Source organism: Alosa pseudoharengus, unplaced genomic scaffold, assembly GCF_046254945.1.
Source record: "Alosa pseudoharengus isolate Yale_2024_CS ecotype anadromous, Long Island Sound unplaced genomic scaffold, YU_APseudo_1.1 YU_APseudo_1.1_scf_7, whole genome shotgun sequence".
Classification (NCBI taxonomy): Eukaryota; Metazoa; Chordata; class Actinopteri; order Clupeiformes; family Clupeidae; genus Alosa; species Alosa pseudoharengus.
The window spans coordinates 28,648,368-28,720,456 of record NW_027468859.1 but is presented as its reverse complement, the minus strand read 5'-3'; the positions used below and the strand labels follow the sequence as shown (position 1 = coordinate 28,720,456).

Here is a 72,089-nt window from a genome sequence, read left to right as displayed (position 1 = left end):
TCTAAACAAGCAGAAGCGCGTCAATTCTGTGACTTACTGGAAGCCGATGCAGGGACTTAAGTATTGGAGTAATGTAGTCAATTTTTTTTGTTTTTGTGAGAACCCTAGCCATATTTTGTATCATCTGAAGCTGTTTGATAGTCTTTTTAAGAAGGCCTGTGAAAAGCCCATTGCAGTAGTCAACCCTACTGGAGATGAATGAATACATTTTTCTAGATCAAGTTTTGACATTAGCCCTCTAAGTTTGGCAATGTTTTTGAGGTGGTAAAAATCTGATTTAGTTATTGCTTTCATGTGGCTGTTTAAATTTAGATCACTGTCAATTATGACACCAAGATTTTTAACAGTATCCTTTGCTTTAAGCTCTTTAATATCAAGGAGAGTGACAACCTTAAGTAATAATAATAATAATAATAATAAGTTTTATTTATATAGTGCCTTTCTCAGACTCAAGGTCACTTTACAAAGTCAGCACAAACAAAGCAAGACAACACAAAAACAAACAGTCAAAAAAAAAGGGCATTTGCGATGAGTCAAGCGGTGGCGGAGGGTGAAAAGAACGTGACTCGGTGTCCGCCGAGATGAGTGGGGGATGGTTGCACCCATTGCATTGAGAATGGTGTCCAAGCCAGTCACTAGTATCCGGAAATTTTGAATAGCGTAATAGTCATTTATATTTTGCAGATCCGATGATTTCAAATTCCTCGTATAACTCTGTGTCTTCTTCTGAGGGACAGTCACGGAGGGATTGAGGGAGGGAATTCCAGAGCTTACGGGCCATGAGAGAGTCTGGTAGAGGGGGACAGAGAGGAGATTTTGATTAGAGGATCTGAGGGAGCGGGAAGGAGTGTAAGAGATCAGAAGGTCACAGAGGTAAGGAGGAGCAAGGTCATGAAGGGCTTTGAAAGTGAGTAGTAGAATTTTTAATTTGATTCGGGACAGAACCGGTAACCAGTGAAGCTGAGAGAGAATAGGGGTGATGTGTGCAGATCTCTTGGTATGAGTGATTAGTCTGGCTGCAGAGTTCTGAATATATTGTAGTCTTTGAAGGGATTTAGTGGGGAGGCCAATGAATAGGGAGTTGCAGTAGTCTAGGCGGGATGTAATGAAGGAGTGAACCAGGGTCTGTGTATCAGTGGTAGACAGGAAGGGGCGAAGGCGGACAATGTTCCGGAGGTGAAAGAATGCAGTTTTAGTGAGGGATTTAATGTGGGGGTCCAAACTGAGTGAGGAGCAGGCTCGGACTGGTAATCTGTACAACCGGGCAAATGCCCGGTGGGCCAGTCCACATGTGGGCCGGTGACCTGCGGGAATTTTTTTTTTATTATAATTTAGCCTGTTTGCGGCCCGTCATGTAGGCCTAGGCCTAGCCTATAAATGCAGCTGCATCCATTTGGCTTGGGGGGTGACAGGTCAATCATTTTGCCCTCTTCATGACAGGTTCAGTGTGTTACGATCGCGACCCCCTGCCCCACCCCTCAAGTGGATTTGTCCAAGCAGCCGCTATGTTTGTGGGGAAATAGCCATAAACGAGTGCATGGTAACCTGGGCTGTATAAGTGCCCTCCGCTGGCTGGTGTTCACATCATCGCAGTTTAACCGTAAACAGCAATCAGAGGTCTAGTTTTATTCCATAAATATATTGTTTTTATAGACGTTAGTTGCACGCGCTACCAAGAGCTTCCATTTACTGCAACATGTAGGCTACTGTAGTGCGATTCTGTCAACATAAAGAAACTACTGGTAGCCTACAATTTCCGCACAACTTGGTGGAAAAGTGTAGCACAGGTTAAAGAAACCCCATTCATTTTTGGAGCTGATCCTACTCAAAAGGAACTTCAAAGTATTTCCCAGATGATTTGTTCATGGCAATTCACACATTATCGATGGGGAAGTATGCTTACATCTCATACTAGCCTACACGTCATATTATCTTAAAGTTATAAAGTTAAATGTTAGAGAAGTGAATGTTGCTGGCTTCATAGTAGCCTAGTCACGAAGACCGTGCCAGGCTGAACGAGACGGTAACCGAGGGTGAGTCTAATGTTATCAAACGGTCGAGGTTCTCTGCAAGTTAGTTATTAACCAAGCCTTATTCTAGTGTCGTAGATGATTGTGTTCATGGCAATTCACACATTATTGATGGGGAAGTAGCCTACATCACATAGGCTACAAATACACGTTATCTGGGTAGTTATAAAGTTAAATGTTAGAGAAGTTAAAGGAACCGTATGTAAGAAATGTATTATTTCAATTAATAATAAAATGGCCCTGATATGTCACTAGATATTAAGAAATCATGTTAATTTGAAATACTTATATCACTGACAACCAGTGGCGGACCGTGCGTTCAGTGGTTAGGCCTTCAATGATAATTATTTTTGGACAAAAAATAATAATAGGGGGGCCTTCCGGGGGGGGATACCCCCCGAATATTTTTTTTGCATAGCAGCGTTAAAATGTGCAATTTCCCAACATTTCACGGTGGGGGGGAAAGTTTTCTCTCACGCAAATCTGTGTAGGCCTACCACTCTAGAATCTTCGTTAGACAAACAATTAATGTTTCCGAGCTGAATTCCGCATTGCTTAGATCTTTATTAGCTGAAATCCGCATTGCTTAGATCTTTATTAGGCGAATAGCACCCGACCATCATCCTTATATCAGCAGCAAAGTGAATAGGCTGCTAGGCTAGGCTACTTATTTATCACCCATATTCATTAATCTGCTGCCTGCTACTGTCTGGTGAAGACGTGCAATTTAGTCCATGTCATATTGAAAGTGAACACCAAGTGCGCTCAAGTATGGATTTGTGCAGACTATTTTGAAATATTTAGGCTATCGGTTGTCTTGACTTGTCATGACTTGCATGCACATATGGCACTGCCACAGGTCTACAATGATGTGTTCATTTAATAGTTTAATCTGACATCAGCAAACTTGCTTCAGACTGTTTGTAGGGCTCTCCTACTTAGCTGTAGCTTTAACGTTAACGTTACAGTGCAACTGTTTTAGGTTGTGCTGCTGCTCTGATTACTTAAAAGCTAATGTGGAACTACAGTAGGCTATCCTACAGTGTTTGCCAAACGTATTTATGAGAAAGTGTCTCAACAGAAAATGCTAAGAAGATTTCTCAGCACACCACCATGATATTAAACATAAAAGTCAGAAAATGTATTGTAATGTAATGTAATGCCCTATGCTGCTACTACTGCTTCCTTACTACGCCCTCATGCCTATTTCATAATGTCTGATGGCCACGCCATTGATTTCACCAATAATGTCCACAAAACACAGATATATAGTCAGACTATAGCAGGGCAGGAAACCAAGGCAAATGACAATTTTCACATAGATGCCGATCCAGACAGCTTCACCAAAGCCACATCAACTCACACACAACTTCAAGCTAGCATACAATCTAGTATAGTAACCAAGCACTGCGGTTTGCAAGCAGCACAAAAACACTTTTTATAAAGAAAAGGGCCAGATTACAAGCATGTACTGTATTACAAGTCTATGTTATCAAATAAACATGAAACAAAACTTACCAATTCCTGCATAGGCTACTGACCAGCTACGTGCAGAGCTAGCTGACATTATGTGCATCTTGCTAACATGTAGTCCAGTTGACACTGTAACTTTACATGATATAATTTTGCTTAATGAAGGCTTATCAATATATATTTTTTAAACAAAAACGGTCAATATACTGTCCATAGCTATAACCAAAGCCATGCCAGTGTGACATGTACTTTTCCAGTGAAAGTCAGTCTGACTGACAGAAGATGCTCACGAAGTTCCTCAAGTCAAATAGATAGCGTCAAAATTCGTGATGAACGGTTCCGGGTATTCTTTTAGAACATTGCAGGCCCAGCTGCAGTCAGACCTGCCTTCCTCGCCATAATAGGTCGATTTGATTGGCTAATCAGTCAGATGTAGCCATCAATCAACCCGAATCCAAACATATGATTTCTAATGGTTACTTAGGTACCGAAAACGCAGTGATTTCTTGTGAAGGCCTGATGTGGGCCTTAACAAGGGAAGACACGCGATTGGATAAAAACGTATCGCACGCCCTCACTATTTGTACACACAATCTGTCAATCAAATATAGCGGACAGCGGTAGGATATGTTTAGCCTAGTCAAGAACGATGGTAAAGTAAAATGTTATTAAAGACACTATTGTTTTTCATTCGTTTGAAAATAGTTAGGCCTTCAGAGAAGGCCTTGAAGGCCCTGCCACTGCTGACAACAGTAGTCCGGCCAGGATATTGTCATTTAAAAAGTGAAGTTGCAGCTCTCAATAATATTATCTACTAATCACAAAGTCAGTATAGTGTTTCGGCATCTGGGTTGGCAACCTCGAGTCACGGGAGAGGGGGAGGGGATACACAGCTCTACAGTAATTTGAAAGTGATTGCAGTACCAGTTTTGGCCACAATCTTACATATGGTTCCTTTAATGTTGCTGGCTTCGTTTGTCACTAAGAGACCATGCATCACCATGCATAGCCTACGAGACCGTAACCGAGGTATAGGCTATAAGTCTATGTAATCAAAACGGTTGTCTAGGTTCGCGGCAAGTTATTAACCATGCCTTTTTCTGTTTTTAGTGCATCGTAGATGATTTTGTTCATGGCCATTCACATATGGAGAAGTTCATCACATAGCCTAAAAATACACGTCATGTTATCTTTGTAGTTATAAAGCTAAATGTTAGAGAGGTGAATGTTGCTGGCTTCATAGTAGGTTCACGAAGTGACCGCGCCAGGCTATTGAACCGAGGGTATGAGTCTAATCAAACGGGTGTTATCGCAAGTCTGAGTTATCAACCGATTGCAGAAACCTATTTATTTCTTGTGCATCTTAAGTTATGGTTATGGTTATGGATTTAGCAGACGCCTTTGTCCAAAGCGACATATAAATACAAAACAACATAATAATATTTAAAAATGAACAGGGAACAGATTAAAATCTAGGTCAAATATAGTAAGGAGAATAGTTGTAGTACACAATAATATCAATTCAATCAATAGCCTAATAAAAAAAGCAATGTAAAAAAGGGGAAAGGCAATAATAAAACAATAATGTCAATTCAATCAATAATATAAAAACAATAACATGCTAAGACTACATTAAGGAGAATATCAATAATAAACAATAATGTCAATTAATTAACAGCCCAATTAAAATAAAACAACATTATATAAACCATAACACATAAGCGCTTAAACAACTAAGTATATGTTGAATAGGAATGTCTTTAGACCCCTCTTAAACGACCCAAAACTACCACAGGAACGGAGAGCACTGGGCAGTTCATTCCACCAACATGGAACCACTGAAGAAAAGAGTCTGGAATTAGACCCAGTTTTTATGACTGGTCGACACAACATACGCTCACCAGAAGACCGCAGTGGGCGGTTGGGCATGTAAGGCTTGATTATTGAATTAAAATAACTAGGAGCAGATCTAGTTAGTGTCCTATAGGCCAAAGTGAGAGATTTAAATTTAATTCTGGCTACTATAGGGAGCCAATGGAGAGTAACTAGGAGAGGAGTTACATGTGTCCTCTTTGGCTGATTGAAGACCAGGCGTGCTCCAGCATTTTGAATCAGCTGTAATGATCTTGTTACACAAGCGGGTAAGCCAGCTAATAGTGAATTACAATAGTCCAGCTTAGAGATGACCATGGTCTGAACAAGAAGTTGTGTGGAATCTTGTGTCAGATAAGGTCTGATCTTCCTAATGTTGTAAAGCATAAACCGGCATGATTTTGCAATAGAAGCTATATGCTCAGAGAAGTTAAGTCGGTCATCAATTACAACGCCCAAGTTTCGTGCCGATCTAGTTGGGGTCAGTGAAGTTGAGTCAAGCTGGATGTTAATCTGTTGGGGAATAGCTGTTTTAGCTGGAAACACCAAAAACTCTGTTTTTGAGAGATTAAGCTGAAGGTGCCGATCTTTCATCCAGGCTGAAATATCCTTAAGGCATGCAGAAATCCGGTGGGAAACACTAGAGTCATCAGGTGGGAAAGACAGGTAAAGTTGAGTGTCGTCTGCATAACAGTGATAGTCAAATCCATGGGAGCGAATGGTATCACCTAAGGAAGTGGTGTAAATAGAGAAAAGCAAGGGTCCTAATACTGATCCCTGAGGCACACCTGTGGTGAGGGCATGAGACTTAGATACCTGTCCCTGCCAAGACACGTTGAAAGAACGCCCTTTAAGGTAAGATTCAAACCAGTCAAGAGCTTTTCCAGAAATTCCCAGTTCAGATAGTATAGATAGGAGAATGTCATGGTTAACAGTATCAAAGGCTGCAGATAAATCTAGTAGAATTAATACTGATGACTGAGCAGAGGACTTAGCTACTCTCAATGCTTCAGTCACAGACAGAAGAGCAGTTTCAGTAGAATGACCACTCTTGAAACCAGACTGCATAGGGTCTAGTAGATTATTCTGATGAAGAAAGTCACAAACTTGCTTGAAGACCACTTTCTCCAAAACCTTTGACAAGAAAGGAAGAAGGGAGACAGGTCTGTAGTTCTTCACCTCAGTTGGATTAAGTGTACTTTTCTTTAGCAGAGGTGTAACCCTAGCCTGTTTAAAAGAATAAGGAACTATTCCAGAACTGAGAGAAGCATTAAATACATGTGTGACTGCTGGTAGAACAGCGGGTGAGATAGACTGTAGAAGAGTGGACGGGACAGGATCTAATGGGCATGTTGTTGGACGACATCGCTGAAGCAATTGAGAGACTGCTTCCTCATCAAGAGGAGAGAAAGAGTCAAATGATGGGGTCGTACTAACACAAGGCAAAGCCCTCCTTATAGGAGCATCAAACTGAGCACTTATTTTAGCAACTTTTTCAGTGAAAAATGTTGCAAAGTCATTTGCTGACAGTGAAGTAGTTGATGGTGGTGGTGGAGGATTGAGGAGAGATTTGAAAGTAGAAAAAAGTTGTCTACTGTCAGTGGCGCTCTCAATCTTGCTTTGATAGAATGCCTTTTTTGCAAGTGTAACAGTGGATGAAAAGGATGACAGCAAAGACTGGTAGTTACTAAGATCATTTCCATCTTTGGATTTACGCCATTTCCTCTCAGCAGCTCTAAGTTCCTTTCGTACTGAGACTATACTGTTCGTCAGCCATGGATGGCGAGGTTTAGAACGAGTAGGTCTTGAGGAAAGAGGACATGCTGCATTCAGACAAGATGCCAGTGTAGAGCAGAGAGTCTTTGTAGCGTCATTAACCTCAAGTGTCAAGAATGAGCTAGGAGTAGGTAAAGCAGATGTTACTAATGTTGCAAAATGGTCACTTGAGAGGCTTCTGAGATTACGCCGGAACGAAATTATCGGAGGAGGAGCTGCTGGGTTATCCAGGAGACGCACAGAGAATCTGATAAAGTGATGATCCGATACATGTAATGGATTAACCAAAACGTTGTCTGTATTACAGTTACGTACCAGAATTAAATCAAGATCTTTACCAGCCTTGTGAGTAGGAGGACTGTGGACACGTGTGATATTAAATGAGGAGAGTAAGGACAGGAAGTCAATTGCAGACGAGTTATCCAAATGAATATTAAAATCGCCAAGGATTAATAATGGGCATGCATCCATTGGAATAGCAGACAGTAGAATGTCCAACTCGTTCACAAAGTTCCCAAGTTGTCCTGGAGGGCGATAAATAACCACCAAGTATAATTTGTATGGTTCAGTTATCATGATGGCATGATATTCAAACGAGTTGTGGACCTGAGCAGGCAGCAACTGTGTAAACCTCCAATCATCAGAGACGAGAAAGCCTGTCCCGCCTCCTCTACCAGACGAACGACTAAGTGATTGTGTAGCCTTCATAGAAATTCATAGGCTACATTACCGATGGATGTAAAATACAAATACAAATAAACGTCACGTTATCTTGGTAGTTATGTTAAATAAATGTTTGGCTGTCACAAGGCCGACCGTAACCGGGCTAATGCATGAGTAATCAAGGCTATTGGTAGGTAGGCTCACGAGGAGACTGCGCACAGCTGAGTACTGAACAAGACCGAATGTAACCGTGGCCAGTGCTTGAGTCTAGTGTCGGTCAATATGAGTGTGTATTCCAGCTAATTTCAGAGACATGGAGAGCAGGTCATTTGCAGCTTGAGGCCACATGTCTTGGAGCGACTATGGCGGGGGAAGGAACGCGCCCCCCGGGCGCGCCAACCGGTGACCGAATCTATTAACTCGGTAGGCCAACCAACGACCGTCCGGTTGAACCGACTTGTGTAAAAGAGTTGGTTGTTCCATCACTAGTCTCTGTGCTGTGATGTGTACGGAAACCAGATTGGAAGTGCTCATACAGTGTATTAGTGAGAAAGGAGTGAAGTTGTGAAGCAACCACTCTTTCCAGTACTTTGGCCAGAAAGGGGAGGTTTGAAATAGGACGGTAGTTGGAGAGAGAAGTGGGATCAGAGTCAGGGTTCTTTAAAATGGGGGTAACTGCAGCAGTTTTTAGAGCAGGGGGAACACCACCAGAGCAGAGGCTAGAGTTAACTAGTACAGCCACTGGTTCACAGATACAGTAGCTGTGGTGCATGCCTTAAAGCGATGGTTTGGAGTAATTTCACCCAAGGGTCCTTTGCACCATGACCGAGCCAAACACCCTCCCAGAACCTTTTTTCCCTTGGTCGAACCCTGGTCGAGTAGCGCTAACTATTGACGTTCTGCAGTCGTAATGGAACCAACTTTTAGCTCGTAAATTACCATACTAATAATGCCCTGAATGGTACGAAACTTCTACAGTAGTACAACTATGACCTTTACTTGGAAAACGAGGCATTAGAAAGTTTGTAAGTACACCATAAGTTTAGTAAAATAATACTTGCCTGATAGCTTCTACTCTCAGCTACCACCGCTATTGCTGCGTCGACGTCACTTCCGTGATTTTGGAAAGCCCTTAAAAGTCCTGGCAGAAAGCGATGCATAAGGATGTAGTTGAACGACGCCAACTTTCAGGACTAACAATATTTTTTTAGTAGAACCAGTTTGCAACAATTATTAGTTAACACTAGGTTGTAAACACTTCGTAAAAAATAATAAAAAAACGTTGGATATTATCAAAAGTGATCGCGCGAGATCCCCCACAGAGCACAAATGTTGCCGGAAGTGACTGGCAGAGTTTGAAGTCAACATCGAACACGACGATGAGTGGCTCAATTTTGAAGGTCGCCCGTACCTATTCGAGCCTGAATATACAGACGAGGAGCTACAAGCCATGGAGGAAAATCGGAGAGCTGCAGAAGAGGCGGCGGAGATTGCAGATGACCCAGACACACCAAACAGATGTGCAGGGGACTGGTGGTGTAGCTGTGGATTATGTCAGCCCATGGCTACAGAGAATGAGTGTTTGTGTTGTCGGGAGTCGGACGTGTTTCGAGAAGAACTGGAGAACTCCGGGGCAAGCTGTCTTACAGCAATGGATGACTTTCAGGCACTTATAAACCCATCTGTTGTAAAGACATTTTTTCACGTGCCTAAAATAAACTGGAAGAAAAGACCTGTTCCAGAGGGACCCAACGGCCAATTATCTGCCAAGTAAGTAGACCAGTACTTATTTTCTTCAGTGCCTCAAATGAAATTGTGTGAATCGGCCAAATTACTAAATATCGCTGACCCTTCATTGCTCTTGCTTTCTTATGTCCACCCCCAGTGTTGATTGGTGGCATATCAGATAGTATTGGATTGGGGCTTACGAGGTGAGCGTCTGGGGCGCAAGGAGAGGGGAGTCCTGCCAAGTTGTGTGGTGACCACCATTAGGACCAAGTACCCCTCCCCCACCGAGGAGTACAAAGGTTTTGAAGAAGCAGAGGAATTGGAGACAATTCTCTGATTTTGTAAATATTATTTAAATAATGTAAGTTTATGCCATAGTGAAAGCACAATGTAAATATGTGAAGTTGTAAATAAAAGTCGTTTGTAAGATGTATCAGAACTCGTTTATTGACATTATTATAGAACTATATACAAAGAAATGGTAATGTAAAACCAAATAATGGATTGAGGGACTGTAGTTCACAACAAACAACAAAGCTTCACTGCGACTTGTGTATTGTTCTAACAACTCCGACCTGTCAGGCCTGGGCACAGGGGCAATGTTCTGCAGAAGCCTTTTCTGGCGAGGTGGAGGACGGGGCCAATCTCTAGGTTGCGCTCATCCCTCATCTTCAAGGTGTGTTACATGAGGTCTTGACGGAATGGCTGCACACCTCTCATATACACGGGCCTGGCAATCCACTGACGACTGCCCTTTGAGTAGGCAATTGCGAATTGGGGTTTTCCTATCAAACACATAATATAATAACAAATTACGTAATAACAGTGTACATACTGTATTTGCACACAGCACAACTGTGGTGTCTATTGGTTTCTTCTGATGCTGACATTCCAAAAATCACTGACCTTGACTATCAGGTCTTACTCATATAATTTTAGAATGACAGAGACGTTAGTAGAAGGCAGTAGTAGAAGACATTAGTAGAAGGTGTGTGTCTATACCTTCTTTTATTTTGGCCTGTTTCTTGCCAACATTGGCGTTGTGGTCCATGACTGCAAGTTGTGTCATACGAAAAGTGAAGCCTTTTCTGTGTGTACTTCAGCATTGCTGAATGAAAAACTTCCAGGGACCCTGTGTAGGTGCAATGCAACCCCATACAAATATTAGCCAAAAACAGGTGATTATGTACTCTGAAGTGATATTTACAAGAGCCTCTTGTCAGTGTGGACCTAAATGTGTTTGAGTGGGAAAGTGCAGTAATATTTCTGTGGAAGTAGCATGTTGCAAAATAACTTTTGTCACAGATATAAAAAAAACTATAAGTGAAAGGGAACAAACCTATTGTGAAGGCATACCTGTGTGTTTGAACAATGCCATCTGACTGTCATGAGCTCTCTCTCTGCCTGGTAACACACGCTGATTGAAGTCTGATGACCTCCACCTGTTCCTGCTCTGCTCTGCTCTGCCTCACCCTCGTTAACCTACCAGCTGCACTGCATTCACCACTCATCATGCCCTGTATTTAAAGCCTTGCTTTTCAGTCCACACTTGTCTGATTGTCTGCAACCAGCACCAGTTACCTGCCTGTTTTGGAAAACGCCTCTGACTCTTTGCCTGTGATCCCGGACCCGTTCGACGACTACTGTGTTCTCCAGCCCCGGTAATCTTGACCTGCCTTCCGTCTCTCTTCTACGAATACCGCCTAGTCCTTGACTGTACTGCTGCTTCGTTTCAATTGCTGTTGTGTGTGTGTTTCCCCCAGGACTTCCCGGTTCATCCAGCTCCTGCCATCGCTGTTCGGCTACTGGGGGAACACACACACGCAGACTCTTGAAACCCCCGGAACTCCTGGAACTCCCGTACCCCCCCCGGAACCCCTGAAACCCCCTTAACCCCCAACCCTTAAATAAACTTTCGAACGTGACGCTTTTGTGGTCCTCGTCCTGTTTGGTGTCTGACACTGACGCAAGTCACGCAGCAGGTTTTTTTTCCAGGACAATACTTTTTAAAGCCCGGTATGCTAGGGAATCCACCTTCATCCACCTTTTCCTCTGTTGTTCATTGTCTGTCAGAGGGGCATGATGGCATGTGTGTTGTACGCCGGCTTCCTCCCATCTGTGTACGCCAACAATGTGTTGGAGCTGGGATTTCCACCTACGCACACATTCCTGGTGGAGATAGAGGAGGTCTTCATTGAAGATTTACATGATTGTTTTTTAGCGGTGTTTGGTCCTACAGTACAACTGCCCAATGATGACAGAAATGTGTTCTTACCTCACCATCTCTGTGACTGGAGCTACAGGACCAGTACAAGTGATTACTTATAGATTTATGCCAGGTCTGCAACTCTTTATTCTCCCTCTTATTTGCTGCAGTGACTAGCTTCTTCTTGACACTTAAATGAAACAACAAAGAGGGATGGATAAAGATCAGCATTTTAAAAACTGCACAAAGACATGGGGTGAAATTGTTGTTTTTTCTGGTTGGCATAACACTTACTCTTGTTGACATGCCACGCATCAAACTCATGCCGGATGTTGTTGTAGGTCTCCCTCATAATTTTTCTAATAGATGGGGCTCTATCGGTTGTGACGACACCGACATCCACACCCATGGTCAGGAGATGGTCAAGACCTCTTTGAAATCCCATCGCCTCCATGGCTACTGAGCTGGTAGTCTCCGTAACCTATGGAATAACATTTTCAGTTGACAGACCATAAATACTGTGAAGCAATTTACTACCCACACATTTTGGTTGATAACTTCATTTATTGAATAATGTATGGATGTTGGTTTACCTGAACTAATTCAAAGTGGACAATCTCCTTTGTGGCATCATCCATGAAGGAGTACTGTACGTGGAATATTTTGCACAGAAACCTATAACACAAAAGCATTGACATGAATACAGATGAACACAAATTAATATCAATGTATTTATGCTTTTCAAAAGTTTACGCACATTACTCTCTATGCTTACCAGGGCTGTCACACCGTGCATCTCCAGCCAGGGCAACTTTTTCTTCTGTGCCAGTGATTTTTAGGCATTCAATAACGCAGCCCTGATGGTTTTGGTATGCACGGTTGATGACTGGGATGAGATACTTTGATTGTATGGTGTAGAATTGAGTTTTGCCAGGTATTTGGAGGTTTAGAAGAAATGCCCAGTCTCTTATATCTGTATAGGTTGCTCCGGTGAATAATATTGCGGCAGAGGTGAGTAAATTGTTTTGGCCCATCTTCCTCTGGTCTGGGCCGGATTGCCATAACCCATTGTGTCCTTGCAGGCAAGTCCATCGTATTTTTAATTGGCTACCATTTTTGGTAAACTTCCGGTGTTCAATGGCCATTCCACAATGGCAGCAAGTTTGGAACATTTGCATTATGCTCGATTCATCCACTATCCACTTTCTCTCTGACCATCCATTCTTTGAGCCATGGCTGGATGTAGAGGCCAAGCCTGAGCCTGATGGGCTGGATGGGGAGGTGTCACTTAGTGGCTTGTAGCTGTCGTCCTTAGGGTCTTCCTTAGGGTCGTCTAGTCGCCATTCTCCAAAACTTGTACTCATTTCATGAAGAGAATCCTCTTCTTCCTATGGAAAGACAGGGAAAAAAGTTTTGAGTTATGACGAAAAAGTAAAGTTTCACTTCAGACTTCAGTGTCAACAGAGTGTATATTTAGGAAGGAGAGAAGTAAACGATGCACTCACTTGTGAAAAGATTACAGGAGCAGCATGAGGGGGAGGGCAAGATGCTGATGTAGCACCCAATTCCTAGTGATGTAAAACAAACTCAGTATAAATTCAGGGATCAATTACAGTGACAACACCTGCAATGCAAAGCTTGTGCATTGTATTACTTATATAGCTTGTATTACCTCTGAAAGTTTCCATGTTGGATGGCGGGCCATGTATTGGCCAGATAGAGAACGCTGGGTACGTGGTCTAACCACAGCTGATTCTGGACTCGTAAGGGATAATGTTAGGATTGAGGATATGCTTGTAGATGTGGGCTTATTACACTGGTGTCCCGGCTCTTTATGGGGGTAGACTGAGGGAGTCCAATCATGTCTGATTCATCAATAGTTGCCTGAGCAGACTGTTGATCACCAGCCTAAAATGTGGAGGACATCCAACACAGCAATACATGAAATCATTGACGTGGTTTGACAGAACACCGTTATTGTCCTATGGCAAAATAATAGATCATGTCCAACACACACATTCACCCCCACCCCCCAACCATCTGAGCTTTCACACTCACCCCCACCCCCAACCATCTGAGCTTCCACACTCACCCCCACCATCTGAGCTACCACATTAGATCAGGGTTGTTCTACTTCCCTAAACGACAAACTTGCCCAATTTATCTAACCCACAAAAACTACACAAATCTACTGTAATGAGACATTGTTGAATATTGTAATACAAAAACTTTTGACATTTTAACTGACTTCTGACTGCATAAAAACACACAGTGTTTCATGATGCGCCCTCCCCCAACCTACAGTTCCCTGTACACGAACATGTTATCAGCAAAATAGTGCTATTACTAAGCTTACCTGTACTATGTCCGTGGCCGGTGGCCCCACTCGTGGAATAGCGTTCCTTTTCAGGTATACTTTATTCAAACTTTTTGGGTTCTTGGCTTTACTGGGATAACAGAAGTCATCTTCATCGAAATGTCTGCTACAGACATGGTAACGCTTCTTCATTAGCGTCTCGACTGGCGTCGTGATGTCCATTTGAAGAACGATAAGCCACTGTTGTAGAAGCTCCAGGTCATTGTAGCGAAACGGTAGACCATGGAAAGTCTCTGGATTGAACTTTTTGGCTTTTAAACCGCAGCCGGGATAGATACACATGGGTGGCATCTTTTCACTCCCGCTGCAGTGGTCTGAAGCAGGGTCTGAAGTAACTCTAACTATCTCACAACAATCCTCTGCTCAGTCACGTGATGTTACACAGCTGTTTCCGTCAACAAAGTTTCACGTGAGAAGCAAAACCTTTAGCTGAATTTCAAACGTTTTATAAATGCTTGTATTTTCAGGTCAACACTTAAAATATATTTACTATATCATCCAGTTTTCTGTAAGTTTATGGAGTGTTGAATTCACTACCTTTCCCCTTACAGTTTTGCGTTTTGAAAAGGACTTTTACGGGCTTTTCCAAAATCACGGAAGTGACGTCGACGCGGCAATAGCGGTGGTAGCTGAGAGTAGAAGCTATCAGGCAAGTATTATTTTACTAAACTTCTGGTGTACTTATAAACTTACTAATGCCTCGTTTTCCAAGTAAAGGTCATAGTTGTACTACTGTAGAAGTTTCGTACCATTCAGGGCATTATTAGTGGGGTAATTTACGAGCTAAAAGTTGGTTCCATTACGACTGCAGAACGTCAATAGTTTCTGACAGCGCTACTCGACCAGGGTTCGACCAAGGGAAAAAAGGTTCTGGGAGGGTGTTTGGCTCAGGGTCATGGTGCAAAGGACCCTTGGGTGAAATTACTCCGAACCATCGCTTTAAGTAGGGGGGTGGGGCAGGGTCAAGGTGACAGGATGAGGGGTTAGATTTAGTAATGATATTTGAGACAGTAAGGGCATCAACAGGTGTAAAGTGGGTGAGTTTAGGGCCCAGTGAAGGAGAATATGTAAAGACAGATTGAGCAAAAGGTTGAAAACTATGGTAAATTTGATCAATTTTGTCTTCAAAGAAATGAAGGAAAGCCTGGCACTGCTCAGGTGTTTTGGGGCAGGCAGTCACAGTCTTTCCTCCTTTTTACCAAATATAATTACTATTTTTCTTTGTTCAACTGAAGAAAATATTGAGACATCCAGTTGTTAATCTTGTCAATACACTGACAAAGAGATTCAAGAGGACTATATTAGGCGAAAGAGCTAAGTAAAGTTGGGTGTCATCGGCATAGCTATGATAGGAAATCAAATTGTTTGTAATGGTTTGTCCAAGTGGGAGCATATAGAGGCTGAATAATAGTGGCCCCAAGATCGACCCCTGGGGGACACCACAGGTCAAGGACGTTGGCGTAGAGGTACAGTTGCCGATGGCAACAAACAAACTCCTTTCTTGTAGGTATGATTTGACCCAGTTGATGACTATACCTGAAAGTCCAACCCAGTGCTCTAATCTGTGTAGTAATATGTTGTGATCAACAGTGTCGAAGGCTAACCTAATTTTGTTCCGCCTAGCTCCACTTATCCATCTGGGACCAATCCATTGGAGTGTTGCTTCAGAAGGCTGGGCCTAATCAAAAAATGCTTGCATATGATTGAATAAGCCACTTGTCCGTCATCTATTTACGTGCTACTTCAACCACTCACATTGAAGCCAACCCGTGACGCTGATAACAGTCTCACAGTCGCTTCTACGCTATGTCACATCTATGAAACTCCCGCCCTGCGTCCTGATTGGCTGTACCATAAAACCGGGTGCAGAAATCACTCTCAATGGAAGAGGTCCCAGATGGATGTGAGTGAAGCTAGGCGGAGCTAAGCGGAACGAAATTCATCTGGCGAGAGTCAGGTTAGTCGAAGGCTGCACTAAGAACCAATAATACTAGGACTGATGTTTTGCCTGCATCTGTATTGAGGCGTATGCCATTTCAAACTTTAATAAGAGTTGTTTCAGTGCTGTGATTTGCCCGAAAACCTGACTGAAAGTAATCAAAATACCCATTTTAGAGACTATTTTTTCAATAATTTTGCCAAATAAAAGGTAGATTGGATATGGGCCTGTAGTTGTTTAGCATGGTGGCATCTAAATTATTCTTTTTGAGAAGGGGCTTTACAACAGCTGTTTTCAGGGACTTAGGAAATGTGCCAGACAGTAATGATGGATTTACAATGTGAAGCACGTCTGCTGCTATGAGGTGAAGAACAGATTTTTTTTTTTTTAAATGAAAGTGTCTAAGCCACATGTGGAAGAGTTGAGGGTCTGTACAGTTTTTACAAGAGTTTCATAGTCTATCAAACTAAACTCTGACATCAAGTTAAAGCGGCAGTTGGCAAGATTTTTTTGATCATATTCACTGAAACCAAAACTATGCTCCGACAGAACAACATATATCAGCCGGTTTAAAAAAAAAAAATGCATTTCCACCTCCACCTAGAGCCTGTTTTTGTTTTGCAAAAATCCACAGCTCCCGGTTCTTCTGGTCCAATCAGAGCAGGGCTGTGTGAGATCTGACTGTCAATCACAGTTTGGTGCAGTCTGGTGCGCACTGACGAGCACAAACTCGAGAGGGTGCTCGGTGGTAGTGGGGGAGGGGCATGAGAGTTGTAAACATTCAAAATTTTGGCTACGTCCCCTCAATCTGTCAGACTTGCCAACTGCAGCTTTAAGTTCCCCTTCCCTTGAAGCTTGAAGTTCCAGATGTTGAGTAAGTTGTTGAGAAGATATTTTCAGTCTGATTTTATCAATTTTGCCTTTGAAAAAAGTGCAAACTCATTGCATTTATTAGTTGAGACAAGTTCAGGTGCTAATTTTGAGGGGGGTGGGGTTGTTAAAAACTCCACAGTTGAAAATAGTATGCGAGAGTTATTTGTACTTCTACTGATGATATTTGAGAAGAAAGACTCTTGACTCATTCTATTGCTAATCAATACAGGAATATGTCTTGGGCCTACTGGGCCTACATTTCTATTACAGGGACCCCAACAATATCAAACAACCATATTGCAATCAGAGTTAGTGATTTGATCACTGTTAGTGTCAGTATTGTCCAAGGAGGTTTGTGAGACCTTTACAAAATTCTCCTCTTTCTTCATCAAAAAATCTGACGTGTCACGGTTTGCAGGGAGTTTGGATCCTAACGCACGACAAACACAACAAATTTGGAATGATGAGCGCTTTTACTCAGAAAACGGACAGCACGACTTAACACGAACAAAGACTAACAAAGCACAGAGGAAACATGAGGGCTTAAATACACAGGTGGACTAAATTGTGTTTGGGTCCGGATGCGGCCCGGAGTCCGCCTATTGAGGAACTCCTCACTATGGACAGCTGTAGTGGCGTAACAAGCCAATGGTGGGCCCAGGTGCGAGAGCGCTAAGCTAAAGCTAAAGCTATACCGATGAACTTTGGCCCAGGATGAATTAGCTCTGATACATGCAATACACATTAAGGGTGACTTCAATTGTTTATGCAAAGGGCCTGAGGCACCGAAGTAGTTTAGTAGTTACAGATTACAATTTCAAATAAAAAACACACGACTACATATCCATTACATGTAAAAACATTAAAAAATAATTTTATTAACAGCCTGCAGGCCAGGGTAATCTAATATTACTGCATTAACATCAACTCGCATGGAATTATGGGAACACTCAATGTGCTTCTTCAACCCTCTGCTGAAACTGCAAGCGTAGATTGCTTGCTTATAAACTCGCACTGCGCAGAAACAAAACTAAGGGCCCGTCCCATTTCTCTCCCCTTAACACTTCCACTTGGTTTTGATTGCCCTCAACATTAAAGCCCCCTCGACAAGGGAAGTGGAGGGTAAGATCTTTCCCTATGAATTGGCACACCACTATATGCAAATTCACGTAGCGAACGTGCTCACCTACGTCACGCGCAGCGCCGACGTGTCTACCGGTAGTAGCCTGCTACTATTTTCATTCAGGAACATACCCGTTCCAGCGGTCATTGTTGTGTGGGCTGTGCTGGTTTATCTACGTCTGGTTAATCAACAAAAATATTTGTGTTCATATGAACGCCAGAACACACACCTTAAATATTGACGAATCTACCCAGATCATATATATAATGTTATTTGATGGGCAGACTCTCTCAAAGCACTCAGCAGATATCATGAACATCGTCAGATAGCTTGAGATATTTTCTAACATTAGTGTTCAAATGTCAACAGTCCATCAGATGTGCATCAAACTAACATATTCCAACATATTTCGAAATTTTAATATGCTTCTTTGTGAAAATATCTAAAAAAATTGGCCAGCTCGCTGAGCTCACACGCTATCCTGGGTAATTTCATCTCCCACTTCGTTTTAAGCCTGCATCGGTCCTGGCTATATTTTGAGGGTTGATTTTAAGGGGAAAATAGCACTTCCCCTTGCTCCCTAAAGTAATGGGACACCCTAGCCCTACACGTGCACGCGCAAAAACGAGGGTTAGGGCAAAAATCTAGGGGTAGGGGAGGTATTGGGACGGGCCCTTAATGTAGCCTAACTTATTTAACCGTCCAGAAACCAAATAAAATCATTCATATGCATACAATCCCCAATATGCGTGAATTAGGCCATTAGAAGAAGGCCATCTTGCGAGCCTTTCGTTGTGCAAAATCGTCAACGGTGTTCCCAATATTTAATGCTCTGGCTCTCGTATTTTCAATGGACAGGATAGCTAACCCACGGAGCCTCTCCTGCCCCATGCTGCTTATTAGGTATAGGTCTTAATAAGTTTGAGTTTGGAAAAAGATCGCTTAGCTGTTGCCACAGTCACAGGCAATGTCAGAAACAACATGAGTACACACTTCCCCGAATGTGGATGTTACACTGTCATAATCTACCACCAGCATTTTGGCAAGTTGAAAAATAGATGACTTCTGTAAAATCTCTGCTTTAAAGCAAGACCTGAATGAGAGGAGTTGTGTTGGGAATGTCGGTGCAATGTCCCTGCTATAATGGTCTGACAAAACGTCTTGCCTTTTCAAGCAGTTCATCATCACCTGCGAGTTGAAGGGTCATAGGACGTAAAGACTCAAACACATGACAAGTTTCCCGCATACTTGCAAATCTTTGGGAGAGCTGACTGATTATGATGTCCAGAGTTGCATTGTCTGCACTTTGAAGTATCTCTCTGCATCGGTTAAGCGCTCATCTTCCGATAGATTGTCAAAGTGACGCTTCACTCTCCGTGCTCTAACATTCTAAAGTTCTAAAAAAAAAAAAAAAAAAAAGGAGGCAGGGCGGGGGTAGCGACGGGCCCCGGGAGGTCACGGGCCCTGGTGCGACTGCACTTGCTGCACCTACTATAGTTACGCCACTGGACAGCTGTTATAAACAGTTTGGGAACAACACACAGTGTCCTTGTTAAAGAGTGCTGTAAATGAAATGAAATGGAAATGCAGTGGTGTTAATATTTTATTTATTGTAAAAAAGAGAGCATTATTATATAGTGCTAAGCATACCTCTATGTTTAAAATAACGGAGTGTCTATTCGTACCCCTTGTACGAATAGCCTTGGCCACACAACTGGGCTATTCACACCCTGTTACATAACAACAAAAACATGTTGTTCGCGTGCCAAAAAAACATGGCCGACATTTTTTTTTCGTCAGCAGAAATGAAGAATTCTGAACGGTTTCAGGACTAATATCTGTTCAAATTAAAGTTGAGATGGAAAAGTTGTGTTTTATTTTCATAATCTTTGTTCAGTAAACACATACAACCGTCAGTTTGTTAGCTAACATAAATTTCGTGAATATGACGTTCAGGCCTATAAACTATAAGTTTACCTGCAAACATGAACTCATTGTGGACGCAGATAGTGCAGTGGTCACAGGCCAGGGCTGGCATGTGGGAGGCCGGGGTTCGATTCCCGAGTGATGTGTTTTGGCGGAGTGAGTGTGCATGTGTACCAACGTCTCTGAAGGCACGCAATTTGAACAAGAAATCGTTTCTCATACGGAAGTTTTAATTGCAACAATTAGCTAGTTCATGCACCAGGGTGTAAATAGCATGCAGTACTATAAACACCTGGGTACGAATAACATCCACTTCTAACTGTACATTGATGCAAACAGCATACCTTATTCAGGGTGTATATTACACAGCTGAGCTATTCACACTCTGTTATGTAACAACAACAAAAAACATGTTGCTTGTTTTAAAAAAAAAAAAAAAAAATATATATATATATATTATTGTGTGATCAATATGCCAGATTAAATGCACAGGGGTGCAAATAGCATACACTGATATTTGTACCAGACGAGGTACTAATAGAACACATTGCTGTGTGCACCGGGGTACGAATAGCATACATTGATATTTGTACAAGACGAGGTACTAATAGAACACATTGCTGTGTGCACCGGGGTACAAATAGCATACATTGATATTTGTACCAGACGGGGTACTAATAGGACACATTGCCGTGTGCACCGGGGTACGAATAGAATTCACTTCTTATTGCACCAGGGTACGAATAGCATACACTGCTAATTGTACCAGGGGTGCAAATAGCCTTACCCTTAAAATAATATGCAGCATAGAACTCAGCTAATCAGGCTTCTTTACATTTCAGTCAATAAAACAAAGATCAGGTTACAATGGTGCATGACCGACTAACAATATTTATTTTATTTATCAGGCCCTACTTGGGCAAGTGCAAAGTTAGTCAATGAGTAAATGTCTCATGCATGAACTAAAGTGAAGCAGATCCACTGGTGTTTGAGCTAAGGTCCCTGCTCATGTCATTAGATAGACAGATTTTGCATAATGTTGGTAGACTTTATGCTGTATTCCAGACAACTCAGATGCCGGTCAGACTTCTGTTCTGATTTTGAATTTGGGGGTAGTTCGACTTGCCCTGTGTTTAGAAGTGGGAACTCTGACCACAATTGGCACTCGATTATACTTTTTCCTAGTAGTCAAAATTCTTGACCTCCGAGTTTGTCTGGAATGAAATTGGGAGATTCCAACTAGTTCTGGCTATGTTCATAGAGAAAAGGAAGAAAACAACCAAATCTCTGACCATACACCTATTATAGTTGCACAATGGTAAAAATCCTAGGCTTCCTGAACATTGTAAAGCTTTGTGAATGGGCAAGAGCCCAATACTAGCACCAACCTCCTGTACTGTGCATTGCAGTATTAAGTCCATTACCTAGGAACTTTGCATTGTTCACTGCTGACTGGAGGCTAGTTTAATAGCACGAGGCTTTCTGGAATGACAGAAGGTGTCGGAATGTTTCTGGCCTTAACATTTAACGCCGTACCTAAAAAAAAAAAAAACAATAGAACATACATAATCTAGCAAATCAGACTTTCAACTTGGTTTTCATATTTTATAAAAGAATACTATTATTACTAAAAAAAAATCATCTAAAGAAATCACTTTTTGAAATAAACTACAGGGAAAAAATACTTTTCCACCATATTCAAGTTTTTGGCGATGCACCCGTTTACATCTACTATGGCTGTACTGTAAGCTTGTGAAACACAAACAAGACATTATAGGTGGACACCAGAATGGCTTCTATTGATTCTACAGCCGTCAAAAATATATGCAGATCTTACTTTTAGATCTATGGCATATCACCACAAGTGTGACGATACCCAGCAGACCGAGAGAGACGATCAGTAGAGAGCCAACCAGTGTGAGCAGATAAACGGGAATTCCATCTAGGGGTATAGCCAAACACAAAGATATTTATTAACAGACATTCAGCAGTCATTATAGTTATGACGTTATAGTTATGGTTCTAAGGACAGGATAACAATAAGAAAGAGCTACAAAATATTAATGCATAGGCACCCTACTACACACACATAGGGCTATATCTTACACTTTAGCGCAATTGACTTCACGCAAATCGTTTTGTGGGCGGATCTTTGGCGCTGTTTCTATTTTACCAGCGGGATCATGACTGTTGCGCCCGACGCAAATCTAAAATGGGGTGGTCTGAAGTAGCTACATTGATCATGGGTGTGGTTTGGGCGTAACGTGCAATAAACCAATCAGAGCGTCATCTCACATTCCCTTTAACAACAGGCACGCTTGTTCCATAGCGGATTGCTATTATGATGGCGGAATTGCCAGGCGCAGCCAGGAACGGTTCACAGTGCTATAGTCAGTTGGGAACAGTTTGCTATTGATTGATTTCCTCTTGACAAAATGTAATACAGAAATGTCCCTTTCCAATGTTTTGGGATCACTCTCACTGAATCACGAGGTTATGAATGCATGGTGATATTTTTGCAATATAATCTACCTCACTATAGAGTATAGACAATGCAGATCTGTCAGATAAGCTCTCCTCTCCCGTGCTGCTGCTGGGGCATTTGGGTTAAATGGCATTGGCATGCAGTTCAACTTCACGTCTCATTAAGTCCTCTGATATTTCCTAATTTATGTCATCAACACATTCGTGATTCGTGGAAATGTGTACACTAGATTTATACCTATTTTTTCACATCAGACACTGATTTCCCTCGTGTAGCAATATTTGTCCTTGTAATTATGTATGGTTTGGAGAAATGGGAACTGCGTCGTATAGATGAGAGGAGCAAAGTGCATTGCGCAACACAGGTGTAGCAAAGTGCAAGCGCTCCTGCAGGTGTAAGCTACGGCTGTACCTACCATCCGGCAACAGAAACAGTTTCTAAGTTGACCTTTCCAACTCTGCACAGTATCCCATTAACTGCATGAAAATAGGTTATTTACAATATTCAATGTAAAGTAGAGTTTGTAAACACGTTATCCTCAACTTAATGCACGCACAACTTTTGTTTGAGCAGGAGAGAGAATAACAATGAATGGATGAACTACAGAAATTATAGCCAAGGCTACTTGCTGCTTTCTTTTACTGTCTATGGTTGCTGGTTAACAGCACATAATAAGCTTATTTAAGTGAATTCACAAACTCAAGACTTCAAGGCCATCATGGATATAAAACGTTTTTTGAAAACAACGAAAGGATGGAGGGAACAAAGCAAAGTTTGAGTTATTTCAGATGGGCTACAACAAGATAGGCAAAATTGTGGTGCTTGTCAAAACCTTAGCGCAGCTGGAATAATGCTTATAGGCTGATGTTAAAGCGCACACGATGTTTAAAACCATACACAACGGTAAATTGAAACAAAACTAAAGGTAACTTTATAGGTCTGTATAAAGTTGTCCAAATTAATAGGTCATGATTAGGCGTTGTTGTTGTGAAGATATTGCATGTAGATGTACTATATAGGCTACTAAATTTTTAGTTGACCAATGCACGAACAAAACCGGGAAATGGACAAATATTATTAAGGCATGGAATGTTTCCATCTGTGCACATGGGTGTCTAGATTGGTGAGCATAGCATTCATTTCTGCAGGCCTGTGGCCATGCATGCGCCCTTAAAATAGCATCTGAATTTGCGCCACTGACTTTATGAGGTTCCTGGTCTGTGGCGGAATTGTTTTCTGAAACTGCAAAATATCAACAGGGACCGTTTGCGCCGGAACACGCACCCTCTTTTCGCTGAAACGCCCCCGTGGGCGCACATGTACCTGTGGAGGGAAAATTCCAATATGCGCTGACTGCAAAATAGGAAAGACAAATGCACGATATATACAAAGCATAGACGCGGGAATGGGGGGTGCTGCGGGGGCTGCAGCCTCCCTCGTCATAGCATCAGCCCCCCATGGTGGGGGGCTGTGGAGTAACATAATATTGTACTTAAAAACGTGATTTTTTAAAAATTATTTATTTATTTATTTATTTATTTTAAAGACTGTGTGATATGGGATTAAAATGATGGTCTTTGTAGGACTATAAGATATAAACTAATGATTCATTATTTTAATATTTCGTTGATAAAAGACTAGGCTACTCCTCAGGAAGTGCTTCCATCACCTCACATTCATTTGGACATGGCTAGCAATAGGCAGCAGAAACGGATTTCTGACTTTTTTTCGAGTAACACGGTTAAGAAAAGTAAACATAGTTATGGGAACTCCCGGAAAAGTTCAATCAATTACGCCTACAAATGCAACTAACTCTACTGGGTGACCTAAGGAGAGAAGGTTCGTTGCAGTGAAAGAGGTTGCTGAATTCATTTCATCCTTGCAACCCCAAACTAGAGCGCTATTTAAAGAAGTTGAGGCATTCGTTGAGCTTTGTTTATGTCTACCTGTGTCAGCTGCTCCATCAGAAAGATCATTCTCAGCACTCAGACGACTTAAAACCTGGACCCGAAGTAGCCTACCACAAGCCAGAAGAGGTTGACACATCTGGCGCTAATGCACATACATGACATTCTGGACAGGCTGGATATACCATCTCTTGTTCAGAGCTTCATCGGCAACACACCAGAACGCAAGGCCACGTTTGGTGCACTTTAAATTAATAAATAAATAAATTAAATTGAGGTAAGAAATGGTTTTAAATCCCCTATACTGCCGCCGAGCATTTTAGCGTTATTTATTTCATAAATATCCATATCCATAGTCGAATGGACTTTCAAGACGTTCAATGCTTAGTTTAGGCTATATTTAGGCCATGTTTCAAGTAGCCTATTCCTGATCCTGTTGATTGGAAGCTGTTGTTTTGAATGATTGAAAGATATGAAATAAAGTTTGAATTTTTCATGCTTTGTTCCGATGCATTTTAAATGGCAGTTGTTGGCAACAATGTAGGCCTACAATATTATGTTGAAAACGTCAGCCACAGCCCACAGCATAATGACGTCACGTGTTTTCCAACCCAGCCATCAGCCCCCCTCGCTTGAAACAGCTTCCAGCGCGCCTGATACAAAGTCAACTGCGCTGGTGTGCACGATAGAGCCCATAATGTTATAGTATACATAATATTAAAAATGATAGAGACAATAGAGAGAAAAAGGTGTCTACCAATGACTATGACTTGGGGGCTCTCTCTCCCAGTGACTGTGACCCAGCTCTCTGGTGACTCTCCCAGCTCTGGGTGTCTGCACTGATAGGAGCCCGCGTGTGCCTTTGAGACTGCAGGGATGGTCATCTCTCCCGCTGATTGGCTCTGAAGGAGAGAGCCGTCTTTATAGAAATCAGCACTGGTGGTTGAGGGTCTACTCTGAGATACACAGCGCAGAGTCAAAGGATCTCCTTCAGTCACAGGGTGGGTAGGGCTCTCCAGAATCACAAACCCAGCTGAATTAGAGTGAACACACATGGCAAAGCAAGACTTATTTAGCCTACAAAGTGACAGGAGTAGACATACCATACCTTTGAAATCATTGGTTCAGCCTAACCATCTACATTGATCAAAGATTCCTAACGTTACTTCCTACTTCTCCTAAACTTTACAAACTGACAATAAACACCATCAGCAGTCAGGAAACAATGTATGTGGGCCTACCTTTGCTGTAAATAAATTTCTGTATTTTTCCAACTGCATTTTTTTATGTTTGCAGGCGTTGCTCTTACTGCTCTTTCGGTTTCGAATCTATAGCATCTTCCCCTCTCAATGCTGATTGTCAAGTAGTCTGCCGACCGATGGAAATGCTAGTGACCTGTCGTGTTCCAGACTAGTATCCCTCCCTGAGATCTAATGTGGGCGTGTCCAGGTTATATGGAATGTGCTATATAAGTAAACTTGTTTTTATTGCTGTTAATGGTTTGGTTTATCTGTAATACTTACAGGTTATTGATATCTTAACAGCATTGCTGTGTTGTCCAGTTTCAGACTCACACCAGTACACTCCCCTATCCCATACTGAAGTGCTGCTGCTGCTGCATGTGGGTCCAGCTTCTGATCTCCAATCACGAGGACAGTCTGACTTCTCTTCTCTGTCTGTGGACCATCTCAGCCTCCATCCAGTAGAGTTGTCCCGCACCTCACAGCTCAGAGAGAGAGACTCAGATTCAAACAGCTGAGCTCTGTTGGGTCTGATGACCAGAGAGGCTGGAGGAGACAAACCTGAGATGCAGACGAAAAACAGGTGAACTTAAGATTCAGAGAGTCAGTCAAGAAACAGTCTGAAACTCAGAGGAGTTCAAACTGAGACAAATGAGCACCTGTATAAGTTTTTAGAGCACCTGTAGAAGTTTTCTCTGTGACCCAGAGAGCCTCCACATCGCTGAATTCTGTCTGATAGGCTGGATCTCCTCCCTCTGCTCTGCACACATAAAGCCCAGTGTGTTGAAGAGCAGCAGGGCTGAGAGTGTAGGAGCCTCCAGCTCCTCTGCTGCTGTCTGAGAGGAGCTCCACAGAGTAAGTGTTCCCTCTATAGCGAACATCAGCTGAGTTCCGTCTATAAGGAACAGTTTTGGAGGGAACTGCTCTGTACCAGAGGAACGTCCAGTTTAAGGAGGTGTGTCTAACCTCACAGCTCAGAGTCACTGAGTCTCCTTCAGCTGGCCAGCTGTGTGAAGAAACTCTGAGAACTGGACGGGGTCTCGCTGTTGACAAGCCAAGAAAAGTGTTTTGAAAAGTAGTGTATTTATTAAACTGGTCTTAACTAATTCAGTACACACACACAGACAAAATACTGAGGGCCAGATGTACGTACATTTGGTAACGTAGCGGTATCAGCGTAATGGACACACCGCAGATTGCGAACGATGTCAGACCCAAGTTTACGTCGTATTTATCAATCGTTCAATCTTTAGTGTAAACTGCGCCTTTCTCTGCCTTTCTCCGTCCATAAACGCAATTTACGAACGTGAACAACCTGAATGGCAGCGCCTACATACAAGCGCAGTTGAATGAAGTTAACTGATGACAACATTAAAAAGAATCAAACGTTTAGCGATCATGAAATAATACATGATATGATGTAAACAAGCAGGGAGATAATTATCTTTGGTGCAGCGCATCTGTCATGGACAAAGGTAGTTTTCCCGCTACATTTTTTCGAATGGATATGAAAGCCTATGTGTACAAAATCCCTGCTCTTCCCAAAAGGGACGCTGTTCCTTTAGGAGATTTCCCTTTGCCATGAGGGTTGTGTGTGTGCATGTTCTTTCTTTTGGTGCAAAGCTACACCAGGCACGTAACTGAAGCGTTCCGTTCGCAACGCATAAAATCCATTTTAGAGGAATGGTCCGCCGCTATCACGTCTGGTGTAGCTACTTCCATTGATTATAGTGGAAGCTAATTGTTGCAGCAGACACCACGTGAACGGAACGCTTCAGTTACGTGCCTGGTGTAGCTCAGCCCTGAAGCTGTAGAGATGTTACTGCTGGTCAAGCACATTGTTGGAAACTTTGCACTTTATTTTCTGTACTGTTGTGCGTTGCTGACAATATAAGTGATGTTTACTATAGTTTGTTTACACTGTTAACCTCTTTGGTTGTACCTTTATATGTCAGACTGCCATTTAGTAAGTGTAAACAAAGTCCTTTTAGGCAAGTCCCTCCACTTGACGGCCATTTGACAACGCTTTTTGGGCACTCGTCGGGCATCCATTTCGGCAGAAATGCGCGTGCGCAAGGCTTCACGACACCAATTTTGCTCCAGCGGTGAGATCACAACACATGATTGGCACGATGTCTTCACAACACACCATATGATTGGCTCAATGTATTCACATCACACCACATGATTGGCTCAATGTATTCACATGTCGACGTTTTGCCGAGGAAGGGGTGGGATATGTGTAGACAACGGCCATATTGGCGTGACAAACTAGCCCCATGCATTTCTATGGAGTATTTTTTGAGTGCTGTGTCTCCACATTAGAAAGTCTCTGGTGTAAATGTCTGGAAACATATTAGCAAATTTAGTATGGCATTTATATCGTGATTAGCACATAGTATTGATGCTATAATTGCACAATTAGCATGTTATGGTTTTGTGCACTTTGTATTTGTAATGGCCTTTGGTAATTACTAATGGCAGACTGTTACAATGTATAGCCATGTCAGTCACGTTGTTCCAGCCTTTTACACGTGCTACTTTATACTGCCACACATGCTACTTTATACTGCCACGTGGTAGTGTAATTATTACTGATGGTCAACCTGTTCAGTATAAATGTCTATTTAGCAATGCTTGATTGTGTAACGGAGGAGAACTGAGCTAGCGTGCTAGTTGCCCGTGTAAATCCTCACAGCCCTAAGGGACTGTACGATATTTAGCGGGGGGGGAGGGCCGGTCGCCAGACGATCGGGTTAAAAATGTTATGCCTGGCCCTCCCCCCTGGTCAATTTTTTTTCCCCACGGGCCTCCCCCCGGCTCAAAAAAATTCTCCTAGGCCCTCCCCCTACGTGAATCAAATAAAACTGGTGTTTACAAGGTTAAAACGGCCAGCAAATGTCATAAGCACACATGCACATACACGGGGCTACAAACCAGTGTTGCGCGGGTTTGGTCACAAGTGGCCCGCGGTCGCCCGATATTTTAATCAACCCGACCGCAACTCGGACCGCGAATATTAATTAGGACAAAATTATACCCGACCCGCGATCCGACCCGCTTATTTACCAAATGTGTGATTTTGGTTATAGCCTGCATGCAGTAGTCCATTTCTGTAAAACAAACTAATTTATTTGCGAAACTTTATGCAGTAGAACTAGACACAGGCATGCAGGACATAATGTTTGCGCAGGAGAGAGAATGAGAATAAGAGCGCAAGCACGCACGCAACCACCAAGGATTAGAACACTAGGATAAGATTTGGCCATGGACATACTTCTTTCGAAAATAGAAATGGGGAGGCAAGGTAGGCAAGAGAGATACATTGCTGGTCAAAACATTAGCGTAAGAACTGGTTTAAAATGCTAAATGAAGCACAAAGCTTAAAGCACATCCACTGTTTAAAGTCACAAACACAACGAACTAAGGTAACTTTTATGCATGCGCGAACCTATACATACCGGTAGATATGGCTGTGTAGTCTGTGCCATAAGATTTATTCCTGCAGGCTGCCCGTTTCGGCTGTCATACTTTTAAATGGCTTCGCAAGAAGTAGGCCTACATAGACCATATAACTTGTACTACTGTCATCTTCTTTAAGAACTTTTCCCAATATTTCCCATAGCCTATATCACTTTTCCTGAAGGGGTGTCTTTATTATTTTAACTTGCGTCTTCAGCTTCTTTACTGTTGACTTACTGTATTGATGCTTTACTTTATTGATGCTAGCCTTCTCGTGATATTTTAAGTAGGCCTATATGTAGAAAATATATATTTAATTAATTTTAACTGACCCGCCCGCAAATTACCCGAATATCATTAAAATATTTGGTTTATGACTCATAACCGCGGGTGACCTGCAAGCTTACGAGGGGAGTTGTGGGATATTCAGGTAGGGTTGCGACTTTTTGGACTCGCCCACTCTGTCAAAGAGACGTGAATCATGTTTTGGACTACAAACCTTTTAAAATATCGAAAACGGATCATTGATCAGGGGAAAAAAATATCATGGATCAGGAAAAAATAATTTTCCTCGGCCCTCCCCCCAGGCCAAAACATTTCTCCTGGGCCTTCCCCTAAGGCTTAAAAAATTATCTTAGGCCCTCCCCCCCCTGACGACCGGCCCTCCCCCCCCCCCGGTAAATATCGTACAGTCCCTAACCTTAAGAACGATTCTAACCGCTGAGTTGGAAGCCTGGGCTTTTAGCTCAGTGGTTAGAGCGTTCGACTCGGTGTCGGTGTGTGTGTCGAGGTGGCGGGTTCGAGGGCCGTGAGCGGCGGACGAATTACGACCTCTGTTACAGTGGTGCCGTAGACCCGGATCATGGGAGTGAGGATTTAGGGAGGTGAGTGTAACAGAGGCGAACTGAGCTAGCGTGCTACAGTGGGCATTGCTTCGATTTGGCCAGATTCCCTCACGGTCCGCTCGCGGGATCACGCGGTATGACGTGACTTTAATTTGTATTTTTCCAGTGACGCTGCAACAACCGGCAGATGTCTCTTGTGAGCAGGGTGTCTCATAAAAAGAAATGGAGCCTGGAAAACCCTACACAGACTTCACTACAGACTTTAGCAGACTGGTTTAGAAATAATTTAATAGCCAGAAATATGCCTGCCCTGCCCTAATAAAGAAATATTTGGTTAACTGCGAGTGAATCCCGTTTGCAGTTGTAGAAGAAACGCAGGACTAATTAAACATTTCGGTTTTCTCCGAGTGCAACGATGATAGACAGACATCATTTGGACAAAATATAGAGCATATTAACCTCCGTTGCTCAGCCAAATGCCTTCCTGTTACGTTCTGTTATCACAGAGTTAATACTTTTTTTGATTATTAAAGAGTGTTTTTCATTGAAAGGTTTGACTTCGTGCTTATTCAGTAGAGCATTTAGTGCTCTCCCCAATCCCAGACATTCACATTGCATATTTGTTTGTAATGGATGCAACCGCGAGATACGCGCTTGTCATAGGCGCCGATACCGTGAGTGCTCCGTCACTCGAGCACCCACGGAAAACATCGAGCACCCACGTGTGCCAGCTTACAGTCCCGGCTAAATTTACATTAATTTAAAATCAAACATCGCAGTTGATGTTAAATTCAGCATCTCTCATAATGTGATTGGCTATGTTACTCTCAATCCCCTACTCCATATACTAACCACCAATGAGAGCGTCTCTCGTATGAAAATTCCTGACACTTCCCACCTGAAAAATTAACGCAAGGCTTTGTCGGGTCTTCAGCCCCGAATGTTTAAAATGTATATAGCCCTGAATATCATTTCGGAGTGTCTATTTTACACCCCTGGTACGAATAGCCTTGGCCACACAGCTGAGCTATTCATACCCTGTGACATAACAACAAAAAGACGTTGCTCACATGCACAATAAACATGGCAGACATTCGTTTTTCGTCAGCAGAAAGTGAAGAATTCTGAAAGGTTTCGGCACTATATCTGTTCAGATTAAGTTTTAGATTGAAAAATTGTGTTTTATTTTCATAATCTTGGTTCAGTGAACACATACAACCGTCAGTTTGTTAGTTAACAGAAATTTCGTGAATATGACATTCAGGCCTATAAACTATAAGTTTACCTGCAAACACTGTTTCCTTGTGGAACCAGATAGTGCAGTGGTCACAGACAAGGGCTGGCACGTGGGAGACCGGGGTGCGATTCCCGCGTGATGCGTACGAATAGCATACATTGATATTTGTACCAGATGGGGTACTAATAGGACACATTGCTGTGTGCACCGGGGTACGAATAGAATTCACTTCTTATTGCACCAGGGTACGAATAGCATACACTGCTAATTGTACCAGGGGTGCAAATAGCCTTACCCATATCATTTTAAAAGTAGTCTGACAAAGCTTATTGTTTTGTGACACAGTTAAACACTGGTACCTCATAGAATGTCTATAACATAGCCTAGGTGGTCGCAACTCACAAAAGTAAAGCAGATAGAGAGAACTCACGCAAATCTAGCCTACAACACGCAGACAGCTTCATGCGCAGGGGAGAGAGAGCGCGCGCACAGGTGTTTTATGATTGTTGGCTTCTGATGGTATCTTGCTAATTCAGTGAAGAAAGACTTATGATTATGGATAGAAAGAACATTCTGAAAAGGAAAGGAGTAAGGCAATGAGGAGCAATGCTATAGTGGAATACTCATGTTGCTTTATCAGCAGATGAGAAGGACCTGAGAGTGCCACTGACGACGTGAGTGCCTCATGGGCTCACAGGTTGGTGAAGGAGAAAGCTACACCCAGTGACTATGCTTTTGTGAGAAGGCACACCATTCATAGGCCTAAGAATATCCCTGGCAGACCTTTACAAAAAATATGATGCATGCCTTTTACACCAGTGTAGGATATGGCAAAGTTTGAGAACCACTGCCTCCACTTACTGTCGGCTAATGCGCGCTTCTGGATGGATAGGCTATATCTCATTTTTTTTACGGTGTGATGTCAACACAAAATATAATTTCTGTTTATAAAAACAAAGGAAAGTATTTCTTTTAGTTTGGGTTAACGCAATTAACCTTCTGAGTTACGTAAACTGTTCAGGAGTCAAACGACGGATCATGCGTAATTTAGGCGTAGTGTAGGTGACTGAAAGTGCACAAAAAGTATGCAACATACGCATACTTTGCTATTGTTTCAACCAGCCTGTTGTCCATAGCCTGTCAAGAGAGTGGTGCCGGAACGATTTTAAGGCTATTTTGCATAGGCTACTCAATGGTGCTATTTCACACGCATTATAGCGACCCCCACTCACCGGGGTTAGGTGGAAGATGTTAATAGACGATTGGCGTAGCCTACAGTGGACTAGGGCTATCAAAATTGCTCAAAAATGACGTTCGAATATCCCCTCTAAAATAAACACATGTATTTGAATATATTGGAATATCTAGGCTATATTATTTGTGCATTATGTCAGTGACGCGCATCATGTCATCTGTTTTTAACTTTTTGGAAACTTTTGAATTAACTGAAAGAAGATAAATATTTTTTGTTAGTTTTGGAAGTTTATTTTTACGTAGCCTACAATGGCCAGTGCCGACAAAGCCGAAATTACTCTTTTTGAAACAATGAGTGAGTAGGCCACACGTTTGTATGGTTATATTGCTTGACAGGGGGGATCCCAAGCAGCTTTCAGCCATAAGGCTACTTTAAGAACATTTCCTAATTCACCCGACACTGATATTCAAAATGTTGAAAACTATTTCGGCATAGCCTATAAGCAGTTTAATTAAATGTAATGTTAGTTGTAAACAAACGGGCTACTTGGTGAGGCTTGGCTTCACAGATGCGCTCGTGCCTTAAATGGCAAGAAAAATCTTCACGATATAGGCCTATTAACTGACCGCCCAATTCACGTTGGCTGGGGGGCAGGGGGGGCCTTCAGACATTTTGTTCCCAAGGGTCTATGAATTGTTAATCCGGCCCTGCCCCCAACGCACACAATTTTCCACCTCTGAGACAGCTTAAAAGAAGTCAACAGGACTCCTAACTCACTAAGACCTACTTACTGTAGGCTGCGCAAACCACAGGCCTTTTTTTTGGGCAAGCCTGCATTCGAGGCAGGCCTTCTGTTGAAGAATTTTATATAAATCGTGCGCTAACAGTAATCCTCCTACCCCCCGCTACCACAGCTGTGGATAGTGTGGCATGCTCACGTGTTATGTATCCTTCTTGCAAACTAGGCCTATAGCCCGAAAAATTCAAAAAATAACAACTTGCCAGATATGCCTTCATATCTTTGGGCTTCATTCAGCATTTTGTTCTTCCACTGGAAATTACTCTTCTACATTTGCTGCCTGCTGCATCCTTTCTGTTTGTATTGTTTAGAAAACGTTTGACGTCTTGAGTTAATGCATTAAACATTGTTTGCTGGTAACCCGCCACAAATAGCCTACAGATTATTGCGTGCGTACATTCTCTATTCTCTCCAAAATGTGCCCGTTCTATAGGCTGGCCAAGTGCGTAATTCTGCGGCATAAAGCAGATGTATTTGTTTATTGTACAGAAAAATAAAAATAACCTGTCAAGCAGTCAATTGACTAGTAGGGCAAATTAATATACAAAACCAAAACGTGGGTCATAGTTGTCTAAGCCTCTGCTGTGCTGCTGCTCTTCAGTAGGCTGGACTAAGGTGGTTAATGACGTTTAGTAGCACGTGAACGGGCACACCTGCACATAATTCTGTGGCACATTGCGTTAAGGCCGGCTGATGACAGCCGCCGTTGCACAGCCGTTATTAGTCCCCTGTCCAAGAGTTCAAATCTGGGTTAAGATTTTGACAACAATATTCACATCGTTGTTTACCTAAGTTTATCTTTTGTGCAGATCATATTATCAAAATCAGGATCAGCCTTCTTGGCCTGGTTTGCGTAAACTAACAAGTAATCCCCCCCCCCCCATGAAAATCAAAGGCTACATATTCTCAACTGACTCGTCAAAAAGTGTGCACCTTATTATTATCTGCAGGTGTGTGACTTTGACTTACGTGCACGTGGCTGCAAATTGACTTTTAATTTATGTATTTTCTGCCTTGGGCATTTTTAAATATGGATGTATGGTGGTTAGAAGTGTAAATATCAATTAGAAACCTAAATATATTCATCATTATTATTTTGCAAACAAATAACTGGCGTCAGTGACGTCTTTGACATGAAGATCCCCGGAACTATGCTTCTACTTGCATTCTACCACAGGTCGAGAGGTGTAGCTGTAACTACACAACTTTACGATAGTGGTTGCGAACGTTCGTTGCAACTATGGTTTTGGGAAAAACTAACGTAGTGTAACGATGCATTGGACTATGTAAGTTCCACCACCATAGTTCAAACTATCATTTGGGAAACAGTTTTGTTGTAGGCTACTTACATAGTTTCAACCATGTTAGTTGCTAACGTAGTTAGCTTTTGGGAAACGCACCCCTGATGTCTGATGTGTGATCAGTGGAATATGGGGAGGGAAGTGGCAGTGTTTTTTTGCGCGTCTGCAGAAGTCAGCCAAATATCAATGTAATTCTGCGGCATAAAGCAGATGTATTTGATTATTGTACAGAAAAATAAAAATGACATGTCAAGCAGTCAATTGACTACATTGCAGTCAAGAAGTAGGGCAAATTAATTTACAAAACCAAAACGTGGGTCATAGTTGTCTAAGCCTCAATAGCGTAGCCTGTTAAAAATGTCGCTAGATAGTATTAAATAGCCAACAACATTGTTTTCTGCAGAAGGCTACCCAAGGCTACAGATTAATTCTGAACAGTTATTTCGTTACCACCGTGTAGTCAAGCTTAAGCCATACCAAAGTCTTTTTAGGCAAGTCCCTCCACTTGGCGGCCATATAGCGTGCGCAAGGCTTCATGACACCAATATTGCTCCAGCGGCGAGTTCACAACACATGATTGGAAAGATGTCTTCACAACACACCATATGATTGGCTCAATGTATTCACATCACACTACACGATTGGCTCAATGTATTTACATGTCAACGTTTTGCCGAAGAAGGGGTGGAATATGTGTAGACAACGGCGTTACAAACTAACCCCATGCATTTCTATGGAGGATTTTTTGAGTCTCCTCATTAGAAAGTCTCTGGCCATACCCAAGTAGCCTAAATCGAGGTAATGTTTAATTATGCATGATTTATTTTGTTATTGAATTCGTAGGCTGGGATTCCTCTTGGCAACATGTTTAACGGTAGCCTCCTGCTTTTTCAGAAGGCAGGCAGGCAGGCTACTGACAGAACGATGTACAGTGGCAGAGTGACGCACAGTGGCTGAAAGTGGTACTAAAGTTTCACGCCGCGTAATGCGCGACTGAAATGGCCATTTGAAAGCAACGGCCACTGTAGTTGCCCGTGTAAATCCTCACAGCCCTAACCTTAAGAACGCTTCTAACCGCTGAGTTGGAAGCCGGGCTTTTGGCTCAGTGGTTAGAGCGTTCGACTCCCAGTGTGTGTCGAGGTGGCAGGTTCGAGGGCTGTGAGCGGCAGATGAATTACGACCTCTGTTACAATTGCACAGTTAGAATATGATGCTGATTGTATTCTGTATTATTTTCTAGAAACCACAACTTCACATAACTTAACACAACTTAACCCAAGTCATCATTATGTAAATGGAAATATTGTCACGTAGTGTGTGGAATAAATGATCAATAATATCTCCCTGGAAGATCTTTCTGACCGAAGAATTAGGCCAGCTGTTGTACAACCCGCAACATATCTCATAATTCCCTACACTATGTATAGGGCTATGTGTTTGGAAGTTGTGTTTGTGTTTAAGACCTGCTGTTTGTCAAAAGCAAAGTTAATTCCACACGGGAACATGTTTATGTACATGTCTGTAAGTGAAATGCAGATCCGATATACTTCGGGCCGACTGTAGCATATTCTATCTATTACGGCGATGTAAGCGATAAGCGCGCATTTTAACATCAATGCTTACTAGCTGATCAAGACAAATGTTAGGTCTGTATGTAGGGATGTACAGTGGGTCCCAGTTAAGTTTGGACGGGTTCCTTCAGGAATCACGCACCCCATTTTCTCAGCAGAAATGGCAAAAACTGCAGTTGACACAAACAACCACAAGGTGTCACTTTGGAGTTCTGCCACTACTATTTTTGATGCGATCTGACTTACTGCTTCTATGATGCAGTTTCCAAGTCAGTAGAACAATCAGAGAAAGCTGAGCCATTACCAAACATATATGATAATACAATAGCGTGAGTTTATATATCTTATACCCTATTTGTCACGGTTACTTATAGATTTGATAGTGTAACGATAAGCGCATGAGACTTTCAGCGGGGGCACGGGAACTTAAATTGATCACGGTAGTTTAAGCTTACACTTGACAAAACATTCTAATATGAAAATGTAGATGCAATTGTTGTAAGATGGTGCAGCTTAAGAAAGCACCGTGCGCAGGGATGGAGAGAGAGAAAGCAGAGGGGATATGTGTGTTAGAACTTAGATGCGTGTGGAAAAAGTAGACATGCTGTTGAGACTGGAGCGAGTCATATTCAAAATAATGCAAAAAATAAATCCCAGATAAAACCAATCATCCTCATTCATTGCAACCGCAGCATGCATGCTTGCCGACGTTCAAACGAATAAGATATCAAAGCACCTTTTGCATTTGAATGTAGAACAAATGATTTAGCTAATTGATTATAGCCTGTACACCAGCAATTGTTGAACATTTACCTGTACAAGTAGGCTACATTGACAGTAGCCCAGCCTAACAAGCATGTTGCATGTTGTAGGCCTAAATTTTACTTAAATTGCAACCGCAACATGCCTGCTTGCCGACGTTCAAACGACAACGAAAAAGATATCAAAGCAACAAGTGTTTTTTCTTTTCTTTTTGAGCACGTCCGAATCCCAGGACATAACGCACTGGACCTTATAATAGGCTCGAGATATAATTCCAAAGGGGGCAGATAGGGGCCTACTGCACTTAACACTTAAAAAGATTGAACGAAGCTTCCCGAAATTTGAAATTGCCATCAGTGACTGGCATCGGGTGAACGAAGCTTTTCGAAGATGAACAGGCTATTAAAAACTATTTGCGCACCTCAGTGTCACAGGAAAGACTAGGCTCTCCCTTCTATGAATTGAAAAAGACGTTATGCTACCTGCAAACTGGCCTATGATTTCATTGCTGAGTTTGCGGCAAAGCAAGATATGGCGAGTCAGTGTCATTTATTTGTCCATGTTAGCCTACAGACCAGTTTCCATAGTGCACATCTTATCAACAGTTTGAATGTCGTGTGTGTTTCTGCTCATTGACAAATACCGTTCAGCACAATGATTCATGCCCAATTAATTTCCCCTGTTAAAGTGTTCGCCTTTGTTACACTATTTGGTTTCGTGATGTAGCCCAGTGTTTCCCAAACTTTTTTTCTGGCGACCCACTTTTTAAAAATGACAGACCATCGCGACCCATTTCACTTCAAATCTACCCTGCAACCCCCAATATTGTTTTAGGCCACAGGTTCTCCAACTTTTCTATGCCTCCCCCAACCATACATTGCTAAAGGATCCCTGCTTTGAACACGGTTGTGTTGCATTTTGAGCACCATCAGCGTTTAATGCGCATCCGAAAGTAGGGGAAATTCTCGCATGTTGCGCAGTCGTCATTCGTCAGCATAGTAAGCTGTTCTTCTGTAACCTGTATTTCTAAAAACAAATGTAGGCTACGTTGCGTTGCAGACAAATGGGTCCATAACACTGTGGACGTCAATTCCAATGTAAACAGCAAATAACTCAAGTCGTTATATTGTATTGTTGTATTATATTATATTGTATAGCCGTTATATCAGAACAAGAGGCGTTTGCGCAATAGCCGGAAGAATGCGCTTTTACCTTGGCGTTAGCGAGGTAGAAAACGAGAGGAATAGTGTTTTAAAATGCCCATTTAAATTGTAGACTATAATGTACTGTTGTGCATTTTAAATCAGAAATAAGGTTAGATGCTATTAACTTTAAAGATTGCATCTGCAATCGAAACTGTATGCAAATTGAATGGCCTTATGTCCGGTCTATGGATGTCTGCTTTAGTTGACAGCACGGTCAAATAGATTTTAATCAATAAAGTTGAGGAGCTGGTATCTATTAATGTTCGTGCAAATAGGCGGATTCATGTCCTTTGCAGTTTGCAACTGCGAGGTACATGGCAGGCGCCCCACAGAACGGTTTCATTTTGAGAGGTAGATATCCATGCTGGCACCCCCTCTGCGATGCGTTCGTTTCATGCGCCAGTTTCATGAGCTTTTATGACAAAACCGTGACTGTGGTAGTTAACAATCTACATCCTAATAGAAAACTGTTGGCTTTCCTGGTATCAAATGACAAATGGTATCAGTTAGGCCTATAACACAACATAAATTGTGCTGGCGACCCAAATAAAATCTCCTGCGACCCACCCGTGGGTCGCGACCCAGACTTTGGGAAACACTGATGTAGCCTATGATAAACACCATATGGCCAAATATGAGACTCAGCTAATGTTATAGGCTATACAATTTCCCCTCTTAAAGACAAGCTGGTGTAGCTTATTAGACTAGGCTACTATTAAAATGCACCGACGGTAGCCTTGGCTATGTGTAAAGTAAGCTATCCCATGATTTCATGCAAGTAAGTTCATGCATCTGTCAAGTTCGCACAGGGTCTCGCACCCCCTTGCGACGGCCCTGCAGCTCCTCCTAAGACAGCGAGGAAAAAGTTAAAATACGCGATAAACCCGGGAAAAGTTGACAGGTTTGTTTCGGTCCCGGTGATTATTTGTGAAATTGTGCAAACAACAGCCTTTTCAAAGCATTTCAAGGAAGGAGTCGTAGCATGCAAGCTCCCAAATTGACCCAGTAGCCTACAGAAGGCATCAATAGCCTAAATTGTTGGGACTGGGGAGGGTCATGCGTTTTTTCTCAATCACTTTGGAGGGTCATAGAAAAAATTCTTGCTGGCGAGGGAGGGTCACGGTTTTTTTTGACTAATGCTCCCAAAACTCCTCCGGTAGCCCCTTAAATAAATAATGAACAGTCCCTAATTGATTATAGCCTGTAGGCCTACACCAGCAATTGTTGAACATTTACCTGTAGGCCTACAGGACAGTAGCCCAGTCTAACAAGCAGATGTTGCAAAAGATGCAATTAATCAGAAATAAATAATGTAATCTGCATCGCTTTATTGAACAAACTGCAAGCAACAAGAGGGTTGAGTTCGCTGTGAGGCCAAACCCAAGAGCAGAGCCTATCTGTTAAGGCACTCCATAGGCTATAACGAGCTGTGTGCGCCTGGAAAGACAATAGAAGATGCTTTCTAAATAGCACAGCGAAGACGACTCTGGTCATCCCATACCCTCCCCCCACTTCCTGTAGCCTACCATTATGACTTTGCCGTTTAGGGACATTAAGCTTTTTCACGTTAAGCCCCCCTCCCCACCCCCTTCTTTCACAAGCAGTGGGGAGCGTGGGGCACAAAGTAACACTTTTTGGTAGACAAAGGAGGGTTCTCCGCGCTTCTGTCGTTTGGCCACAATCCGTTGCAACCAGGCCAGGAGATATTTTAGAGCAGGGGTGTCAAACTCATTTTCATAGAGGGCCACATCATTGAATTTATAGGTTACTGAGGGCCACATAATCGGCGAACATGTGCATGGTGCAACCATGAAATCGGTATTGCAGTATGGCTTATTCAAAATTGCTGTGAAATAATGGTCCTAACCACTTTAAAACAGTGTGGCTGAAATAAAAAAACAAACAGCCTACAACAGTAACATTTTCAAATGCAACTTCTAGGCCTACAGTATTAGTTAACAACTGATCAATATGCATTCATGGACTGACATTGATGAGAATAAACTGCAGTCAATAATGTGCATAACAATGTCCATAACACATATCACCACAAAAAAAAATTAACTGTGGCTAAGAAAGGTACTGTGTGTGTGTGTGAGAGAGAGAGAGAGAGCTATGGTACGTACACCCACCCACCCCCGCAAAAACAAATTCACGCGTGTACAATATTTGTCCGTTTCCCGGTTTTAGGTCCGTGCATTGCAAAAAAAGTAGCCTACATAGCATAACAATATCCACATGCAATAATACAACAACGTCTACGATGACCTATTCATTTGGACAAATTGATACAGCCCTATGGCTAAAGTTACCTTTAGTTTTGTTCTAGCGTACGGTGACGTCTGGCTTTAAACAGCTGTAATCTAACATTCTGACAAGCACACCAATTGCCTACCTTGTTCTTGCCCATCTGGAATAACTCCTCTAGCTTTGCTGCCTCCATCCTTTCTGTTTTCGTTGTTTAAACTTGTGATATCCATAACTAGTGAATTAGCCCAACATTGTGTGCTGATAACCATATATAGATAGCCGAGTAAAAGAAAACAACAAGTAGCCTAGTTGTGCCTGCGTGCGTATTCTGTCTCCTGCTCAAACAAAATGTGTGCGCGTTAATTTTGATAACGTGTTCACTAACTTTACGCGATAGAAAATTGTGAATAGCCTGATGGCATGCAGCTAATGGGATACTGTGCATAGTTGGGAAGGTATGGTGAGCCAATTTGGTGTGATACACATTACACACACACAAGGGAAGTCTTCTCTCGTTGTTGAGGGACTGACGTGCGGGCCATTCAAAATCATCGTGCGGGCCGTATGTTTGACACCCCTGTTTTAGAGAGAAGGAGAGATGCCGGTGCAGCTCAGATGTCTTCTTAATTTTCTTTATTCTTCAGTAAAAGGTGCAGAACATTATTAAACTTTGACTAACGTTTCGATGTGTCGATGTTTTTGACTAACGAACATCGAAACATTAGTCAAAGTTTAATAATGTTCTGCACCTTTTACTAAAGAATAAAGAAAATTAAGAAGACATCTGAGCTGCAACGGCGTCTCTCCTTCTCTCTAACATTTTTTGGCTTTTGGCTAAAATCATTTGAGTTTCACTAGTCACATGTTTTAACAAGCAACACTTGTTATTGAACTAATAACAGAATAACAGACGTGTGTCGAAAATTGACTTTATTTTACATACGGAGAAATAACAAATAATATGCAGAGTCTAACCAAGGTCAATCTTGCCAAAAAAGCCCTCAAACCTGAAAACACATGAGGCAAAAGTGCAAAACATCACAAAACTAACTAAACTAACATGCGCATATTTTTGTATTGCATTCATTGTAGCCTACAGTTGTAACAGCGCGTAACAGTCGTTTTACTCCCCGTATGCGCTCATTATAAAGAACGTTTAACGTGTCCCAAAAACAGCTATCAATTAATCACCAAACGTCTTATAAACAAGTATTGCCAGGAGCAACACCTTGCAAAAAATGATAACAATAGGCCTAGGCCTTTATATGGCTCTGCTCCTGCCTAGATTCGAACTCAGAACTGCCTGAAAGTTGCAGACCTGTTCTGGAAATACGTGCATTAACCCACTCGACCGTCAGACAACGCTATCTGCTTCGAGTAGGCCTATTGGGTAGGACTGTAGCCTACACTGGTTGCTGTGGCACAGTCTTGAGTGACCAAATTCGTTTTTCTTTGTCATATGAATGCTGTCATTTTGTTAACATTACTGTTAAGGAGATGCTGTAGGCAAAGTCTATATTTCAACCTCGTTAGTGTAGTAAAAAAAACAGAACTATTCACAAGGTTTCTGGGCAGCATATTTATGTTCTGTTAGCAAGCGAACTTCTCATGACTACCGACAAAGTAGCCTACTGCCAGCTGACGAAGCTCTCATTTTAAAACATTACCGAGAGACAGGCACTGTACAATCAAGAAATATTGCCACTGAATCCAAAACTATGTTTAACATTATGTACAAAGCTTAGGCTACAGTGGACTAGCATGTTGCAGGGGCTGCTAAAAACACAGAGAAACGCACTGAAAACTCGGCCAATCACAGCCCTTGCTGTCGAATGAGCCGTCTGGTTCGACCGTGGAACGCCACAGCGGACTATGCTGCCCCCAAGCGGCTGCAGTTGTACTTACATTTCACCCAGCTGCGTGAATCACCATGATCGTGAATGAAGTGTCAATTTTTAACTGGGACCCACTGTATGTATGAACATACTGACCTGTTGCTTGCTTGTAGTGCCTTCCGGGTATGTGGGAGTAAACTGAGGTGCAAGGCACAGAGAACTTTTGTGCGTTCTTTTCGCGCTTTGATGTGGGCGCTCATTGGAGCAGGGGTGTCTTATATTTTCTTCCTTAAAGGGGTGGTTCAGGATTTTGGACATAGGACCTCATTTCCAAGTTAGCAAGTGTGATATTTATCAGTGGAGACTGTTTTCAACACGTTTCATCTAGTCCTTCTAGTTGCTGAGCTCGCAGGTGCTAGGCTAGCGCAAGTCATCAGTATGTGTTACCTGCCACTAAAAAAAGTCTTACGCATTCCACAGTACACCCGCGGCAAATAAATTATAACACTCGACTATCAATGTAAATGTCTGTGTTGATAGTCTTATTTCTAACATTATTATATCCTTGAATTTCAATGATCGTCTGATGACCGGCTGAAGCCACCCAACTCTTGTTCAGGTATGCAGCCAAGCCCAGACTTGGCTCAGGGAGGAGGACGCCCTGTCCTGACACCCACAGGACAGACCACTGTAATGACTACCCATGACGGAAAAGCGACTACTCAACCACTAAGTGATTTACTCCGGGTCTGCAGATGTGGGAAGATATGTAAAAACGAGAGGTGCCTAAAAATACATCTGTCAAGGATGAAGTGCTTGCAACGTAATGTGTAAGTAATGTGCAACGTACGTAATGCGCAACGCACAGGGCAACCTGGTGAGATGGAGGAGAGACCAGGGCAGGAGTCAAACCACAGTCCCCGGAATCTCCATGCACATGACGAAGACGGGAGCAGGAACGACCCTGCTGATGTATTAGAGGACATAAGGCATCTGATAGTGAGGGAAGGCACTCAGGACACGAGACAACCTGGACAGAACACCTGCGTGAGAGAGGTCCGGAAAGAACGAGTGAACTGGCCAGCTGCAGGAGCAAGGAAGGAGTGGGAGATGTTTGATCACGATGTGGACTAGGTGCTGCAATCAGCTTTGGCAGGAGACGTGGGAAAGAAGCTCAAGGCCATGGCATCAATCATCTGGAGCATAGGTGCTGATCGCTTTGGAAAGGAAGAGCGAAGAGCAGGAACAAACAGCCAGCCCAAGGATAACGTTTGAAGAGCATAGCAATACTTAGAGGGGATCTGCGGAGGCTAAGGAAGGCATTCCGTCAATGGAGGGGAAGCCAGCACTGACGGAGATCTGAGACCACCTGAGGGAGCGCATTAAGATATTGCGAAGAGCTGAATGTCACCGCTGGAACAGGAAGCGACGGATGAAGGAAAGGACAGACTTTACCAAGAACCCATTCAAATACCTTTCAAGACTTCTGGGTGATAAAAGTTCAGGGGAGCTGAAAGCAACAAAGGAGGAGGTGGAGGAGCACCTCCGTCAGGTCCATAATGATCCCAGAAGGGAGGAAAACTTGGAAGAGATGGAGAAACTTATAAAACCAGCAGAACCAACTGTCCCCTTCAAAGCTGAGGAACCAAGCTGACAGGAAGTGAACACGTTTCTCAAGAAGGCCAGAGCAAAATCAGCCCCAGGACTTAACGGCATCCCTTATAAGGTGTATAAGTACTGCGGAAATCTCAGGAAACGACTCTTGAAGCTACTGAGAGTGGCATGGAAGAAGGACCTCCTTGCTGACGACTGGTTGATTGCGGAGGGATGCTTCATCCCTAAAGGAGAAAATCCCACGGGGATCAAGCAATTCGGTACTATTTCACTCCTCAACATCGAAGGCAAGATCTTCCTTGGGATTCTGGCACTGATCACTAAAATAATTGAAGACGCAAAGAAAAACCATGTTGACCTGGCAGTTCTATGGCTGGATCTAACAAATGCCTGTGGGACGATACCCCATAAGTTAGTGGAACTGACAATGAGGACCCACCATGTCCCAGAGCGATTCCAGAAGCTCTTGCAGTGCTACTTCAATTAGTTCAAAATGCGTTTCACCTCTGGAGACTTTACCACTGACTGGCAGAGACTGGAGGTGGGCATTGTTACAGGCTGCACAATCTCAGTGATTCTGTTTTCTGCAGCAATTAACCTTCTAGTCAAGTCAGCAGAGAAAGTACGTCGGGGTGCGGTGCTGGTGATGGGCGTCCAACAGGTACCAGTAAAAGCATTCATGGACGATCTCACAATCACAGCGAAAGCAGTACCTGAAGGTAGATGGATCCTGGGAGACTTGGTCAAGCTCACAGAGTGGGCAAGGATGGGATTCAAACCTGAAATGTCCAGAAGCCTGGTACTGAGGAGGGGGCGTGTACAGAACTGGTTCCGCTCATCCCCACGGTTCAAGAGGAACCAGTGAAGAGCTTGCGGAAGTGGTTCAGAGCCAACCTCAATGATAGGCAGAACGTGAGGAAGATGCTTATCCAAACAGACAGCTGGATGACATCACTGGAGAAGAGCGGCTTGCCTGGCAAGTAAAAGGCCTGGGGTTACCAGCATGGGGTCCTCCCTAGACTGCTCTGGCCTCTGCTAGTCAATGAGGTACCTGTATCCACCGTCGAGGGGCAGGAAAGGAAGATTAACACCTACCTGAGTAGATGGCTAGGGGTCCCAAGAAGCTTTTGCTCCATCGGGCTGTACAGCACAGGCAGCAAGCTACAGCTGCCTGTGACATCAGTGGTGGAGGAGTATAAGACAAAGATGTGTCAGGCCATGATGCTGCGAGACAGCAAAGATGAAACAGTACGCTAGGCAGGCATTGTGGTCAGGACAGGCCGCTAGTGGTCAGCTAGTAGAGCACTGACAGAGGAAGAGGTTTTATTGCATCATTCAGATATTGTGGGGACAGTAGCCCAGGGCAGGCTGGGACAAGGTTGATCCACTAGAGTGAGCTGGAACAATGCCGATCCAAATTAGCGACATACCATGGTGCAGATGGAGGTTCGAAAGGCAGAGGAGGGGGTTCGGAATGACAAGGCTGTAGCCATGAAGAAACAGGGCAGCTGGACAAAGTGGGAGGGTGCACGAGGGAGGGCCCTGACCTGGCAAGACATCTGGAGTATGGAAGGACATCGAGTAAAGTTCCTGATGTGTTCTGTGTATGATGTTCTGCCTACTTCATCAAACCTCCACACACGGGGGTTAGCAGAAAACCCTAATTGTAAGCTTTGTGGAAAAACAGCTAATCTTGAGCATGTACTCTTATCATGTCAGTTAAGCTTGGCCGATGGGAAATTCAGATGGCGACACGACAAGATTCTGGCCCAGTTGGCAGATGGCGTAGAGCAGGCGAGGAAGAAGGTGAAGAAAATTAACTTTATCCACTTCGTCAGGTCAGGAGAGAGCACTGTAACAGGACGAAAGGGAAAAGGGATCTTGACTTCAGCAAATGACTGGGAGATGAGGGCCGATCTGAAAAAGCAGCTAAAATTCTCAGAAGAGATACACAAGCCTTGGACCAGACATTTTCCTCTGGTCTAAAGGTACCAAGCAGGTGGTGCTCATAGAGCTAACAGTGCCCTGGGAAGAGAGGATGGAGGAGGCACAGGAGCGTAAGCTCAAAAAATACCAAGACCTTGTCCTCAAAAGCCAGCAAAATGGATGGAAGGCCTGGAACCTGCCCGTGGAGGTCGGCTGCAGGGGCTTTGCTGGGCAGTCACTCTAGAGAACCCTTGGATTATTGGGGATCGAAGGTCTGGCCAGGAAGCGGCTGGTAGGCAATGTCACCAAACAGGCGGTAACAGCATCCCGATGGATCTGGATACAGCGGGATGTGCGGTGGCGGAGCCAACCTGGGAAAGGATTAACAACTGCAGAGGCGAGTGATGGTCAGCTGGGGTAGATCCAGGACGCTGGATCTGCTGTCAAGCCCTCCCGAGGTGTCATGGTCTTAAATTGATGAAACACCAAGGAAGGGGGGTGCCCATCTGATAACCGGCTGTAGCCACCCAACTCTTGTTCAGGTATGCGGCCAAGCCCTTGACTTGGCTCAGGGAGGATGCCCCTGCTAGGCATAGTCCCGCTGGTGCCTTGGAAGGGAAGAAGGAGAGAAGAGTGGAGAGAGCGATGCCGCTGGCCCACAGGTGTATGGCAGGGTACCTGTAAAGGTGAGTCAGGTGCGATGATCCACATCATATTTTGCATATATATCCTTGAATTTCAATGATCGCATTACATTTTGAGGGACTAGTTTCTCAGCAGCGGCGGAATTTTACTTGCTCCTGTTAGTAGTACTGCGCCGAAAAGTAAACAGAGAAGCGCACTCCAATCGGGATACCTAGTAGTAGCCTAAGTAATATCAGTCCACCACTGCCGTTACTTATATGCCTACAACCAACTTCTTATTTTGCCTCAGTGTTTTATTTGTTTGTTTGTCATCATTGTTTTGTTTTTTGTCTAAAAAAAATAATAACAAAAGAAAGCCTTTTGACTACAAAGCAGTATTTGTTACATCCTTCAATCTGACCAACCATCCACTCGGGAGCACTCCTTTACAAGCCTTAAAAGAGGTAATAGCTATGCAGTGAGACAAAGAACTTGTATAAATATCTTTACTTCGGGAGCGAAGAGTTTATCCAGAGACAAATGAGCAGCTGTAGGAATATTTGCTCACCTGTGACCAAGAGAGCCTCCACATCGCTGAATTCTGTCTGATAGGCTGGATCTCCTCCCTCTGCTCTGCACACATAAAGCCCAGTGTGTTGAAGAGCAGCAGGGCTGAGAGTGTAGGAGCCTCCAGCTCCTCTGCTGCTGTCTGAGAGGAGCTCAACAGAGTAAGTGTTCCCTCTGTAGAGAACATCAGGTGAGTTCCGTCTATAAGGAACAGTTCTGGAGGGAACTGCTCTGTACCAGAGAAACGTCCAGTTTAAGGAGGTGTCTCTAACCTCACAGCTCAGAGTCACTGAGTCTCCTTCAGCTGACCAGCTGTCTGGACAAACTCTGAGAACTGGACGCGGTCTCGCTGTTGATGAACAGTTGGAGGTTTTCATAAAAAAACAAATGTTTGAATGAATAAACCCATCTTCATATCTGATTGCAAATGATCCGTCATACTTACAGTTAAATGTAATGTTGACAGCATTGCTGTGTTGCCCAGATTCAGACTCACACCAGTACACTCCCCTATCCCATACTGTAGTGCTGCTGCTGCTGCATGTGGGTCCAGCTTCTGATCTCCAATCACGAGGACAGTCTGACTCCTCTTCTCTGTTTGTGGACCATCTCAGCCTCCATCCAGTAGAGTTGTCCTGCACCTCACAGCTCAGAGAGAGAGACTCAGATTCAAACAGCTGAGCTCTGTTGGGTCTGATGACTAGAAAGGCTGGAAGAGATAGACCTGAGACACAGTGAAGAAAGAGGTGAATTTAAAGGTCCTATGTGTAAGAACTTCTCCCATCTAGTGTTTAGGGATTATATTGCAACATAACTACGGTAGCTGTCACATCAAAAACATAACACCCAATTTACACCAAAGATCCGCGTCGAGACGAAACCGTCGCAGAAGGAGTTGCATCGGTGTGAATTAAATGGTGCACGTCGTTGCCAGCTGTTGAAAGCCGTCGCAAAGCATTAAACGTTACCATATCTAGTCGCAGCTCATCTCATTGTGAATCTACCTAGATGATGGCCCTAGTTCCGGACTCCTAAATAGGTGTGTCAAAACATAAACTTTTTTCTTTTGTAATTGCTTGTGTGTGATGCCAACGAAACACACTTTCGGACATGGAATAAATAATTAAATTTTTGCCTGTTAACCGAGCTTCTTAGCTAACGTTAGTACAGTAAACTGAAAGTGAATGGGAATGGCTAGTGATGTTCGCTAACTAGGTAGCAGCTAAGGACTTTGGTTAAACTTATACTTTGTTGCAAACTAACCTGAAATAACATACATTCAGCAACTTACTGGTAGTCTGCTAGTTCTAGCAAAACTATAGTAGGTTATTTTATCAACTGTCTCTGGGTCTAGAGCATTTGAACAGTTGGCTGTGCACAAGAGCTTTGCTAGAACAGTGACAGATCACAAACAAAGTTATTTTTTCTCTTTATTTGTTTACTGGAAAATACAATGCCAATGTCGGAATGTTAGGAAGACATGTAGCTTGTAGAAAATGGGTTCATAACTTACATCGCTGAATGTAGGGTAATTCAGCAGATGAATCCAAGAAAGTTTTTCTTTGCATGCCAAAGACGGCGCTGTATTTCACAAATGTCCCTAGCCGGTCACCATTATTATAAAATGGCGCACGTAGATAAATCGATTATAAACGCTTTGTATATGTAAATGCCTATATCTAAGCCCATAGGTATGCTTCGAATTAGTGGTGGTGGTAATTAACCATGAATGAGGCCACATTTATGAATGGGAAATGTTACAATAATATAGCAAACAAACAACTGAAAACGTTCCACACTGTCCCTTTAAGATTCATGGTTAAGGGCTGTTCATACCAGGAATGATAACGATAACAATAACCATAATGATAAAAGCGTCCACACTGACCAACGATAAGCAAAGTCTCTCCTTGTGTTGAATGTGATGGCTAAAATGTGATTAGTTCTGATTGGCTGTAAGCTTTTTATCGATGTCACAATGAATCGCTCTGAAAGTGATCCCCAACAATATCATTCTTTATGTCGTTATGGTTTCTGTGTGAACGTCGTCATTTATATTTACAAGAACAATATTTTTTATAGTTCTCGTGCTTGGTGTGAACGGCCCTTTAGAGTCGGTCAAGAAACTGAAACTCAATGGAGTACAAACTGAGACAAATGAGCACATGAAGGAGTATTTGCTCACCTGTGACCCAGAGAGCCTCCACATCGCTGAATTCTGTCTGATAGGTTGGATCTCCTCCCTCTGCTCTGCACACATAAAGCCCAGTGTGTTGAAGAGCAGCAGGGCTGAGAGTGTAGGAGCCTCCAGCTCCTCTGCTGCTGTCTGAGAGGAGCTCCACAGAGTAAGTGTTCCCTCTGTAGCGAACATCAGCTGAGTTCCGTCTATAAGGAACAGTTTTGGAGGGAACTGCTCTGTACCAGAGGAATGTCCAGTCTAAGGAGGTGTGTCTAACCTCACAGCTCAGAGTCACTGAGTCTCCTTCAGCTGGCCAGCTGTGTGAAGAAACTCTGAGGACTGGACGGGGTCCCGCTGTTGATGAGCAGTTGAAAGAATTTCATAAAAATGTGTTATGAAAAAAAATATTATTTAACTAAAAACATATACAGAGAACTGTTTGATAACTGATGATCAATAAGCCTTCATTTTTCTGCTACACAAATTTCTCTTACATACTTACAGTTAAATGTAATGTTGACAGCATTGCTGTGTTGCCCAGATTCAGACTCACACCAGTACACTCCCCTATCCCATACTGAAGTGCTGCTGCTGCTGCATGTGGGTCCAGCTTCTGATCTCCAATCACGAGGACAGTCTGACTTCTCTTCTCTGTTTGTGGACCATCTCAGCCTCCATCCAGTAGAGTTGTCCTGCACCTCACAGCTCAGAGAGACGGACTCAGATTCAAACAGCTGAGCTTTGTTGGGTCTGATGACCAGAGAGGCTGGAGGAGATAGACCTGGGACACAGATGAGAAACAGGTGAACTTAAGTGAGTTCATACTGAGACAAAAGAGCAGCTCAGGTAATATTCACTTACCTGTGACCCAGAGAGCCTCCACATCGCTGAATTCTGTCTGATAGGTTGGATCTCCTCCCTCTGCTCTGCACACATAAAGCCCAGTGTGTTGAAGAGCAGCAGGGCTGAGAGTGTAGGAGCCTCCAGCTCCTCTGCTGCTGTCTGAGAGGAGCTCCACAGAGTAAGTGTTCCCTCTGTAGCGAACATCAGCTGAGTTCCGTCTATAAGGAACAGTTCTGGAGGGAACTGCTCTGTACCAAAGGAACGTCCAGTTTAAGGAGGTGTGTCTAACCTCACAGCTCAGAGTCACTGAGTCTCCTTCAGCTGGCCAGCTGTGTGAAGAAACTCTGAGAACTGGATGGGGTCTCGCTGTTGATGAGCAGTTGAAAGAATTTCATGAAAAAAATATTATTTAACTAAAAAACATATACAGAGAACTGTTTAATAACTGATCAATAAACATTAATTTTTCTGCTACACAATTTTTTTCTTTCATACTTACAGTTAAATGTAATGTTGACAGCATTGCTGTGTTGCCCAGATTCAGACTCACACCAGTACACTCCCCTATCCCATACTGAAGTGCTGCTGCTGCTGCATGTGGGTCCAGCTTCTGATCTCCAATCACGAGGACAGTCTGACTCCTCTTCTCTGTTTGTGGACCATCTCAGCCTCCATCCAGTAGAGTTGTCCTGCACCTCACAGCTCAGAGAGAGAGACTCAGATTCAAACAGCTGAGCTCTGTTGGGTCTGATGACTAGAAAGGCTGGAAGAGATAGACCTGAGACACAGTGAAGAAAGAGGTGAATTTAAAGGTCCTATGTGTAAGAACTTCTCCCATCTAGTGTTTAGGGATTATATTGCAACATAACTACGGTAGCTGTCACACATCAAAAACATAACACCCAATTTACACCAAAGATCCGCGTCGAGACGAAACCGTCGCAGAAGGAGTTGCAGCGGTGTGAATTAAATGGTGCACGTCGTTGCCAGCTGTTGAAAGCCGTCGCAAAGCATTTAACGTTACCATATCTAGTCGCAGCTCATCTCATTGCGAATCTACCTAGATGATGGCCCTATTTCCATATTTTTCTCCTAAATAGGTGTGTCAAAACATAAACTTTTTTCTTTTGTCATTGCTTGTGTGTGATGCCAATGAAACACACTTTCGGACATGGAATAAATCATTAAATTTTGCCTGTTAACCGAGCTAACGTTAGTACAGTAAACTGAAAGTGAATGGCTAGTGATGTTCGCTAGCTAGGTAGCAGCTAAGGACTTTGGTTAAACTTATACATTGTTGTAAACTAACCTGAAATAACATGCATTCAGCAACTTACTGGTAGTCTGCTAGTTCTAGCAAAACTATAGTAGGTTAGTTTATCAACTGTCTCTGGGTCTAGAGCCTTTGAACAGGTGGCTGTGCACAAGAGCTTTACTAGAACAGTGACAGATCACAAACAAAGTTATTTTTTCTCTTTATTTGTTTCGTTGGAAAATACAATGCCAATGTCCTGCAAGCTTGTAGAAAATGGGTTCATAACTCACATCGCTGAATAGGGAAATTCAGCAGATGAATCCAAGAAAGTTTTCCTTTGCATGCCAAAGACGGCGCTGTATTTCATGTATTTCAAATGTCCCTAACCGGTCACCGTTATTTTAAAATGGTGCATGTAGATGAAGCGATTATAAACGCTATGTATATGTAAATACCTATATCTAAGCCCATACGTATGCTTCGAATTGGTGGTGGTGGTAATTAAACATGAATGAGGCCACATTTATGAATGGGAAATGTTACAGTAATATAGCAAACAAACAACTGAAAACGTTCCACACTGTCCCTTTAAGATTCATGGTTAAGGGCCGTTCATACCAGGAATGATAACTATAACGATAACAATAACCATAATGATAAAAGCGTCCACACTGACCAATTTTAAGCAAAGTCTCTCCTTGTGTTGAATGTGATGGCTAAAATGTGATGGGTTCTGATTGGCTGTAAGCTTTTTATCAATGTCACAATCGCTCTGAAAGTGATCCCCAACAATATCATTCTTTATGTCGTTATGTAGGGTGATTCTTCAACTAGGGTACTTTTTATGTCCCTAACAGAAATAAAAAAAACTAAAAAACATTTCCACTATTTTGTTTTTTCCACACTTACTACACATTTAGGGGAACCTTTGTATATAAAAAAATATTGTTCAATTATTTATTATATAAAATGTATTTTTTATAAAATCAGAGGCATGTTATATGTGTTTTTTACTATTTTGCCTCCGTCCCCAGGCCAGACTTAGGGTCTTTGACCTTATCTCACTTAAATGTATTACTGATATAATGTTAAATTAAAGCATAAGTTATGGATTAATATCCATTTCAATCAAATATAATATTTTCTTTAGTATTTATTTTCAATTTGACATATTTTTAAGATGTTGAACGCTTGTCCCCTGGGTTCACTGTCTTTTCCACAACTCTGTACAAAATACAATGCCAGGCTCAGTCTGGTAGGTTTGTATACTCAGTAACCATAGCAACAGACACTCCAGAGGGAACCACGTGGCTGAATGAAAGAGGTATCCCAATAGGGGGTAATAAAAAGGAGATATATCAAGGTAAATATGAGTTATACTTATGTTTATTGTATGTCACTTCTGAACCGCTTGTAATTCATACCGCCTTGTAATTCATACCGCATGGATTTTTTTCAATGTAATTAGTTGTAATTTGTGATTATTTATTGCTAACTAAAACTAACACTATTAGGCTACAACTAAGTCTGACATAGTCTCTCTGCTGTTCCTTTAAGATGGCACCCCAAACATCAGCAGAGAAGGCCAGACTATACAGGGAAAGACTAAAATCTGATCCATTAAAATATGCTGAGTTCCTAAGGAAAGACAGAGAAAGATATGCAAAGAAAAAACAACAAGGATTAGTTAAGACTGTTGCAGACATGTCAGTGAGAGACCAAAGAATGATGAGAAGACAGTGGCGAACTAAGCAACGGAACAGACGGTTTCTGGAAGGGGTAACATTAGAATTGCGTTTCCGAGGAACAACAAGAGTGGGTTTGATCAGGGGCATGGAACTCGGCTTAATCCAAGGATTCCAACGGTACCTCATTTATGAAAATCGGGCACACGGATCAAAAGTTATCTGCATTAACGCAACATCCAATAAGCCAAAACGCATAAATAACGTGGTTGCTATGCTGGTTGCTAAGGCAATCATGCTGGTTGCTATGGTGGTCGCTAGGTTGACCTTACAGGGGTGGTTTCTAGGTTGTTGCTAGGGTAATTAAAATGGTTGCTAGGGTACTGGTGGTTGCTAGGGTTAAAGCCAATCAATAGGGTGATTCAACTTCATGTAGCCGCCTGCAGCCATCTTAAGCTGACTGCATAAAGTGATTATTTTAAGAGATCCATTTTCAAACCAGAACTGTGCATAGGCCATGGTTAAAAACGTATCAGAATCTCAGAAATAATCGCGTAATGCAGCAGGGCTGTACGTTAACTTTTTTTGCAAGTAGCACTGGTGCTACAGAGGTTAAAAGTTTTGTAGCACCAGACACAAATTCTGTAGCATCGATATAAAACCTCTAAAATCTCTAAAAACAATCACAAGTAGGGCAGTTCATCAAATGTGTTTGGGATCTAGGCCTACTGCAACTGGATTGATAAAAGGTTGTGTAGTTCCAAACATCTCACCTGGCTACATTGTGTTTGAGATGAACAAAAGCTATTAGCATGATGTTATTTGGTTGTTGTGTTTTTGTAAAAACAAAAAAACAATCCCGGAGCAAGCCCACTATTGTTCTTCTTAAGTTTTCTTATTATTATGTCTTCCTATTCACCCACTTTTTGTACGAACTACTGCTCCTAGACCGTTTGAGCTATCGACGCGGTTCCAACTCCAACAATTCAGGCCCGAACCGGTGCAGTTTGCTTGTCACTTTCGTGTCGCTGGCCCTTGTCGTTTTCGCGGTATTCCCATTTTTCTGCGATTTTTGGCCCCATTGAAATTAATGGCGGAATCCTGGCCCTTTATGTTGGCCCACCAGTACCCTAGCAACCATTTTAATTACCCTAGCAACAACCTAGAAACCACCCCTGTAATGTCAACCTAGGCAGTGAAAGACTTGTTTTTATGACAACATGATGGAGGTTTTTTATGAAGTTCATGAATTGTTTTATGAAGATTGTTCTGACAAAATGAGGATGATGTTTTTTATGATATTTTGTATTAAAAAGACATCTGTGAGACATATTGCATGAGTTATATTTTACTATCTTTTATATTTTTACTAGAGATTTTATACTGAAATGTATTTTTCACCATATCCCGTCTTTTCCACAACTCCTTGTCTTTTCCACAACCACAAATTTTTTAAGGTAAAATGTTTAAAAAAATAGTTTTATGGTAATGATGGTTGTGGTGTTGATATTTGTTCAGTTGAGGGTAAGGTATATTGTATTAGTTTAAAAATATCAGATTTCAAAATGGTAAAAACGTGAATGAATGGTTTCAGTGACCTATTTTTAAGTGTTTCTTAGTGTTAACTTAATAATATCATAACAGTTACATTTCTGAGATATAAATAAATGTAAAATTGGGAAAGATGTGAATGTGATGTTTAAATATTTGCTGTTATACATATATTGGCTTTAACATTTTTGCTTTAAAACATTTGTTTATCTTGGTGATGGAAAATTACAATTTCCTTGCTGTGCTTAGACAAAATGGCAAAAAATATATATTATTCAATTAAAATCAGCATAGCCAACTTCAGGGCATGTATCTAGACAGAATGGGGAAGCAAAGTATGGCAATAATATTTGAATACAAAATGTTTCATTTTCTGAAAATCTTTTGGTCAAAAAGTACCATAGATGAAGGTTTATGTGTGAACGTCGTCATTCATATTTACAAGAACAATATTTTTTATAGTTCTCGTTCTTGGTGTGAACGGCCCTTTAGAGTCGGTCAAGAAACTGAAACTCAGTGGAGTACAAACTGAGACAAATGAGCACATGAAGGAGTATTTACTCACCTGTGACCCAGAGAGCCTCCACATCGCTGAATTCTGTCTGATAGGTTGGATCTCCTCCCTCTGCTCTGCACACATAAAGCCCAGTGTGTTGAAGAGCAGCAGGGCTGAGAGTGTAGGAGCCTCCAGCTCCTCTGCTGCTGTCTGAGAGGAGCTCCACAGAGTAAGTGTTCCCTCTGTAGCGAACATCAGCTGAGTTCCGTCTATAAGGAACAGTTTTGGAGGGAACTGCTCTGTACCAGAGGAACGTCCAGTTTAAGGAGGTGTGTCTAACCTCACAGCTCAGAGTCACTGAGTCTCCTTCAGCTGGCCAGCTGTGTGAAGAAACTCTGAGGACTGGACGGGGTCTCGCTGTTGATGAGCAGTTGAAAGAATTTCATAAAAATGTGTTATGAAAAAAAATATTATTTAACTAAAAACATATACAGAGAACTGTTTGATAACTGATGATCAATAAGCCTTCATTTTTCTGCTACACAAATTTCTCTTACATACTTACAGTTAAATGTAATGTTGACAGCATTGCTGTGTTGCCCAGATTCAGACTCACACCAGTACACTCCCCTATCCCATACTGAAGTGCTGCTGCTGCTGCATGTGGGTCCAGCTTCTGATCTCCAATCACGAGGACAGTCTGACTTCTCTTCTCTGTTTGTGGACCATCTCAGCCTCCATCCAGTAGAGTTGTCCTGCACCTCACAGCTCAGAGAGACGGACTCAGATTCAAACAGCTGAGCTCTGTTGGGTCTGATGACCAGAGAGGCTGGAGGAGATAGACCTACACACACAGTGAAGAAAGAGGTGAATTTAAGATTCAGGGTTAAGGGCCGTTCATACCAGGAATGATAACGATAACAATAACCATAATAATAAAAGCGTCCACACTGACCAACGATAAGCAAAGTGTCTCTCCTTGTGTTAATAATTTACTCACCTGTGACCCAGAGAGCCTCCACATCGCTGAATTCTGTCTGATAGGCTGGATCTCCTCCCTCTGCTCTGCACACATAAAGCCCAGTGTGTTGAAGAGCAGCAGGGCTGAGAGTGTAGGAGCCTCCAGCTCCTCTGCTGCTGTCTGAGAGGAGCTCCACAGAGTAAGTGTTCCCTCTGTAGCGAACATCAGCTGAGTTCCGTCTATAAGGAACAGTTCTGGAGGGAACTGCTCTGTACCAGAGGAACGTCCAGTCTAAGGAGGTGTGTCTAACCTCACAGCTCAGAGTCACTGAGTCTCCTTCGGCTGGCCAGCTGTGTGAAGAAACTCTGAGAACTGGACGGGGTCTCGCTGTTGATGAGCAGTTGAAAGAATTTAATAAAAATGTGTTATGAAAAAAAATAGGGTAAGGCTATTTGCACCCCTGGTACAATTAGCAGTGTATGCTATTTGTACCCTGGTGCAATAAGAAGTGAATTCTATTTGTACCCCGGTGCACACAGCAATGTGTCCTATTAGTACCCCGTCTGGTACAATATCAATGTATGCTATTCGTACCCCGGTGCACACAGCAATGTGTCCTATTAGTACCCTGTCTGGTACAAATATCAATGTACTGTATGCTATTCGTACCCTGGTGCACACAGCAATGTGTTCTATTAATACCCCGTCTGGTACAAATAGTGTATGCTATTTGCACCCCTGTGCATTTATTCTGGCATATTGATCACACAATGTAATAATAATTTTAAAAAAAACAAGCAACATGTTTTTTTGTTGTTACGTAACAGGGTGTGAATAGCTCAGCTGTGTAACAGACACTCTGAATAAGGTATACTGTTTGCATCAATGTACAGTTAGAAGTGGATGCTATTCGTACCCTGGTGTTTATAGTACTGTATGCTATTTACACCCTGGTGCATGAACTAGCTAATTGTTGCAATCAAAACTTCCGTTTGAGAACTGATTTCTTGTTCAAATTGCGCGCCTTCTCTCCAGAGATGTTGGTACACATGCAAACTCACTCTACCAAAATGCATTACACAGGAATCAAACCCTGGTCTCCCACATGCTAACCCTTGTCTGTGACCACTGCACTATCTTCTTCCACAAGCAAATGGTGTTTGCAGGTAATCTTATAGTTTATAGGCCTGAACGTCACATTCACGAAAATTTGTTAACTAACAAACTGACAGTTGTATGTGTTCACTGAACCAAGATTATGAAAATAAAACACAACTTTTCAATCTAAAACTTAATCTGAACAGATATTAGTGCCGAAACCTTTCAGAATTCTTCACTTTCTGCTGACGAAAAAACGAATATCCGCCATGTTTTTGTGCACGTGAGCAACGACTTTTTGTTGTTATGTCACAGGGTGTGAATAGCTCAGCTGTGTGGCCAAGGCTATTCGTACCAGGGGTGTAAATAGACACTCCGAAAAAAATATTATTTAACTAAAAAACACATACAGAGAACTGTTTAATAACTGATGATCAATAAGCCTTCATTTTTCTGCTTCACAAATATCTCTTACATACTTTACTTACAGTTAAATGTAATGTTGACAGCATTGCTGTGTTGCCCAGATTCAGACTCACACCAGTACACTCCCCTATCCCATACTGATGTGCTGCTGCTTCTGCATGTGGGTCCAGCTTCTGATCTCCAATCACGAGGACAGTCTGACTTCTCTTCTCTGTCTGTGGACCATCTCAGCCTCCATCCAGTAGAGTTGTCCTGCACCTCACAGCTCAGAGAGACGGACTCAGATTCAAACAGCTGAGCTTTGTTGGGTCTGATGATCAGAGAGGCTGGAGGAGATAGACCTGGGACACAGATGAGAAACAGGTGAACTTAAGTGAGTTCATACTGAGACAAAAGAGCAGCTCAGGTAATATTCACTTACCCTTGACCCAGAGAGCCTCCACATCGCTGAATTCTGTCTGATAGGTTGGATCTCCTCTCTCTGCTCTGCACACATAAAGCCCAGTGTGTTGAAGAGCAGCAGGGCTGAGAGTGTAGGAGCCTCCAGCTCCTCTGCTGCTGTCTGAGAGGAGCTCCACAGAGTAAGTGTTCCCTCTGTAGCGAACATCAGCTGAGTTCTGTCTGGAAAGACATGCTCTTCTGGAGGGAACTGCTCTGTACCAGAGGAACGTCCAGTCTAAGGAGGTGTGTCTAACCTCACAGCTCAGAGTCACTGAGTCTCCTTCAGCTGGCCAGCTGTGTGAAGAAACTCTGAGAACTGGACGGGGTCGCGCTGTTGATGAGCAGTTGAAAAATTTTCATAAAAATTTGTTAAAAAAAAACCAAATAAATAAAAATATATATGCAGTTAAGAACAAAATGATTCAACCCCCTGGCAAATATTGATTTAATGCTGATTTTCTCTCTTTCTTTTTATCAATATGTTTGGTCTGACTGAAAATGACACTGTCACATGCCAAACGTTTGTAAGACAACGTGGGAGAAATATGGAATTAAAAAAAAGAAGAATTTTCATCTTTTTTTAATATTTTTATAAAAAATAGCATGTCCAAAATTATTCATACCCTTTTTAAATAATCAATGGAAACATCTTTATTTGCATTCACAACAGGGGGCAGCCGTGGCCTACTGGTTAGCGCTTCGGACCTGTAACCGGATTGCCGGTTCGAACCCCGACCAGTAAGAACGGCTGAAGTGCCCTTGAGCAAGGAACCTAACCCCTCACTGCTCCCCGAGCGCCGCTGTAGCAGGCAGCTCACAGCATCGGGATTAGTTTGTGCTTTACCTCACTGTGTGCTGAGTGTGTTTCACGGTTGGGATAAATGCAGACACCATATTTCCCTCACAGGATCAAAAGATCTTATACAACTCTCAAAATGGTTCTTATAATATCTACCAAGCTTCTCCATGTCTCCACAATGATTCTAGACCACATCTTTTTAACAGCAATCCGGGTTTTTCAACCAGGGGGACCTGGTGACCTTCTCAAAGTAAATGGTAACACTAAAGCAAGAGGCTGCACTGAGATTCTGGAGGAAAAGATCAGGCAGTGTGCCAAGAGATCTGCCCCAATAGGCATCATTGGACCATTAAACCATACAATGATCCAAAACATACAGCCAAACAAGGCAAGAAATGGTTAACAGAGAACAATGTCAACATTTTAGAGTGGCCCAGCCAGAGTCCAGACCTCAATCAGTCAAAAAAGTTAGCACAAGGCCAAAGTGATGGCAAATCGTCCCTGCCTCAAAACCCAAATTGCTGCTAAAAAGGTGCGGTCTACAATCATTGTGGAGACTTGGTAGGTATTATAAGAACCATTTTGAGAACTTTGATGGCAAATAAAGATGTTTCCATTGATTATTTAAAAAGGGTATGAATAATTTTGGACATGCCATTTTTCATAAAAATTTTAAAAAAAGATAAAAACGATAATTTTTTTGATTCCATGTTCTACCATTGTCTTACAACCCTTTGACATGTGGCAGTGTCATTTTCAGTCAGAACAAACATATTGTTCAAGAGAAAATCAACATTGCATCAATATTTGCCAGGGGCATGAATCATTTTGGCCAAAACTGGTACTGCAATCACTTTCAAATTATTGTGGAGCGGTGTATCCTCTCCCCCTCCCCCCTGACTCGAGGTTGCCAACCCGGATGCCGAAACACTACTGACTTCGTGATTAGTAGAAAGGTGGAGGGTGGCACATCAGGCCAAAACACAACATGACGTGACAAAACACAACATCAGTTTACTTTTCAAATTACAATATCCTGGCCTGGCCGGAAGTATTTGAAATGAACATGATTTTTTAATGTGTAGTGACATATCAGGGCCATTTTATGATTAATTGAAATACATTTTTAACATACGGTTCCTGTAACTAGAACACATACACAGAGGACTAGGACTGAACAACACACACACACAAACCACCTCTAGGTAAACGTTTCATAAATGTAAACGTTTCATAATCATACGCGTTTTACTAATATATGTTGTCAAGTTACCTTCAGTGTGGCCCAGTAGAACAACAGAAATTGTCCCTGTTCAAATAGAAGTAGAATTTCCAGTCATATAACATGTTGATTCACTCACAGACAGTAAGTCTTTACCAATATAGTAGAGCTCAGAAGGCAGTGCAGAAACAATTTTGAGTATTTCTACATTTATTTTCCTGTGGAGTATGTTATATATGGGTCATTAACACAGTCAATGGATTAATCCTAATGCCCAACATTTTTATTGTTAGACAGTAGCATCGTGTTTATTCAAGTTGAATATGAATCAATAGTCGGAGACAGTTAATAGGTTGGGAGCCATTTAGGTCATATTTTATGAATGAATTGGGTCTAAAATATATATTAAGCATTGATATTGGTGTAAGATTGTCATAATTTGCATTATTGTTCAAAATTTACTCAATAAAGTAAATAAAGAAAATAACAAAAAGTTTATCTCGGAGACACAAAATGTACCATGAATTATATAATGACCCACGTACATATAGCCATCTTGTGATTTATTATGACCGCCGCTAAAGGGGCATGTAGGAGGACTTGAAGAGCCTAGATATTGCCATTACAACATGATAATATGGGTTAATAGTTCTTCAGAAAAAAATATTAAGTCTCTTAAGAAGAATGATATATTAAAGCTGGTTAAATATGTCATCACATATACAGCAAACTGAAACTGGTTTTGCCCTACTGGTCAAAGTTTACAGTAGTACACACACAGTCCTTGAGCTGGGCAGTAGGCTATGATTCAAACCCACATCCAACCTAGAGTGCAGGGTCCCCACGGATCTTGGAAAAAGTCTCAACACAGGAACACATGTTGAATCATATGTCAACATAAGAATAACAAAAATCAGTGGGACTATAAAAACGTTGGTGCAAAAAGTGTCCATATATATTTTTTAAACCCCTACACACCCCTTGCATTTCAATATAAACAATTTAGATAGGCTATAGCAGTCTCCAATTTACAGTGGTGTATAACCTAAACCTCAGAGGAAGTAACGACTGCCTGTACTAGTAAGTGTCCTAAAAGAAAGATGCATTGAAGCATTGGCACACTGATGATTTCAATGAGAGGTATGAGGCTAAACAAGTATTGTTAAAACATTTCATGCATTTCAGGCCATTTATTCTAGCACATTGCAATGCATGCTTTATTCAGACTTCACTTGAATTTCAAAAAATAACTTCATATTGTTTTGATAGATGCAGTGATTTTATATCAAAAATGTTATCCTACGCCATCAGTTTGATCATAACCATCTTGGCTCTATGGTATGTAAAGCAATACCAAAAATGGCAAAAACCTAAATTTCCCACATCCAAGCAGTGATATGAAAGTGGGGATTTTCATTAACTTAATGCATGTGAAATAACCTGTTTAGTCTACACTTATCATCCAACAACAAATAAGACAAATGAATAATGAATAATAGACTACCCATAATCAGTGTGAGGATGCTGTGAAGAATGTTTTTATTTTATGAAGACAGGTTGACAGGTATATTTATGTTAATTAATACATTCAAATGAGTGAGCACATTAGATGGTAGCCTATCAATTGATCTAGCCGGTGTCCCTGTTCCTAAGTTAAAGTAAAATCACAGAGAGATGAAAGAAAGGCACAGAGACATAACTCACATAACAGCCGAAACGATGCAGAGAGCTCCATGCTGTAACAGGAATGACTGACCCTGTTCTCACACGTATCTGCTGTTCTCATAAGTGACGTAAATATCTAGTCTACTTGCTGTGGGCCCATTCTTGTCATACTTTCGGACTATGGACTTTTTTTTTTTTTATTGCTGACCCTCCTGATGGTAAACACTGTATTCAAAAGAAACAAGATAAAGGAGTTGGACTGGATGAAAAAAACTGGGAGTGAACTCGATCTAGAACTAAGAAAATGTTTTTCTTGTCTGTACAAAAAAGACAGTCGGCTACCACTAAAACAAAAGTGCCTGTGTTGCATTATTCAGCTGTAGTAACATGGTATTAAGACAAGACAAGATTTGTACATGGATGTGATTGTGCAAACCAGGGCTCTAGCTTTGATATGATAAGTCACTTATGGAAAAAAGTAGCATTTTAAGTACATGAAAACATATTAGGTACATGACCATCAGAGATTCTTTTAGTACTTTTTGGCAGTGACCTTAGACTCATCAGTCTCTGAGGCCCTCTGCTGGCCATTAAAGATACTCTACAGCCTCCAGGTTCTCTTGGACTGACTTGGGTTTCATCTGAATCAACCTACCTGCTTACAGACTATATCCACAGTTGAAAAATCTGTGGTACTTTTCCAACACCCTTTTGCCCTTTCCACCTTAGTCTGAAATTCATGTCACCTATTATGTTTTGGTCTCAGGTAATTCAGTTTCAATTACGAGGACCACCCAAGACAAAAGTTGTATTTTGTCTTGGGTGAACAACAATAAACAACAATTTGATAACTTATAAGGGTATAGAGATGCTCTCTGCAAAAAAGTTGGTCTTCTGGCACAACTTACCCCATATGTGGAGTAAGATGAGCCTAGGTGGTGGGTAAGTTGGTCCAAAACAAAGATTTCAGCTAAAACATTTTTATTTTCTTAAAACAATAATTGAATTTCTAGTCAAACAGTAACAAACACCAACATTTAACTGAGCATTTGCCAAATAGGCCTATAAAAAAATATTGTCGCCTATTTACCTTTGAATTCGCCCATTAAATTTACATAAATAAGTCAAATTAATTTGCTGCCTAGTCTCTTTAGCTCTTAGTACTAAGAAACTATATAGAATGACGTCACAAAATCAAGGCAAACTTAACAATCTTACAGATGCAATACAAGTACTAGTTAGCTAGTGGCTCAACTTAACCCAGCCCTGGTCACTCATCTTACCCCACAACCACTATTTTGAAAGAAAATGCTTCTTACAACAAGCTAAGGTAACATTCATGATTTTGTTTAGCCCTCATATCATAGTTTAAAGGTTGTATCAGCGATTGCAGGCCCAAACATAAATGATCACATTCATCTAATCTTTCCTAACGATCCTCTAGCTGCCCGCCCCATAAGCAGGCCGTCAAAAAACGCATCTGTAGGCAGCCTAGGCTCTGAGATCTGCACACAAAAACAAATGCTATCAACAAGTGTTGCCAACCACTCAAAGGAAAAATAAAGTGTTCCAACCAATAACCGACGAGATGCACGTTTAGGTGCTTGTGCTGTGGAGAGCAGTGCGACCAACTCAGGCTCAGTCTCAGGTTCGCATGCAGCAGCAATTGGTAAAGGCAGTCTAGACAGACAGTCTACAGTTTGGTTCTGTGTGCCAGCACGGTAGACTACGTCATAATTGAAACACAGTAATCGTGCTGACCATCTGGCGATGCGCATTCCAGCTCTATCAGCCCCTTTTGTGCACAGAAGAGTAGTAAGGGCTTGATGATCAGTGCGCAGAGTGAACCTGTGCCCCCACAGGTACGTCCTCCACTTCTCAACCGCCCAAACACAAGCCAAGGCCTCTTTCTCAACGGTTGCATATTTTCTTTCAGTCTGTGTAAGAGTTCGTGATGCAAATGCAACAGTACGTTCAGTGTTTTTAGGGTGAATCTGTGTGAAGACGGCGCCTATGCCATAGTCAGAGGCATCAGTGGAAATGATGCATGGAAGAGCAGGATCATACAGAGCTAATGCCGGGCTGTCTACCAACAGCTGTTTCACCTCACTGAAGCACTTGTCAGCCTCGTCAGTCCACTTGAACTCTGAGTCACTACGAAGGCAGGCACGTAGTGGCTCAACCACAGTTGCGTAATTGGGTATGAATTTGTTGTACCATGAAAGCATCACAAGAAATGAACGCAAGCTGACTGCATCCTTTGGCGGAGGTGCTTGTGTGATGGCTTGGACATGTTCTGTATCTGGCTCAATTCCCTGTGCAGTCACTAAGTGTCATTTAAGCGCAGGCCTGCATTCCGAAGGCGCTGCAGCACTGCATCTAGTGCAGCATCATGTTGAGCTTGTGTACGTCCAAAGCATATTATGTCATCCAAATAATTTTGGACATTTGACACCCCTTCCAGGACCACAGACATCATCTTCTGAAACGCAGCGGGAGCGGACGCTAACCCATAGGGAACACGGCAGAATCGGAAAAGACCCTCGTGAGTTATGAACACTGTCAAATCTCTGCTATCTGGGTGAAGTGGAAGTTGATGGTACGTACTCTCCAGGTCAATTGTAGAGAAAATTGTAGATCCAGCTAAAGTAGCAAGCAGTTCTTCCATATGTGGTAGGGGGTGGCTGTCCACCACTATAGCTTTATTTGGTTCTCTAAGATCCACACACATTCTTATGCCACCTGTTTTCTTTTGTGTCACAACGATGGGTGAAACCCAGGGTGATGCGTCAATACGTTCAATCACCCTAGCGGAAAGCAGTCTATTCAGTTCGTCAGACACAGCAGATCTAACAGCGAAAGGCAGACGTCAGAGCTTCTGACGTACAGGTGAGGCAGAATCCGAAACTTGACCTTGTGCATGAATCCTTTAGCACAACCCATGGCTGAAGAATCCTCACTGGCTGTGGAGAGCTGCATGACTGGGCAGGAGGCAGGTGAGTTGTAGGCAGGTAAGGCAGACAGAACTGTTCCTCCTTCAGTGCGCAGCTTAAGAGCAGCAATCAGATCCATCCCCATCAATGGTGTTCCATTCTCTGTCACATACAAGTTCACTTTACATGCATCATGGTTTCTCACTACTGTAGCAGGCATGCAACCCAGCACTTTGATTGGAGTTTGTGAGTATATAACCAGGTGAGCTGCAGGTGGCTGTAACGGCACTCCCTTGAAGTTTTCCTCGAATATGCCTTTTGGTAACACAGACACTGACGCTCCAGTGTCTACTGTCAGTTTAACAGTCTTTTGTGCTGTCCCACAGTGCAATGGAGCTTAGCTGGCGACTCTGACTGTTGCAGTAAGAGCAGTGTATATTCAGGAATTTCCACTTGACGCACACTATGAGTCTGTGCAGACCGCAGACCTACACACACGCGCGAAATGTCCTTTCTTGTTGCACGTTTTACACACTGCTGTACTCGCTGGGCATTCAGGCGCATTTGCTAGGTGTTTATCCGACCCACAGCGAAAACAGGAGCGTGAGGGTGTAGCAGGAGGAGAGCTGGCAGTGAATTGGCTGGCTGCTGATCCCAATCGCACATACTTGCGCGGCTGCCTGCTTTTCACTGTGCCTTGTACTTGGACTGCATGCACAGGCAAGCTACGGGTAGTCATGCACTTTGCCTGTTCTCCAGCAGACTCCATCTGACTAGCAATAGTAATAGCCTGCTCCAGCGTACATTTTTCCTTTAACAATAGTCTTTCTCTTATACGTGGATTTGCAACATGTTCCACTAGCTGGTCTCGTATCATGTCCTCACAGTTATCAAACTCACAGGTAGTGGCTAGCTGACGCAGAGCAGTAACGTATTGAATTATGGACTCATTGGCAAGCTGGACTCGTTTTCTAAATGTGTTACGTTCCACTACAACATTTACCTTAGGCGTGAAGTAGCCATGCAAAGCAGTTAGCGCAGATGCCAACGTATCTCCAGTGTTCGGTAAAGTGTAGAATATCCTTTGGCCCTCCGTGCCTAGACAGTGAAGTAGAAGAGCACGTTGTCTTGGCCCAGTCCACTTTTGTCCTTCCACATCGATAACCAAGCAATAGTTCATGAACATCTTTTCCCACGACTTGAATGGAATGGCGGGCTCCCCCAGGGCAGGCAGGAAAAAATTGGGAAATGGCGTTGTAGTAGCCATAGTCCAAAATCGAAGTAGTGTTGCAAAAAGTGAAAAAAAACTGCGGGAGTAAGTTCTTCGTCGCCAATTTGTTATGTTGAAAGTAATGAAAGCACAGGAGGCCGACGTATTCACTATAACTCATTTATATAGCATTCAACATGGTAGCACATACACTCTACATCTGAACTCACACTTCTTCATTTCTCCAGGCTATATCAGAACCCCATAATGCTACATTACACTGACACCTAGTGGTGTGGTTCCAAGTGCAGACACAACAGTGTGCATGTGTGCGTGTACACGTTTATGTTTATGTGTGTGGGTGTGTGTGTGTGTGTGTGCGTGTGTGCTTGTGTGTTTGCCTGCGTATGTGTGTTTGTGCATGTGCATGCATGCGTACATATGTATGTGTATGTGCATATGTATGTGCGTATCATACGTATGATTACTGTGAATGTATGTATGTGCATGTGTATCTGTTTATGCACATGTGTGCACATGGAATGGGTTAACATGACCCCTGGAGGCAAACATACGGAAAAAATTGGTCATCCTAGGCCCTACGGTTCTCAAGATATTCACAGAAAACTGTGTCTGCCCTACCCTCCTTTCGGGGGTCCAGTACAGCGGGGGGGCTACAGATCAAAACGAAAAACGACGGTTCCATGCTATCCATGTGGGGTTACATGCCCACCAAGTTTCGTGTACCCCGGTCTTTCAGTGTCCCGGAATCCTTGTTGGTGTACGGTCACTAAATGTACACATAAATGATTTTATTGTAAGGCCCCCCATGAACGAAAGTTCACAAAACTTGGCATGCATTCGGAGGGTGTCATAATGATCCTACACTTTTTCGTGCAGTTTTGACCATGTCATCAGAGATATTGTGATGAAAACACCTAATTTTTTGCTTTTTAATTTTTAACTAGGTGGCGCTATACATGAAATAAGTGGTAATGGGATGGGTTGACATGCCCCCTTAAGACCAACATATAAAAAAAAGGTGGACCTCCTAGGCCCTACGGTTCTCGAGATATTCACAGAAAACTGTCTCCGGCCACCTACAGGCCAGTTGGTGTATAGTAACATAAATTAATTTATTGTGTGGCCCCCCATGAACGGAATTCCACGAAACTTGGCGTGCATTCAGAGGGTGTCATAATGATCCTACACTTCCAATTTCGTGCAGTTTTGACTATGTTAGGTCACAGATACCTGCGATTACAACACCTCATTTTTACTTTTTTGTGTTTAACTAGGTGGCGCTATACATGAAATGAGTGGTTATGGAATGGGTTGACATGGCCCCTTGAGATCAACATACAAAAAAAATGGTCCTCCTACACCTTACGGTTCTCGATATTCACAGAAAACTGTGTCTGCCCTACCCTCCTTTCGGGGGGTGCAGTCCAGCGGGGGGGCTACAGATCAAAACGAAAAACGATGGTTCCATGCTATCCATATGGGGTTACATGCCCACCAAGTTTCGTCTACCCCGGTGTTTCAGTGTCCCGGGAATCATTGATGGAAATTTGGACATGCGAAAAAGAAAAAAAAAAAATCTGACTAAACCTTACCTACCTTCGCTGCGCGGCGGTCATAATAACATCCCCATAGTCCAAGACTGGTAGGAAAGTGGTACTGATCAGTTTCCTCCTAGCTTGGAGAGTAAAACAGGATTTATTTCTAAAATAAAAGCCGAGCTTTACTCTTAGCTTTCTCACTAACTTATCAATATGAACTTTAAAGGTTAGCTTTTCATCAATCCACAGACCAAGATATTTATAAGATGAAACATTTTCAACGCACTTCCCATCTAGTGTGGAAATGGTAAGGGTGGTTGGTGTGGGTGCTGTGCGAGACTTTGTGAACTGCTACACCTTAGTTTTACCAGCATTTAATACCAGTCTAAGTTCAATGAAGGTGGCCTGTAATAAATTAAAAGACTGCTGTAACGATTGATAAGCTTGAGCAAGGGTGGGAGCGGAACAATATAGAACTGTGTCGTCTGCATAGAGGTGTATTTTGCTATCATCTGCAACAGAGGCGATGGTGTTTATATAAATGGTAAATAGGACCGGACCAAGGATAGACCCTTGAGGAACACCTCGCCGGACCCCCAGAGGAGCAGAACTATGCCCATCGACAACTACAGTTTGACAGTGTTGTAGTACTCGAGTCCGAGACTCGAACTCGAGTCCGAGTCATTAGCTAAATTTAGAGACTCATGACTTGACTTGGACTTGAGCACTGATGACTCGAACTTGGACTCGGACTCGTGCATTCGCACTCGCGATGACTCGTCGAGGACTCGATTTTTTTTGTAATATATCATAAGGCTATAATTGTAGTATATCATTAGGCTATAATTTGCTATATGATTTTAATATCTAAATTATTCGTAATACTAATTTTCAGGGTACCCCCAGAATTGTCAGACCTAAATTTAAGACTTTTTAAGACCTTTTTAATACCACTTCAGATGAAATTTAATACCTACATCGCACCCATTCGGATAGAATAAATAATATTAAAGGTAAGATTAAACCTCAAATAATTACTATTTACAAGTGTTTGAACATGCCAACATGAACATGACAGCAGTGCAGTGGCAACGCAAAGCTCGCGGTAGTAACGTGACTGAATGTCCCGCTTCATGGACAAATTTACACAGAATAGAACCTAGTTGATTTCAGGGATTAAAGTGAAAAAAAAAAATCGTTTGACTGAACTTTTTTCAGGCCATAAGTCATACGTTGTTCATATCTACCTATAGAGATAGCACCCCTTTTGCGGTCGCGACCTATTGTTTTTTAATGTACAAAAAGATGCAAACAGCAAAGTAAAGCACCAAATAAACACCAAAACGAGGCTACAGGGTACTAAGTTACTATGTAATTAATGTCACCTACAGGTGAATGCATAGAACATAACAATCCTATGGTTTGTGTACCCTGTAGCCTCGTTTTAGCCGCCATGTGAATAAGGCGAATTGAGAGTGTTCTTGATTGAGATTGAGTTTTCCTGTTGAACAAAACAATATTTCAATACCATCCCTGACCATTGCTGATTAGCCATTGCTGTTCTTTTCTACTGCAGCAATATTGTAGCAAGGCTTTAACTTACACTTATTTAATTACTTCAGGCCAAAAGTGTTTAAAGGGGAGATTTTTTTCTTGTTAATATGCAATTCAACACTAAGTAAAATCTATAAAATCAAGTTTGCAAGACTTCACATTTCCTCATCAAAGTAATGAATCAGAACAGTCTAGATATTGTTCATATTTCCATTTGTTGCCTCATCTGCATTTAATGAAAACATGGTAATTTTGAGTTTTACAGACAACTCAAGTTTTTCAATGAGCAGCAATATTGTGTGCGCTCATGCAGGAGGTCTGCGCATCTGATAACGACAATCGTGTTGCGCTATGAAAGAACATGCGTAGCCTACTTTCTGAGCGCAAACACGGTCAGCCATAGATAAACGTAGCCTACCTCTGTCGTGGTGGCTAGTTGCACCAGGTAGGGAAGATGTCCTGAAGTGCAAGAACGTTAACCTTATGGTGGTCTTCTGATTGTTGGCGTGCTAAAACATTTTCCTATTGCATCCATGAACAATTTTCTTGCAGCAAACCCCTGGCACTTTATTTTTTTACACCATGGCTTGTTAGTTCTCCCCCGTTTCCAACAGCCGCCCATCCATTTATTTTTTAACTTTTGACACCTGTGCCTTCCTTTATTGTTGTTTATGTAAAGCACATTGATGTTTATGTAAAGCACATTGAATGACCTCTGTGTATGAAATGCGCTATATAAATAAACTTGACTTGACTTGACTTTAGCAACACATCCATGACAGCTAGTGGCCTTGCCAAATAGACGCACACAAATCATGACGCTAATATGCGAGGTTCTGGTAGGCCTACTGGTTATGGTTTTGTGCTATATGTAGCAGGGCAAGGTTTTCGAAGAGGGAAAGCGGCACTAAATGCCAATCACTTTAGCCAGACTACGCCACCCTGGGCCTAGCACCCAGGGAATGAGTTAAGAGCACACACTATTGCACCATAGCACACAGGTTCGTATACACGAGGCAGACGTGAATTCCAGTGGAAACATGACCAAGTTTATTTAACTAAAACCAGGGAAAAGGAAGGGGGGAGAGCTGCAAAAAGACATAAAGACTAGTCTGGGTTAGGAAAGTACAAAAATATTTATTATGTTTTCTTGTTGCACCTTTGTTTATTAAAAATGATCACAACTAGCACAGGCTCCATAGGGGAGGCACGATGGAGCAGGATGAGCAAGGCAGAGGCTTACCTGGGGGGAGGCAGACTACTGATAACGTGCCCTAGAGCCCACACACATGCACACGCACAGCAAGAAAGATCAAATCATGACACCGCAGACCACACCAAAATGTGCATCTTTACTGCACCACCACTAGGTAACGGACTAGCCTCCCGCCAGCGAGAACCCTGCCTGCCAAATTAACAAATAGTTAAAAGTTGTTGCTCCCAGACTATGCAAAACACACACTGTATAACTAAGATAATAAAGTAAAGTAAAACAGAAGGGTACAAGTACAATGCAAGCAGTTGCCAAGTGCGAGCAAAGCTAAACAGAAACCAAACAAAACTAAGACAGACAAGACAGCAGCACGACCTACGCTGAGGGCAACGCGGATGGAAAAGCCGTGCTACCTGGAAGACAAACAAAATACATCAAACCTGATACCATTTCCCCAAACATCAATTTATTTTAGAGCTATACATACCCATATTCTTCTCTATGGCAATTTTCCACTGACAGCAGATGAGGATAGCATATCCATCCATCTAGGGCTACAGAGAAATGGAGTTTAGCTAAACCAAGCACATTTTAGTCTACAGCATTAGGGCAGCAACATACCTGATGGCCGGTAGACCCCAGTGCTCAGCCGAGGGACAAACAGTGGAACCTACCGAGCCTCTTGCTGTAGAACTCCTAAAGTAGCACATGGTGGGCCTAATTGAATGATTGGCCCCACCCACTCATTAGCAGAGGGGCCAGGAGAGACCAGGAAGAAAGAGCAAGCAAGCAGACAAGGTCTGCCTGCTACATATACATTAATAATAGCAAAGTTTTAAGTTGACTATTTTAATTGCATGGTTATTTTTTGTCAACATACGCTCACAACCTACTGTCGTTAAAATGAGGCCTAAGCAAAATAGGCTAAGGCTGTCTGTGCGTCACAAACACGACTGACCCCCTTACTCAACAGTTCGCGATATTTTTATTTTATGTTAACATGCTCAGTCAAAACCTTCCGTCGCAAATTGTGAAAACAGACGGGACAGGCATAGGCTACGGTTTATATTGCGTCGCTTTACATACTGTTAGTTGCATTGATCAAAAACTGTAACAATAATAGTAGGCTACATCGGGTGGCAGCAGGCTATCTGTTCAAGTCATAGGTGACACCCAAAATGAATGACCTCCCCTGACAAGAGTTCGCGATAGTAAGAAATTGTCTACATTGATGCACGGAAAGAACACAGCCTCCAAATTCGCACATAGAGCTCACACTATCATATCCAAAAAAGTTAAACGGATTGGGCAACCTCATCAGCTGTCTCGATGGTGTCACTATAATCCAACTTTGACCGTCCTCCAGACGTGTTCTTTTTTTTTAAGCAACCGCCCCAGGCCAATGAGACAAGCGTGTAGCTACAACATAAACAAAGCGAAACTCATGGCTGACGTATCTTCTCGAGCGGTCTCTGATTGAGACACAGAACGTTCTCAAGAACACTATTAGGTCTTTAAATATTTACCACCACACACATTCATTCATCGGAGCTAATATTTGTAGTTGCCTTAAAAAAAGGAAAAGAAAAGGTGATAGACCCCCCTCCTATTTTTTTTTTCTCACCGGATCTGCATCGATCTCAAATATGACATTTCTAAAATCAAATTGACGGAAATCCGTCGTACGACGGAGAACTTTAATCCTTGTCTGATTTACGCTACGTGAGGATATTAGACTAAATCTACTGATCATTTGAAAAATTAGTTTCCATTCATTCATTTTCATTCGGGGCGTGCCCTGCCGTGCTTCTGTCTGTTAATTTGCAGCAGGCTATTATCGGATGAAAGAAAAATAAACTAAACGTTTTCCCGATCAAGATATAGCATACTTCTTAATTTTGGTGTCATAAAACAGTGTTTCTCAAACTTTTTCAGATGAAGGACCACTTAACCAATAAAAAAGAAACTCACGGACCACCTAGCTAAAAAAAAAAACTTCAACAGTATATTAGCCTACAGATAGGCCTGCTCACTGAGCCACCTTGCTTATTGTCTTTGCACTTTGCTATTGTGTCAGAGGGTTCATATGATTTAAACTGGCATATCTTACATAGATAGTGTTGCAAAACTGTTCGGATTTACATACAAGTTGGTTCAATATTGCAAACAACTCATATATATTAT

At 42.4% G+C, this 72,089-nt stretch overlaps 1 protein-coding gene across 1 annotated transcript; it reads right to left on the bottom strand.

The window, feature by feature from the left end:
• Window positions 1-20,967: 20,967 nt before the first annotated feature.
• LOC143109266 (basement membrane-specific heparan sulfate proteoglycan core protein-like) lies at window positions 20,968-64,505 on the bottom strand. Its single transcript, XM_076271924.1, has 18 exons — window positions 64,394-64,505; window positions 59,820-59,855; window positions 57,728-58,078; window positions 57,369-57,647; window positions 55,822-56,169; window positions 55,387-55,665; window positions 54,891-55,238; window positions 50,334-50,612; window positions 49,853-50,200; window positions 49,494-49,772; window positions 48,998-49,345; window positions 47,258-47,536; window positions 46,814-47,161; window positions 26,300-26,662; window positions 25,902-26,180; window positions 25,136-25,411; window positions 21,824-21,928; window positions 20,968-21,522 (listed from the first exon to the last, which is right to left on the bottom strand). Exons 1-18 carry the CDS (start codon window positions 64,503-64,505, stop codon window positions 21,446-21,448), a joined length of 4,734 nt encoding a protein of 1,577 aa, XP_076128039.1. The 3' UTR covers window positions 20,968-21,445.
• Window positions 64,506-72,089: the final 7,584 nt, after the last annotated feature.

Coding starts and splice junctions, on each gene's coding strand:
- LOC143109266 (XM_076271924.1), bottom strand. CDS start 64,505: ATGGATCTGATTGCTGCTCTTAAGCTGCGCACTGAAGGAGGAACAGTT. Junction 55,666..55,821: donor GGAGGCTCTCTGGGTCACAG/GTGAGTAAATTA, acceptor CTGTGTGTGTAG/GTCTATCTCCTCCAGCCTCT. Junction 21,523..21,823: donor GATATGCCATAGATCTAAAA/GTAAGATCTGCA, acceptor TTTTTTTTTTAG/GTACGGCGTTAAATGTTAAG.